The sequence below is a fragment of the Microcaecilia unicolor genome, chromosome 5 (assembly GCF_901765095.1).
Source record: "Microcaecilia unicolor chromosome 5, aMicUni1.1, whole genome shotgun sequence".
Classification (NCBI taxonomy): Eukaryota; Metazoa; Chordata; class Amphibia; order Gymnophiona; family Siphonopidae; genus Microcaecilia; species Microcaecilia unicolor.
This window is the reverse complement of record NC_044035.1, coordinates 315,437,659-315,509,747: the sequence shown is the minus strand read 5'-3', so window position 1 is coordinate 315,509,747 and position 72,089 is coordinate 315,437,659. Positions and strand designations below refer to the sequence as shown.

At 44.2% G+C, this 72,089-nt stretch overlaps 1 protein-coding gene across 2 annotated transcripts; it reads left to right on the top strand.

Annotated features, from left to right (window-relative positions):
- Window positions 1–22,645: 22,645 nt before the first annotated feature.
- On the top strand, window positions 22,646–56,473 carry C5H19orf12 (chromosome 5 C19orf12 homolog). 2 transcript variants are annotated; one of them, XM_030204394.1, is made up of 3 exons: window positions 22,646–22,894; window positions 43,434–43,603; window positions 54,156–56,473. In XM_030204394.1, the coding sequence occupies exons 2-3, from the start codon at window positions 43,444–43,446 to the stop codon at window positions 54,419–54,421; spliced, it is 426 nt and encodes a 141-aa protein (XP_030060254.1). In that variant the 5' UTR covers window positions 22,646–22,894; window positions 43,434–43,443; the 3' UTR covers window positions 54,422–56,473. The 2 variants fall into 2 exon arrangements, with proteins under 2 accessions (XP_030060254.1, XP_030060255.1); XM_030204395.1 differs by having other exon boundaries at window positions 22,646–22,944.
- Window positions 56,474–72,089: the final 15,616 nt, after the last annotated feature.

Sequence of the window (72,089 nt, the reverse complement as noted above, 5' to 3'; positions counted from 1 at the left end):
AAATACGGGAGCTTGGATCCAGAATTGAGGAGGTGGAGACTAGACTGGATGCCCAGTCATAGTCGATCGAAGCCCTGGACCAACGAACCACTGCAACTGAATTGGCACACCACCAGGTCTTAGACAAGCTGGAGGACTTGGAGAACCGGAGCCGCAGGTGCAATTTGCGTTTCAGAGGGCTACCGGAATCCCCTGCCTACCTGGACTGCGAATCCACGGTTCAAAAATTGGGTGAGCGAGCTCTGGCGATGGGCGGGCACAGTGATGGAACCAGCTTCAATCCAACTAGAACGAGCCCACCGAGCACTCGGTCCCCACGGGCTAACCTTCCAAAGGACATAATAGTCTGCTTTAGAGACTACAAGCTGAAGAGCAAATGGCGAAAGCGGCACGGCAGACTCCAAACTTTACCTGGGACACATCGCAGTAGAAATATATCAAGATCTTGCGCCCACTACTCTAAAACGCAGAGCAGATCTTAGAACGGTCACTAGACGCCTTCAGGAACTTGGAATCCGATACAATGGAGGCACCCCTTCGCCCTAGTATTCTATAAGGAGGGAAAGATGCAGCAAATAGATCACTCTCAGAGGCGAAGGAGATCCTGCCATAAGAAGATACGGTCGAGTCATCTAACCTTAGGAGCAGCAGCAAAGCAAGGCTCAGCGCGGATGATACCACCAAATGGCAACGAGTGGGAAGGGCCAGAAACGTCTGAATCGGCAACAGTCGCAACCAAAGTCTCCTGAAAGAAGCCAGACTAGGACGGAAGGATATCCCATCTGTCTACGCCTTACATAGAGCTGGATTGCCCTGGCAGAGACTTCAGGTTGAAGATTACCAGGGTGCTTGTCGCACTGTTGAGACGCACAGGTACAGCTCTGGATGACTATGGGTGTGTTGGTTGGGAGTGATACCTCAATGTGCTGGCACTATGTTTATCCTGTTCGGCTGTTACAAAGTTAAACTGTTTAATAAGGATGTTATGTGACTTAAAACTGTATGGGGCTTTGACGTTTATATATTATATGAGTGCTAGCGGGGTTGACATGACATACACTTAGCTCACACTCCTTCCCTATATGCCCTTGATGTTCACAGGGCAGCGACAGGGGGAGAAGGGTGGGAAGGCCTACTTCAGAGAAATAAGGGACAGCCCAACAGGGATGGCAGAAATGAGGAGACAGCTAAAATTCCAGAAAGCTATGGAAAGATATACTAAGATGAAATATGTCTGAACTAATTATTGCTGCTCAATGCGAAGATGGCTGAATATCCCAAGGAAGCGACAACTCCTGTTTAGAGAAATGCTTCTCCTTCGGGCGGATGTGTCCTGGTGCAGGAAAACCCATCTATTGCCCAAATCTGAACACCTATGTCGCCATAAAAAGTTTCCAACTATATACCTTTGCGTCTAATGGGGATAATACGAAGAGTAAGGGAGTGCTCATAGCATTCGAGGGAGATAAACCATGGAATATTCAAAGGTGGGTCAGGGACAAACGAGGAAGATACCCTCCTAGTGATTTTCTCACTGATGGGACAGGTCTACACTATAGTGAATGTTTACGGCCCAATATGCAGCAGGAGGGATTTTTTTCTGAACTAGACCAGGTAATTCAACAACATATAGAGGGCTCTCTAATAGTCGGGGGAGATTTTAACCTTACTTTACAGCCCACACCTCGACAACTCTTTGGGTAACACACGATATGGCCAAGAGATAGAATACGACTGCAAGAATTTATTGCCCATTAGCATTTAATAGACTTATGGCGCCAGTTATATCCACAAGAGCGAACTTATACATACTATCCACAGTCCATCAGTCTTTCTCCCGGATAGATTTTTGGCTAGGGGAGATATCAGTAGCAGGAATGATGGGGACCCACCAGATACTGCCCAGAACCTGGTCAGACCATTCCCCCAGTACTGATGCAATTGGTGCTACCCAAAGCCCGAGGGGGGAGGAGGGAGTGGCGCTTAGATGATGCTCTCTTACAAGATCCGCTTAATGTTGCGAGCATAGAAAAAAATATTACTGGGAATACATCCAGTTCAATGATAATGGGGAGGTCTCATCCATCAAAGTTTGGGAGGGATTTAAAGCAACTATGAGAGGCCACTTGATATCGCTTAAGGCACATGGTTAGGAAGCAGCGAATGTCCAAGGAGGCTACACTCCAGAGCAATTAGAGCAGGAGAATCCAGACTTTATCGGGGCAGTTCGGGTGATTCGCAGACAATCATAGACGAGATCCGCCGGCTCCAGAATCAAATTTGCGATCTAGAGCTGGCGGAATCTAGCTGAGGACCTAACAGAGAGCCCAGCAGTCCCATTATGAATTTGGTAATAAGGCCAGCCGCCTGCTAGCTTATAAACTTAAACAGCAGGCAACTCGCAATACGAGGAGGGGGAGATCCACACAGACCCTGATTACATAGAAGAGGCATTTACAGACTATTATGGCACATTGTATGCCAGAGGGGAAGAAATAGCGGATATAGATATGGAAAACTTATTTAGAGGATGAGGAGCTCCCTAAATTGGCAAGTAATGACGTCCAGAGGTTGTCACACCTATTGAGTTGGAAGAAATTACCTGCACTATAAAAGGGCTACCAACAGGAAAAGCTCCAGGCCCTGACGAATTTACCAATAAGAGTTCACTTTAGAAACATCTAATCCAACCACAAATAACGGCTGGAAGGACATCACCTTCAAATATAAGAACATTGTAAAAACTGACCTAAACAGTGGCTTATAATTGAATATTGTAAAAAAGAAAGAATCCCACGTGGTTTACGCATGAATAAAGCCCCTCAATGTTTCATTGAGGATAAGGATTTTGTAGACAAATGGAATAAGATACTTAACAAATGTTCACTCGATTTAATGTTATTAATCATTGAGAAAAGTCAAGTTAGTTTAAACAACCTTAAAGCAGAATTAGATAGTGAACTAATTAAAATTAAAAACAACAGTTCATTAGCTGACTTTGAAAAACAACACCTTGAGCTCAAGGAAAACATAGAAAAATTTCGAGAAGACATTAAAAAATCCAAACTAAAGAAATTGACAAGAGATGAAAGTGATTATTTAACAAACAATGTATACGCTTGGATGAGTAATAAAGAAACTGACGTATCCACTGAGAAAAAACGAACCTCTTATTATGATTCCTCATCATCCATCAGCACTAGTGGAGATTCTGATGAACTTAACAAACAAAGTTTTTTAGGGAACAGATTCCAACGCAGAGGAAGAGGGAACAAAGAGGGCAAACAGGCCAACGGAACAGACCGTGGACCAGGTCTCAGAGATAGAATCAGTAGTCATTAATTTATCCAATAAAGAATTAACATCTATAGAGAAACAAGTTCTTACAAGAGGTTTCTCTTTCGTTCCATCAACTCATTTCAACGATTTTCAATTCCATATAGATTTGGAAAGATTTATCAGGAAATTAGAACTCAAATCATTTTTTTACAATCGAGAAGACATTCCAGACAAAACAATTATTAGACCTAAATCCATTTGGAAACCACCAGTTCCTCCGATACCAGCCATACAAACTTTTAAAACAATGATCCTCAAAGACTTGGACAAATTAAAAAAGAAAAGCGGTCCATTACATTATAAGAATTATAACATCAGCATAGAAGAAAAAAATGCATTAAAAGAACTAAAAAACAACAAAGAGATCATTATTAAAAGAGCTGATAAAGGTGGTGCGATTGTTCTACAGAATCGACAAGACTATATTAACGAAGGATTAAGACAACTAAACGATGTACGGTATTATAAAAGAATACCTTTAAATCCAACTAAAAGATTACAGTCTGTCATTAACAGAATAACTAACAAAGCATTGAATGAGGGCTACATCACCCTCAGGGACAAAAAATTTCTCTGTACAAAACACCCTATTACCCCAGTACTGTACTTTCTACCGAAAGTACACAAACAATTAACCAATCCACCAGGCAGACCAATTCTGTCTGGTAGAAATTCAGTCCTTGAACCCCTATCTACCTTCGTAGACGCTTTCCTTAAAGAAGAGGTATCAAAATATCCAACTTACATCAAAGATACCACACATTTTTTATGTAAACTTCAAAATATAAACCTCGAACAATATAACAATGTCTTGATGGTCACCCTAGACGTATCTTCACTATACACGTCTATACCCCAAGATGAGGCTTTAAATACAATACAATCAGTTCTCGATATGAGACCTAGACCACACACAATACCAACAGAATTTTTGTTAACACTAGCAAGGATAGCCATGAAGGAGAATCACTTCATGTTTCTTGATAAAATTTATCTTCAAACAAGTGGCGTGGCGATGGGAGCAACGTTTGCCCCATCCATAGCCAATTTATACATGTCGGATTTTGAAATCTCTTGGGTTACTAAATCTCCCTTTCAAGAAGTAATTTTACACTGGTGGAGATTCATCGACGACATCTTTATGCTCTGGGGGGGTACAGTGTCCAGTCTTCAACAATTCATGATATGGCTAAATAGCTGTAATCACAATATCCAATTTACAGAACAGCATTCATCTGAATCAATACATTTTCTTGATGTTGAGGTCAATATTGTCTCCAAAAGATTTATCACAAAAGTATATAAGAAAACCACTGACAGAAACACGTTTCTGCACAACTCTAGCTGCCATCCCAGGCATCTTAAAGACAGCCTTCCATTCTCCCAAATGCTGAGATTGAGACGGATCTGTACAGATACTTCTACGTTTAAACTTCAAGCAAAACAACTAATGAAAGATCTATCAATGAGAGGCTACACTAAGACTGTTCTGAATAAAGCATATCGAAGAGCAAAATTCAATAATAGAAGTCTACTTATGTCCAGCAAACCAACATACCAAACAGAAGAAAATATGTTCACAATGGTCATGCAACACAATGAACACAGCCCTCTCCTTTCAAATTTGATAAAAAACAGATGGGACATAATAAGATCTACCAATGCATTTGAGAATGTCAATTTGCGCATTGCATATGCTAGGACAAGCAACATTAAAGAAATCATTAGTCCCGCTGACATAAGACCCTTTACCACAAGCATCAAGAAAACACAAGGGCATTATAGATGTGGACACTGTCAAATATGCACTATAACCAAACAGACAAAAGAAGTCATCAATCCTAAAACAAACAAAATCCATAAACTAGTGCACTTCACAAATTGTTCATCCAACCATGTGGTATACATCTTGAGTTGTCCTTGTAAAAAACTCTACATAGGCATGACTACAAGACCATTGCGGGTTAGAATTTCAGAACACAGATCCAACATCCGCAGATGCGCTGTCAAAGAACCAATTGTGGAACATTGTATTTCACACCAACATAAATTTGAAGAATTACAATGCTTCGCAATAGATCATGTTGAAGCACATTACAGAGGAGGGGACCGTAAACTTGCTTTGTTAAGAAGAGAAACTAGATGGATATTTGAATTTGATACTCTGGAGCCAAATGGACTTAACAGCTCCATTGATTGGTACAATTTCTATTGACGTTGTACTGCAGTCCAAACATATCATAATTCACTGATAGGTTAGAATCTTTCTGACGTCATCACGCAACATACGTATCAGTATTTCAGACAATTGGAAGCATAGGAACGCCGAGGCGCCATTTTTTTGAAATATTGCCAGCTTCCACTAAAGTATGACAGACCTCGAGCTATAACTTAATGTGCTTAAGCTTTATTTCTTTTCATGACAACAATGCCTTTTCTATTTTGATTCCAGTTTAACGAAAGCACTCCGTTCCCGATGAAGCCTAGCTTTGGGCGAAACGGGTTCCCGTCGAACAAATACTGAGATTGGAGAGTGCTCAGCTATATAAAGCTAAGTACAATGAATATGCATTGAAATAGATATCGTTGAAATAGATATTGTTTGATTGTCAAAGAATAAGAAAAAAGAAGAAAGATAAGAAAAGAGAAAAAGAATACATAGCCTTATCACAAGCTATCAAATTGTTAATGCAAAAATGAAGTTTTTTGCCCAGTGATAGAATCGTGGCGTGAGTTATTATAGCAATATAACCACGCACTAAACCTGAGATATATTATCCATGGTTTCTGAGGGCTTTTTCTTCATTTTTGCAAAAGCACAAAATTTTGAGATTGGAGCCTTATTTTTGTATTAGGTTACTTATTTGCTCTTTAATCACTGCTCTTTGTTCTGTGATTTTGTACTAGCTCGGGGCTCCCGCCAACGTGGAATCTGGCCAACATAACGGTTATTCATAAACCCGGGAAAGACCCCCAGCTTTGCGGATCATACAGGCCCATCTCTCTCTTGGGGATAGACTATAAAATCTTTACAAAACTTTTAGCAACACGGGTACAGAAATGCTTACCTTCTCTCATTCACGAGGACCAGGCGGGATTTGTGCATGGGAGACAGACGTTTGACAACATTCGACGAGCCCTACACATGATTTACCACGCACAGGACACACGGTCCCCTCTATGCATCCTGTCACTTGACGCTGAAAAGGCGTTTGACAGAGTGAGTTGGGCCTTTCTATTTGGAGTGTTAGTTAAAATGGGATTCTCGGGGCGATTCATCAACTGGCTCCACCTAATCTATAAGACTCCCACAGCCTCAATACGATTAAATGGCAGGCTTACAGAACCCTTCCTCCTTTATAGAGGGACAAGACAAGGGTGTGCGTTGTCTCCCTTGCTTTTTGCCATCGTAATGGAGCCACTTGTGATACGACTTCGAGCACATCCTGACATTAGAGGCCCACGGTTGGGAGGCCTAGAAACACGAACTCTCCTCTTTGCTGACGACATTCTGTTAATGCTGAGAGATCCTGAGACTTCCTTCCCACGAGTGCTAGAAATACTATATGCTTATGGGAGAGTCTCGGGTTTCAAAATTAATTTAGACAAATCTGAGGCATTAGATATAAATATTTCTACCGAACAAAAAGCCCGACTGCAACAAGTTGCCCCATTTCGATGGGCACCGCGCTATATCCGTTATCTCGGGGTAAATATGCCGAGAAACATTGATGAGCTCTTTCGGGTTAACTTCCCTGAGACGCTACGAAAACTCTTCCAAGACCTACAAAGGTGGGATGGCCTGCAACTGTCGTGGGTTGGGAGAATCAGTGCAGTCAAAATGGTGATACTCCCTAGGGTACTCTAGCTCTTTATGGCACTACCAATTTCAATCCCTGATAGTTTCCTACGAAACCTCCAGCGAAAGGTATTCTCCTTCATCTGGAAAAAAAGACCCCCGCGTGTTAGAAGGGAAGTTATGTACCAACCTAAAGAGCGAGGGGGGATGGGGGTCCCGTCTTTTGCCCTATATTTCCAAGCAGCACATCTGAGGGCCATAGCCACATGGTTCACGGACGTGGGGAATATTGGGACGCAGATAGAACAGGGCTGGATGGGACCCTTTCCGCTTAGGGCCATTCCCTGGCTGGCTAAACAGGAGTTAGAGGAATTAATAAAACGATGCCCACCATTGATACAGTGGCCCTCGCTTACTTGGAGTAAGGTCCGGGAGCGCTTTTTCCCTGGGCGCAGATACTTCCGCCACATGTATCTTAGATTTGCTCCTCATTTTGGGCCAGGCGGGGGGGACACAGCCTATTGCATTTGGGAGAACATGGGATTATGTACATTAGGCCAAATGTGGGAGGAAGGTGGGACGCTATCTTTTGAAGAGCTTCGTAGGGAGCATGGGCTGTCCCCCCTGCAGGCTTTCCAGTACTACCAAGTGCGAGACTTTCTAACCCGGCGGGCAAAAGGAGAACTTAGCCTAGCAGAAACAAAGGTAGAAAATTGATTAATGAAGGGGGGAGGCAGGGGTAGCATATCACGACTTTATGCAGTGTTACTTCTATACACCAACCCAATAGAACATTATCTAAATAAATGGGGTGATGCCCTAGGGGTAGCATATGTTTCCCCAATGGAAATTAGCAATTAGATCTTTGCTCAAAGTTTCAGTCTCTAGCGCTATGGTCGAAAATGGCCATAAAATATTATACAGTTGGTATTATACTCCACATCGTATTGTAAAAATGTTTCGCACTGGCTCAGCTAAATGCTGGCGACAGTGCGACACTACAGATGATATGACTCACATCTGGTGGACCTGTAGACATGCCCAGGCTTACTGGGGAGAGATACTGAAATTCCTACATGAGGTCACTGGGGTGAGCTACCCAATGAAAATGGACCACTGTTTGCTGCATTTCAAACCTAAAGGAGTCCAAAATTCAATACATCAATTTGCTGGCCAGGTGTTTGTGGCCAGCAAGCTGGTCCTGGCAGCAGCTTGGAAGCAGCCCGTGCTACCTGGTCTTTCGAGAGTCCTGCAGAAACTGGACTACATTGGCCTGATGGCTAAACTCACTGCGCTGCGTACCGGTCGATTGATGCAGCACCAAAAAATCTGGAAATCTTATGAACAATGGCAGTCCTCACAGCGCATCCCTGGACAGTAGCGGAGAAAATGCAATGCTGAGATAGAATTACGAGAACACTGAAGTAGGAAGGGAGGGACGGGGGGGAGGGAGAGGGGGAGGTTAAAAGAACACGTTCAGATGTGACGGGAGGGAAACAGTCATGGAAATTTTTGGCTAGTGATTTGGTTGCATTAGAAGTGTTTTCTTTACTGCCCTGTTTGTACATGAAAATAATAAAATAAATGGTTAAAAAAAAAAACACATCTTAATGGTAGTCCACATTTATTTAGACATTTCTACCCTGCATTTTCCCAAGAAAGCTAAGGTTCAATGCAGCCTATAAAACAAATTAAGAAGAAGCATTACAAGACAATTAGGGCACTGTTTACTAAGCTGCACTATAGGCACACTAACGTTTTTAGCGTGTTAAATAGCGCACGCTAACACTGGAGACACCCATAGGAATACATGAACATCTCTAGCACTAGCGCATGCTAATTTTTAGCATGCACTAAAAACGCTAGAGCGCCTTAGTAAACAGGGTCCTTAATATTAATACAAGAATACAACTATTTAAAAAATTATTTTAATATTAGCTGAACACAGATCTAAAGAAGTGAGCTTTAAGTAAACTTCTAAATCACATATAATCAGCTGAGTGTCTGATATACTTGGGTAACGAGTTCCAGAGTTTGGTACTTTGGTAAGAAAAATTAGCATTAAACACTGATTTCTTCCCTTAATATCTATAAATAATGCATTTAGCTGGCAGTGGTGTCTGTCTGTCAGCAGATGGCAGGGTGTGCATGAGGCAGTGATCTTTACATGGCATAGATCAGCTGGAGTCCAGAGCAGCAGCAGCAATCAGCGGGGCATCAGCATCCATCCGCATCCCTACCAAAGTGCTCCATTTACATGAGCTGCCAGGATTGGGGTTTGGCTTGGGGAATGTGCGTGGATTCCATCTAGTTTAATAGAATTTGACATAAAGGACTAAGGAGCCCTTTTACTAAGGCACACCGAAAAATGGCCTGCGTGTACGCTCCCGATCACCCCCCGGTAAGCGCCACATGGTAGAAAATTTCTACAGTGTGTTTTGGATGCATGTCAAAAATGGAATTACCACCCGGGGCACGTGGTAGCTGGGTGGTAGTTTCAGTCGGAAGCGCGTAGCCACCTACATACCTTAGTAAAAGGGCCCCCTAATTCTGTATATGGTGCCGATAAAAATTAGTGCTAAGCAATATTCTATAAATAGCTCTCAGAGTTGGGTGTCATTTATAGAATAGAGCTTGGTGCCGAGATCCGTGTCCAGTTTTGGGTGTGAGGATTTAAACCAAATGAAACCTTGTGTAAATTCCCATGCCAAAATTCGATGCAGACCTCCCTTATTCTGTAACACTGCGGGCAATTCTAGGAATGCCCCTGATCCCCCTCCCATCGCTGCACCTCTTTTTCTGATCCATTACTCATGGATCCCTGTGCCTGAAGTTCTGTATGTAAATTTAAATGACTTGCAATTATTTTTATTTATTTATTTTTGTTACATTTGTACCCCGCGCTTTCCCACTCATGGCAGGCTCAATGCGGCTTACATGGGGCAATGGAGGGTTAAGTGACTTGCCCTGAGTCACAAGGAGCTGCCTGTGCCTGAAGTGGGAATTGAACTCAGTTCCTCAGGACCGAAGTCCACCACCCTAACCACTAGGCCACTCCTCCACAGCGCTCAATTATTGGTACTAATTGGCTCTTTTGGCTTGTCAATTGTGCATACATCTGCAATTTTGAGACCATATATAGAACTAGGGTAAAAGTGTACAATCTGCTTATTTATTTATTTTAAGCAAATCAAAGCTGAGAGAGAGAGAGAGCCAAGACCTCGAAAGAAAATTTGAAGAAGATTCCAGTCTGCTCTGCTCCTAGCCTCCCCTGAAAGAGACTACCAGAAGACTGCTGTGCTCGCTTCATCTGGTAAGGCTGGTGAAGCAAGAGCACCAAATCCAGAGAAAAAGGCTCCCCCATGATGGAAGCCCCCGATTGGCTTCCATCCAACCCCGGTACTGACAAAGGACCGGCAGCTGATGGCTCCTGCACAGCCCCTGAAATTTGCCATGGTACTGGAGCCGCTGGGGAGGGAGATAAAATGGTTGCAGCACAGTTCAGCAGGGAGCGCGCCCATGCTTCCTCAGCGTGGGAGACCTGAGCACCAACCATTGAGACTGTGGCCTCCTGCATGGTTGAGTCCGAGCACCCCCCCCCCCCCCGTGCACATCCCCAACACTGCCCGCCACTTCCCTTAAGCAAGAGCAACACTTTACCACCTTGGCAGTCATTCCCCAGGACCCCGAAAGTTCTCTGCCCCATGTGCAAAGAGAGAGGAAAAGAAAGAAAATGTCAGCACTCACCACTCCGCATTTCTGTCCGTGTACTGACCAAACACCCAGAGAAGCTGCCACAGCTCTGTAGAAAGAAAGGGAAAACCCTTAAACCTGCGAGGGAGGTTTTTTTTTTTTTTAAAGAAACCATTTTTTCCTGTTCTCACTGTCAAAGTTCCCTGTAGATAGAAGGCTTAGGCAGGCTGAGAGGACCCGGTATACTCCTAAAGCGAGCACCAAACAGCCACTACAGCCCCACTGAACTAGTTTACCTAGAACAGGAGCCCCCTAAAGCAGATGAATCAAGGAGCTAGTGGAGTCCATCTATCCCCCTGCTGGATATACAGATATACTGATTCTCTGAGGAGCTATCTATGCTATATCACTGGGTGAAAGTCAGTGATCTCTATCTCCACCTGCTGGTGGTACACGGACACAACCCACAAGTCTCTGGATTCATCTGCTGCGTGATGGTAAGGAAAGTTTAACTTTTGAGTCCTCTGGTGCAGGGAGGATCTGATGACATAATGCACAACCAGTGCAACACAGTAAGAAAGTTAAGCATGGTAGGGGCACCAAAATACTTTTATCCTTCCCTTGTTCCTCATGTCAGAGATGCTGGGTATGGCACCACCACCACCAGCTTGACTTCAAGAGATCTTGTTAAACTTGCCCAGGGAGCCGTTCAGCAACCAGGCTCTCAGTGCTGTTACGGTGCAGTGTCATGGCTGAGGCAGTAGCAGCTGTGCATACCCTGTTCTGGCAGCTCTCCTGCTTGCAGCTCATGAATGCTGTCTATAAATTTTTAGATGTAAAGTTCTACTTCAGGTATGCTGCACTATTTCCCATCCCCCTATCTTTCTTTAACTATCAACCACATGAAGGAATTTCAGGAATTTCTGGCTGGTCACAAACTCTGATGGTGCCTCATGTTGCTAGGGCAACTCAGCTACTTGGTATAACTTGTTACAAATGTAATTTACTGAGAAGCGGTAAGGCAAGGACACCAATTGCAAGCCTCCATCACATATGAAAGACATAATTACAAGTCTCCAGAACATACGTTGCAACTATGATTGGTCCAGGGTAGAGGAGAGGTGGATGCTCACCACAGCCTATAAAACCACGCTGCAAACAAAGAAACTCTAAAAAAAAAAACTAGGCATGCTTGGAAAGAGAGTTTCAGATCCGTCCAATGGCCTATTTTTTCACAAAGGGGATGTTCTCCCCCCCTTCGTAGAAGCTAAATCTCTATATCTAAGAATCTTTCATTCATTAATTCTTTCTTTCTTTCTCTTCTTGCTCTCTGTTCTGTGACCTTTGTATGAGGAATAAACCTTCCTTCCTCCTTTTTCTTTTCTTTATATAATTAGTCTGATTACTTATAATTACCAGCAGTGGCATAGCCAGACAGCCAATTTTGGGTGGGCACAAAATTTTCTCTCCCCCCTCTCCCCCAGCACTTCCCAATTCAAAATATAAATACTTTAGCAGATGAGGATCCCCAATCTTTGTCCGCTGAAGGCCTCCAGTAAAGATGGCCAGAATTCCACCAAGCCCAGTAGGCAGCAGCAATTCCTCGAGCCACTGATGCCAGCACCTCATACATGCTTAGTTGTCAGTGGCTCCAGGATGCTGTCCCCATCTGCCAAGCTCAGTAGAAGAAGGCATCTCTGGCCAGCTTCAGAAGAGACCCCAGCTAGTAGGGCTTGGGAATCCTCACTAGCTACAGCAAGGGTTAGGGCTGCCGTTAGCCATGCTGGTGACCAGGGCAGAAAATAAAGCCCCTCCCCCAATTCCCTCTCCTCATCTGCCCTTAAAGTCACACTGACAGACCCTCACAAATTACAGAACAAGGATCACAAATTAGAAATAAAGATATATAGACAAAATTGAACTGGGAACCTCAGCATATACTGCAACACTGGAGAAAAACCACCCAAAACAAAACAAAAGCGCATTTCCTTTTCTACTTAAAACAATAAAAAGAAATCCGCTATGCACATTTCCCAAAGTTAACATATTCCATTTAAAACATTCAAAGTAAAATGATTTTCCTACCTTTATTGTCTGGACATTTTATTTTTCCATCATGTTGGTTCCAATTTCTTTCCTGCTTTCCTGTCTGTCTTCTGCTAATTCTTCAAGCGGCTGTCCATTTGTCTTTTTTCTCCTGTCATTTCATTTCCTCACTACACCTACCTCTGAAATATTGATCCTTCCATTTTAGCTCTTTCCTTCCTTTTTTTTCTTTTCTGCCTCTGTACACTCAAATTTCATCCTCTTTTTAAATCTTTTCCTTCTTTTTACTTTTCAGATATCACATTTCCATTTCTTTTCACCCACTAGCTCTCCCATTCCCCATCTTTCTCCTTCTCAGCCTTCCATTCCCTTCCATCTTCGATCTACGCGCCATTACCATATTTCTACCCCCTGTGATCACTATTCTCTCATTTTTTCCTTGCCATCTCCACTCCCTGGGCCTCTTCCCCCATGCTTTCCCCCATTCCCAGTGTCTCCCTCCCTCCCTCCATCCTTCCAGCCCAGCATCTGTTCCCTCTTTCTACCCTCCTCACCCTCGTAGCCTGATATTTGCCTATCCCTTTTACCTCCCACCACCAGCATCTTCCTGTCCCATCTCTTTCCCCTCCCCCATTTTCCAGCATTTTCCCCCTTTCTCTACCCTACCATCCATTGTCTATCTTCTCTCCCTGGATCCATCTTCCCTCTTTCTCCCCTCCCCCGCTTGTGCATCTCTCCTTTCCTCTCCTCGTCGCCACCTTCATGTCCAACTTTTCTCCCTCTCCCTGCCTTGAGCCCCTGGTTTGACATCTCTCTCTACCCCCCCCCCCCCAACCACCATCTCTCCATCCTTCCTTTCCCTCACCTCAATGCCATGTTCAACATTTTCCCTCTCATCTCTCCCTCCCTTACACTTCCATGTCCAACACGGTTTTTTCTCTCATGCCCTTTCCCTCTCTCTCCCCATCCCACCCATATCCAACAATTCTCCCTCTCTTTCCCCTTGCAGCATCTCTCCGTCCGTCCCTCCCCCACCTAGCTTTACCCTGTTTCACTCCCTCATCCCAACAGTGGTCCTGTCTCTCCCCGACGACCCCCCCACCACACACACACCCCAACCAACCAACCGCCAGAATGCTGGTTTTGTTTCCCTCCCTTTCCCCAGCCACCACTCACTGACATGCTGACTGCAGCCTTTCTTTCCTTTGGTCTTGCTGTCGGCTTTCTCCACCCCGGAGGTCTGGGAGGGTCTGGGCATCGGATCGGTGTCGGACCTTGTCTCCTCTTTCGGTCTCGTCGGTCTCGACTGGGGCTGACCTGGGCGTCGCGTGGCTGCGGGGCCTGCAGCATCTGACTCCTGTGCTTGCTTCCTTTTTCGCGCCGCTGGCCTGGGCAACAGAGAGGCGAGAGGCGGGCGGTGCAAGGTGTGAGGCGCGAGGTACGGAGCGGCGGGAGCAGCGAGATGAACGGGAGGCTGTGCGCCGCGGCACTGCGCAGCCACATGGCAGCTATTCTTCCTTCCTCCACTCCGCTGCATGGCAGAGTTGTTAGTTCTTCTGCTGCTTATCTCAGCGAATCCGCGCGCTGCCAGGGCTGTCTGCTGCTGCGACTGCTTTCTCTGCGCTGGCCCGAAAAGGCGGGGCCAGCGCAGAGGAAGCAGTCACAGCAGCAGACAGGCCTGGCAGCGCGCGGATCCGCTGCAGATAAGCAGCAGACCTAACAACTCTGCCAGAAGATGACAACCGGTGCAGCTTTGTTGTGGGCTGTGGCGCTGCCCGAAGGGGAGGAAGGGCCCAAGGGAAAGAAGGCTTGCAGCGTGCACTGTTGCTGGGTGGGCCTGAGCCCAAAGTGGGTGGGCGCAGGCCCACCCGTGGCTACACCCCCGATTACCAGAGGTACTGATGTTAGATTTTGTAAGTTTGGTACAACTGATATCTGATGCTGTGCTGGTGGGTGTACATAAGTAATGCCACACTGGGAAAAGACCAAAGGTCCATCGAGCCCAGCATCCTGTCCCCGACAGCGGCCAATCCAGGTCAAGGGCACCTGGCAAGCTACCCAAACGTACAGACATTTTATACAAGTCATTCCCGAAATTGTGGATTTTTCCCAAGTCCATTTAGTAGCGGTCTATGGAGTTATCCTTTAGGAAACCGTCCAACCCCTTTTTAAACTCTGCCAAGCTAACCGCCTTCACTACGTTCTCCGGCAACGAATTCCAGAATTTAATTATGCGTTGGGTGAAGAAAAAGTTTCTCCTATTTGTTTTAAATTTACTACACTGTAGTTTAGTAAATTTAAAACAAATAGGAAAAAACTTTTCTTCACCCAACGCATAATTAAACTCTGGAATAAACTAATAAAAAGACTTTTAATTCTCTCTAATTCCTATTGAATTTTTAGACTGTAATATTTTGTAACATGTTTAGAGAATAGCAAACCAAATGCACAGCCTAATACAATGCAGACCGCCCCCCCCCCCCCCCCCCCCCCCGAGACACCTGCTGCTCACTCTACCTCTCCATTGCAACGATAGCAGGGTGTGGACATAAAATTCTAAGCAGTTTTTATCAGTTCTGGGCCACAGGGCCTCTCACCCCAGCCCTTTTAAAATCAGCCCAAGATGCTTACCAGCAGAAAACACAAGGGAAAGGGAAATGGGACTTGATATACCACCTTTCTGAGGTTCTTGCAACTACATTCAAAGCGGTTTACATATATTCAGGTACTTATTTTGTACCAGGGGCAATGGAGGATTAAGTGACTTACCCAGAGTCACAGGAGCTGCAGTTGGAATCAAACTCAAGGGCTTCTTATCCTATTTCCCTCCCATCCTTAAAAACAGAATGTATATGTGATAATTATTTTAGCTGCCAAAGCAAGTGTATTTGAATACGCCAGTCAGGGCTAGGCCTATCACTGATGCTCATCACAGAGGGCACTGATTTATAGGCTTCAGGAGTGGAGGTGGTGGGGGGGGGGGGGGGTACTAGAAATCCTAATGCCCACCGACATACATCATACAAAGAATGAATTGATCCCAGTGGCTCCTGCCAACCATACAAATTCAAGGCATTATGAACTAACCTAGACTCCAATAACTGAAATGAAGGCATGGGATTTGGAGAAAGGCAGCACAGTGAGGCAGGGGTGAAGAAGTGAATTCTTAGACCAGTCACCTGAATTAATATACCTAATGATCAAAAAATACAGCAAAATTGTATATTGGTACTTTGCTGTGAGTAGGCCAATAGATCAGTGGTTTGAACTTAGGGTCCCACAGTGAACCAATATGCATATTTTTGTAGGTTTTATATTCTGTAGGTTTTACATTCTGTAAAGTGAAAAGGCAATGTATGTATCTGCTAAATATAGTATATCAAACCCTTTAATGTCAAACATCTATGCCTAGAATTTGAACCTGATGTGCCTTCTTTGAAGCTTCGTTTGTAGTTAAGATCAGCTAGAGTGATAAGAATAGCCATACTGAGTCAGACCAATGGTCAGTCTAGCCCAGTATCCTCCTTCCAGCAGTGGAAAATCCAGGTCACAAGTACCTGGCAAAAATCCAATTAGTAGTTCCATTACTATGCTACCAATCCCCGGGCAAGCAGTGGCTTCCCCCATGTCCATCTCAATAACAGACTATGGACTTTTCCTCCAGGATCTTGTCCAAACCTTTTTTTGAAGCCAGATACGCTAACCGCCGTTACCACATCCTCCGGCAATGAGTTCCAGAGCTTAACTATTCTATGAGTGAAAAAATATTTCCTATTTGTTTTAAAAGTATTTCCATGCAAGTTCATTGAGTGTCCCCTGGTCTTTGTACTTTTTGAATGATTTCACCGCCACCTGCTCCACACCATTCAGGATTTTGCAGACCTCAATCATGTCACTCCTCAGCCATCTCTTTTCTAAGCTGAATAAATGTGCACTTGCATTTAGTCCTGTCTAACCCTTCCTTTCCCTTTGTTATGCTATTAAACAGTAAATTTCCAACTGGAAGTGTAATAAAAACAATATGAGAACTATAGATTGTGTCATCACCTAACTTATTGACTTTTAACAACATAATATGAAAATTAGCTACAGAAGGTAATGAATGGTCACTGGAAGGAATAACGGTGATTCAATAAGATAATGAGGCACAAGTGACCACAAGACATGAATAAGTTGATGTTGACTATTGAATGGCTAGTTCCAGAATGTATAAAGAACAACTTGAAAGACCAGAAGCAATTCAGTTCGGTCTATAGCTATCCTATAATAAACTGGGGTTTGCCTCTGATGGGAGTTGTGTGAATTTGTGTCCAAGAACTCCAAGGGATTTGAAGTTCAAGGAAACAACCTTTAATTAAAGGTACAGACAATGTAATCTGTTACAGACAATTCTTAACATATATTCATAGAGAAATAGTCTGCCTCCATGCAAATAGGGGCAGATCACTCCCCGCCTGGTATCGTTAGATACCACTATTTAATTCCTCAAAATATAAACCATTATAAGTATTCAAAGTCCATTAATAATGTTGGATCTTGAAGGTTGACAACTCCTTGCTTGTCTTGAGTTCTCTGTTGTTCAGGTGACTTCTCTCTTTTCAATTTGAACCTGTTGGTATGAGATAGTATACCTACCCTAATCAAGAGACATTTGCTCATGCGCTCCATCGTCACTCACTGATCGACCCCTGATGAAGGCTTTCTAAAGCCGGAACACGGACCATGTAGGGTCCAAATAAAGTTTTGATTTGGGAGCATCTTACCCTGGTGTTTGGACTGATCTCTTGAAGTTGGTTTCTTTTCCACTTTTTTCTGTGTTGTTGTATTTTTTGTGGAAATTGTGAACCCCTTTTGTTTTTTTGCGGTTGTTGGACTTTGGTTCTCTCTTGCAGTCTCATAGGAGCTGAAACAAGAGACAGGCAACACAACAGACAATGCTTTAACATATGTTCATAAAATAAACAGCCTGCCTCTATGCAAATGGGGCAGAACAACTCTTCAAAAATTGGATACCCTATCCTCAACTGTCTGCCTTCCTTTTGCTCAGTGGTTCTCAAACCTGGTTCTTGAGGTACCCAGTCAGTCAGGTTTTCAGGATACCCACAATGAATATTCATGAGATAGATTTGCATGCAGTGGAGGTAGTGCATGCAAATCTCTCTCATGATTACTCATTGTGGGTAGCCTGAAAACTAGACTGGCTGGGGTGCCTCCAGGACCAGGTTTGGGAACCACTGCCTTTGCTTGTTCTGCTATCGCTGCAGAGTTAGGAATGGCTATCTTTAGATTACTAGCCTTGCTGGAAATTACTACTGACAAAAGCAAACCTTGCTATAACAAATTTACAATCTCTGGTTACTTAGATTAGTGACTTTGCCCTTGATTATTTACTTGCAGCTGAAGGGGGAGTGTGTGCTTTAGCTGGGGACCAATGTTGTACCTTTAATGACCATACTTCCCAAATAGTCCTAGATAGTGTCCGCTATATGCGAAATATAGGAGCTGCTGATTACAAAGGTGGGGGGAGGGCTTCAGTGTGGCTGGCTAACCTTGTTTTACTAACTGCAGGTGCTGTATTGATTTATTTTTGCTGCTGTTTCCAATGTGCAGGTAATATAATTCATTGCTGTGCTAAATGATATTCTAGTTCAGTTCAGTATACCTAAATGTTTTGCAGCTTCCAACTCCTTCCCTGCTTTATGCAGCTCTGACTTCCAGAAATGACGCTAATATCTCCCCTTTGTATTGTGACTGGCGGCGCCTGTCACATATCCAGTCTCAAACTGCTTGACCAATGCTGTGCAAGCTTAGGATCAGAAATTAGCCTGCAAGGCTTATAACACCCCCCCCCCCCCCAAGTTTTTTTCTCTTCTCCCTTGCTTCTCTCCTTCCTTTCTTATGCATCTTTTCTTTTTTGGGTGGCCATGCTTCTCCCTAGTTTGCGAGTATGGCTAACAGGGAGGAATCTAATATAATAAAACGCACCGTGAACGTTCTGAAGTCACTCAAACACTCCCTGAAGGGTTCGTGGATTCATGGTGTGAAGCCAGCCAGCCGTCTCTGCCTCGCCCTCGCGTCAAACGTCATGACGTCGAGGGTGGAAAAAAAAACAAACAAACGGATTTACCTCCGTGGTGGCGGTTCCGGCAGCGCAGCGTCAGGGAAGGAGGTGGCGCTCCCGATGTCTCTAGCCTTCCCTTCGCTGTATTCCGCCTTCTTCTGACGTCAAGGATGACGTCAGAAGAAGGCGGAACACAACGAAGGGAAGGCTAGACGTCGGGAGCGCCGCCTCCTTCCCTGACGCTGTGCTGCCGGAACCGCCACGGAGGTAAATTTAAAAAGAAAAAAAAAAGAAAAGGGATGTTGGGGGGAGAGAAGAGGGTGGGCAGTAAAGTTGAACAATGGGAGCGGGAGAGCAGGGGAGAAACGACAGCATGGATGTGAAGGGGGGGGGCATGGATGCGAAGGGGGGGGAGAAGAGGGCGGGCCAGGCTGGGACATGGGAGAGAGAGGAGCATGGATGCGAGGGGGGGCATGGAAGGGAGAGAGGGGAATTGCTGGAAAAGGATAAATGGAGGGGGCAGGGGACAGAGGAGCATGGATGGATATGGATTGCAGGGCAGGGCTCAGGGAGAGAGGGGAATTGCTGGAAAGGGATGAATGGAGGGGGCAGGGGACAGAGGAGCATGGATGGGCATGGATTGGGAGGGCAGGGCTCAGGGAGAGAGGGGAATTGCTGGATAGTGATGAATGGAGGGGACAGATGGGCATGGAAGGATATGGATTGCAGGCCAGGGCTCAGGGAGAGAGGGGAATTGCTGGATAGGGATGAATGGAGGGGGCAGGTGACAGAGGAGCATGGATGGGCATGGATTGGGAGGGCAGGGCTCAGGGAGAGAGGGGAATTGCTGGATAGGGATGAATGGAGGGGACAGATGGGCATGGATGGATATGGATTGCAGGGCAGGGCTCAGGGAGAGAGGGGAATTGCTGGATAGGGATGAATGGAGGGGGCAGGTGACAGAGGAGCATGGATGGGCATGGATTGGGAGGGCAGGGCTCAGGGAGAGAAGGGAATTGCTGGAAAAGGATGAATGGAGGGGGCAGGGGACAGATGGGCATGGATTGGGAGGGCAGGGCTCACACTCTCTCTCTCATATACAATGTCTTTCTGACTCTCACTCTCACACACTCTGTCTCACACTGTATCACATTCACTCTCTATGTGCCACACAGTCACTCACACACTCGCTTGGTCTCATACACTCACTCTCACAGAGAATCTGTGTCTCACACACACTCTCTCTCTCGCACACACACCCACACTCTCTCTCACACTTGGGCTCATTTTCAAAGCACTTAGCCTCCCAAAGTTCCATAGAAACCTATGAAACTTAGCCTTCCAAAGTGCTTTGAAAATATGCCTCACTGTGTCTCACATACACACTTGCACACACTCTCATTCTCACACACACACTCTCTCACAAACACACTCACACCCAGACTCACTCTCTCTCTCTCACACACACTCACACTTTCACTCTGTCTCTCACACAGTCACTCTCACATACACTCTCCAATACATACACACTCCGAGGAAAACCTTGCTAGCGCCCGTTTCATTTGTGTCAGAAATGGGCCTTTTTTTACTAGTGAGGAAATAAAATTGTATATTGGTAACTAAGTAAGTCAATAGAACAGTGGTTTGAACTTAGGACCCCACAGTGAACCAATATGAACATTTTAGCACGTTTCATATTCTGTGGGGTTTCCCCTTAGTAAATGTGAAAAGGGAAACTATGTATCTGCTAAATATTGTATGTTAAATCCTTATATCTTGAACTTGATGTGCCTTCTTTGAAGCTTTGTTTGTAGTTAAGATCAGCTAGAGCGATAAATGTGCACCTTTGGAAGGTTTGGATCTTTTTCTACATGATATTGACTCTGACCCAATATATCATGGTGTTTGGAAGACATAATTTTTCCTCTGTTTTTTTTTTAATTTTTGGCTGCATAGGTTTCTTCTCCATTAGGGAGTTGTTTTCCTTGCAGTTGGGTATGGAGGAATTTTGGAACCAGTGATAAAAGCCGCTGGAGTTGGGGTTGACCATCAATGTAGGCACCCCGGTCTGTTGAGGTTTCATTTTGTTAAAAATTATTTAGATCTTCCATATATCTTGAGTTAAACAAAAACATAAATTTGCTCAAAAATTGATTCTAAGTAGTATACTATGCCATACTTTGTATTATTTATTTTTACTGTCAATTGCTCATGTTTGATCTATTCTTACTGTACACCGCCTTGAGTGAATTCCTTCAAAATGGCAGTAAACACTAATAACTAAATAATACATAAATAATAGTAAATTAGCCATAGAAGGTAATGAGTGATTCCATAAAATATTAATCTATTCTAATTCAGCACTCAGAAACCGCTAATTCCTCTACGGGTCCAAAGCAGTGTACAAATATACGTAACAGTACATTCAAATGCAAATTAAAAATAATCCTTCTATATACAATTTAAAAAAATAGGAAAAAAAACAAGTAACAAGCCATTAAAATAGTCTTTCTATAAAACAGACAAAAGGAAAAAAAACGAGCTACGAGTATCTAAATATCTTAACTCATTTTAGAAATCAAATCAAATAGATGTTAACTGTTTCCGAAAAGAATCGTACTGAGTTGAGATATCTTAAATTTGTTGGCTTCAGTGGGGCCAGACTTTTAACAGCCTGGTCGGAATATAATTGTTACTGATTTTTCACCTTGAATAGATGGATACAAGAGGTAGTTGTTAGATGTCAGCTTAGAAGTACAGTTACTGTTAAGTAGATTATAAAGAAGACTGGAGCTTTAGTTATACAAAGATTTATAGACAAGGCAAGCATTTTATATTAAGGCACAAGTGACCACATGATGTAAATAAGTTGATGCTAATCAATGAATGAGTGGTTTCAAAAATGTATAAAATAGCTTGCAAGACCAGAAGCATGTCATTTCAGGCTACGGCACGCTTTGTGAACACGGCTCAGTTCGTTTGTAGCGACATCCCATAATAAACTGAGATCGTTTGCCTCTAATGGAATTTGTGTCCAGGAATTCCCGCATTTTCACACTACTACCTTTTTAAAAAGAAGAGGAAAGGAAAAAGGTTATTTTAGCTATTGCTCTGACCAAACATACAAGGCTTCAGAAGTGTGTTAACAGAACTCCGCGATACCCACAAAGCAGCAGACACCGACCGGTGCCTACGGGAATAAAACTCAGTGCCAGGGGCAGTCATCATCAGGCACCCAGAATCTGCGCTACAGAACTGCTTTGGACCTCAAAAATAGTGGCTTATGTGATAAATAAATTAATACATAGATGGCGAGACTAGCAAGAACAGAATGGAAAAACCATCACTAACCTGCGTGGTTCCCATCCCTTCCAGAATACTGCTCTCCCCATCCATCACTAAAGATTTTCACCCTTTGCCTTCACATACTAGGGCATCAGAGGAGCACCTTGGCAGCCTGCGGTGGTGCACACAATCTCCACAGTTCAGCCACAACCCATAGTTTAGAGAACGCTACTCCCAACTTTCGCTTAAATCCATCCATCTTCAATCCCTTTGGTGCCACTGCCCACACTGCCCCCCCCCCTACCCCTACCCCTACCCCCACCCCCGTCAAGAACAGAACATGCGCATTAGCAGTGACTGAATTACCGGAAGTTGCAATCGGTTTACACGCGGCGGCGTCCCGTGGTGGGGCTGCGCATGCGCAGAAGAGAATCATGCTTGTCTTTCTTCACCGTCTTCTGGCGGTTGTTGAGGGAATACAGTGTTTGCATAGAGGACTGTGTCGTTCAGAGGAGAAGTGCTGACCGGCTAGCACCGCTTTATCTCCGTATTAGTTTGATAAGCGCAGCAGCAGCTATCCACTTATCACTTATTCGGTGAACACAGCAGAGGTAGGACAGTTTAGCGGGGTCAGGGTCTGGCTGGTCCCACCACCCCTCTCCGACTCCTGGGTAAGTTGCAGCTTTATTGTTCCCCCGAATCGCATCTGGATCTTGTCAAGGTGAATTGCTTCCTTCTGTTTATTTGTGTTCCAGGTAGTTATTTATAGATTTTGCTCACACCGTTACAGTAGTAGCTCAAGGTGAGTTACATTCAGGTGCACTGGATATTTCTCTGTCCCAGGAGGGCTCACAATCTAATTTTGTACCTGAGACAATGGAGGGTTAAGTGACGATTGATTGATAGTAAATAGCACAGCTTGTTCTGTTGATCCTGATGATATATTTTTTTAGTGGTTTAACTCAGCAGGTCTGTGGTTCTTTTAAGGGTTATGGGTCTTTCTGCGTATCAGTAAAGAGAGAGCAGCTTCCCTGGGTTTAAGGGAAATGGGACTTGATATACTGCTTTTCTGAGGTTTTTGCAACTACATTCAAAGCGGTTTACATATATTCAGGTACTTATTTTGTACCGGGGCAATGGAGGGTTAAATGACTTACCCATGAGATTGTTTGCAATACTTGGAAACTGTAGGTTACGTGTTTAATTGTAAGGGTTTTGCTGAACAGTGGTATATCAAATCAAGTAAAATAAATTGCAAATCACAGCTCAGTAAAGAAATGGGGGTGGTTTCAAAGAACAAACAGCCTTAGTAAAGTTAGGCAGTAACAGTAAAAGTGTAGTTACACCAGTGCTAAGGCTAGTAATGGGTGAGCAATCCTGTGTGTGTGTTTAAAGTCCTTTTGTGTTGGTTCCAGAGTGTAACTTTCTAACAGACAGATGATCAAAACCCTGTGCTGTTCCAAACAGCGCTCTAAAAATAGCACTGGAACAGCATGGGGCATTATTAGACCTATGATCAGAGATAATTGCATGCAGATTTAAGCACACAGTTATCTCTGATCATGGGGTAGAAGTGTGGGAGAGTTGTGCCTGAGCATGCGCTCAGCAGAATCCTCCCGCACTCGTTTGACAGGTCTGGGCTGTCAAAAGGCCAAACCTGTCAAACACAGGGGCTGGAGGTCCATGGGACCACCAGGTCCCAACTACCCCTGCCCTGAGCAGCGGGGGCTGGAGGTCCGGCGGATGATCCCACCCCCCCCCCCCAGGTTCAGGGAGGGCTGGAGATCCGGTGGGTCTCTAGCTCCCCCCAACTCCCCCAGCAAAGGGTCCCTGGTGGCCTAGGGGGTGACCGCTGGACCTCCATTCCCCCCCCCCCCCAACGATCCCCCCCAGGTTCAGGGAGGGCTGGAGATCCAGTGGGTCTCCAGCCCCCCCTAGTCCCCCAGCAAGGGGTCCCTGGTGGTCCAGTCCCCCCTACCTTGTGCATTGGAGGAGGGAGGATAGCTTGTGACCAGCCTTGCCCAGTGTATCCTGGGATTCGCTGGGCAGGGCTATACACCATATAAGGGAGTGTATAGCCCCATCCAGCGCATCCCAGAATACACTGGGCAGGGCTGGGCGCCGTCATTTTGCGGCGTGGCAGTAAGAGGATGGAGGCAGGCTACCCTCCCTCCTCCAACATACAAGGTAGGGGGGGTAGGGGAAACTGGACCACCGGGGGGGGGGGGGGGGGGGATCGCCTTTTTTTTTGGGGGGGGGGGGTGTTGGTCACCCACTAGGCCACCAGGGACCTTTTGCTGGGGGAGTTAGGGGGGGCTGGAGACCCACCAGATCTCTAGCCCTCCCTGAACCTGGGGGGGGGGAGCGGAGGTCCACCGGACCTCCTGCCCCCTGTCGCTGGCAGGTATGCTGTTGGGGGGAATGGGGGCCTGCCAGCATGATGATAGATAAGGGCCAAATGGCCCATCCAGTCTGCCCATCCTCAGTAACCACTAACTCTGCCTTTTCCTAAGGGATGCCACGTGCCTGTTCCATGCTTTCTTAAATTCTGACACAGTGCATGTCTCAACGACCTTCACCTGGAGGCCATCCCACACATTCACCACTCTTTCAGTGAAAGAGAATTTTTGTGGATTTCTCCTGAGCCTATTTCCTCTTAACTTCATCATGTGGCCCCTTATTCCAGAGTTTTCCTTCATTTGAAAAAGGCTCACCTCCTGTACATTAATGCCACTGAGTTATTTAAATGTCTCTATCATATCCCCTCTCTTCCACTGTATACATGTTGAGGTTGGAATAAGGGGCCACAGGTGGGCAGGAGCAACTGGGGATCACTCCTGCCCTGACTACACCCCTAGACCACCAGGGATTTGTTTTATGACTGAGACCGCTTACCAATTTTGTAGCCGCCTTCTGGACTGACTCCATGCTGTTTATATCTTTCTGTAGGTGCAGTCTCCAGAAATGCAGTACTCTAAATGGGGCCATACAAGGGCACTATCACCTCCCTTTTTTTTTTCTGTTGGTCATTCCTCTCCTTATGCACACCGGCATCTGTCTGGCTTTAACCGTTGTTTTTTCATTAAAACACTGCATCTTCATCATACCCAACAGTCTGTAAATTCTTTAGTCACCCAAATAGTATGCAAGCCGGAATATATAATATATAATTAAATAATGAAATACCATATTTTACCTCCAAGCAAAATAGCTTTCACACACAAGGACTTCAGCTAATGAAAACAAACTAAAAGCCACAGTGCTTTTACAGAGGTTAACTTTGCGCCACGTTGGAGTGACAGCTGATGCCATATCTCCACAGAGAGGCTAATTCCTAAATCCCAAATTTACAGACTTACAATCCTGCAGAACTTTTGTATCAAAAGCATTTATTTGGAGCACTCTGTTTACCATATAAACTACAACGCAAGATCCACAGAAGCTCAGCTGAGATTGGGTGGCAGCACTGGTGGTGGGAGGTGGGGCTAGTGCTGGGCAGACTTCTACGGTCTGTGCCTTGAAAATGGCAGATTCAAATCAAGGTCAGGTATACACGTAAAGTAGCACATATGAGTTTATCTTGTTGGGCAGACTGAATGGACCGTACAGGTCTTTCTCTGTCGTCATCTACTATGATACTATGCGTTACTTGCAATTGCATTACACAGAAAAAAGAATGCAAAGCGTACCTCTCCCCCCCACCCGACTACCTTACAATTCCTGGTGAAATAGTGGTACATTCAGTGCAGGAGTGATCTCCAGTTGTTCTTGCCCATGTCCGCTCTACTGTCAAGATTGCCACCAGAGGTCATGGCAGCCATTTTGAGAGCAGAGCCAGCATGTTCAGAAGGGGTGTAGCCAAACACCCAATTTTCGGTGGGTCTGAGTGGGTGGGCACAAGAACCCCACCCCTGCCTGACATCTCCCTTCTCCTGCAAGTGTGCTGGGGTCTCTCAAATCCACACCCAGCCCTTTCGTAACTTTTAAATCTTTCAGTTCTTGCAGCGAGCGGTAACTCGTACTCACTGCTTCCCTCTGCCTATGCAGAAACAGAAAGTTGTGTCAAAGGAAAGGCTCAGGGCAGCAGCGAGTATGAGTTGCTGGTCACTGCCAGCCAAGAACTGAAAGATTTAAAAGGTATGGAGGAGTTGGGGGTGGAGTTGAGAGATCCCGGAATGCCGTCGGAGTTGGGGAAGGGAGGGAAAGATTCTGAGATTCTTCCATGTCAGAGATACACCACTGCTGAGTGGGCCTGTGCCCGCCGAGGCCCACCTGTGGCTATGCCACAGATGGGCAGGAGCAACTGGGGATCACTCCTGCCCTGACTACACCCCTAGACCACCAGGGATTGTAAGATTAGGCCTGAAGGGGGGCACCTACTAGTAGGCAGGGGGAGAGGCAACTACTGCTTGGAGGGGAGGAAAGGCGACAAACAGGATACAGCACAAATTTTTGGCTTGCAGTGAAAACACATGGTAAGTTTTGGCTGAAACCGAAACAATGACCAGAGCCTTTTAGCCAAAACCGAAACTGAGCAGAGAGAGGATTTGGGGCTGGTTTTCAGCATTGTAACCGAAACTGAAATTTGCTCGGCCTCTGGGGACAACATTAGGTGAGGGGTGAAGAAGCGAAGGGGGTCTCGGCCATTGGCTTATGTTTTTGGACTGGTTCCTAGATACAGTGAAAATTTTGTCAAGGCCTGGATTAACACAATAAATGATGGAAGATATAGACCTTTATGGTCCATCTAGTCTGCCCAGCAAGGCGGCCAGAGCCAGACCTGCTGCTCTGTGCAAGTTATATTCATTCATGCTTAAAACACTGGTTGGCAATTTGCCGTAATGTCAGCCATCTATAGGCAATTAAATATGATGCAATCTTGGGACAATATATGTTATAGATATTTTTAGCAATACTTTTTAACTATTCCAACCTTAAGATATCTTCTCCCCCTTGAGATGCACAGCACTCACTTGTAACATATAATGATAAAGTGATATACAGTATGCAGACTTAATTTTCATCTGTGGGACACATACTGTATTTATTTTATTTATTAGGATTTATTTACCACCTTTTTGAAGGAATTCACTCAAGGCAGTGTACAGCAAGAACAACTCAAACATAATCTATAGACAATTACAGCAATAAAAATATTCAAACAATAATACAAAGTGTGGCATAGCATGCTACATTACAATGTCAATACAATACACAATAAAACATTTTAATAGGCATATAATATAAGCAAAGATGGAACGTATAGATAAGATAGAGTAACAGGAGTAAGAAAATAAGGGACTAATTTAAAGAAAGTTGCACATGAGGTCAGAAAGGTGCTTGAACATTATCTTAGCTAGGGTAGAAGTGGATAAACATATCCTGCTATAGTATGTGCAGCTAGTGTCATTCCTTGTGTGTGACTAGCAAGTTAGTTATTTCTTCAATTAAAGGCCTGGTTGAAGAGCCAAGCTTTCACGTGCTTCCTGAAGTAGAGATAGTCTTGTGTTAAGCGGAGCCTTTCAGGGAGTGCATTCCAGAGTGTGGGGGCTACTCAGGAGAAGGCTCGCTTGCTGGTATCACATCGTGATAGTCCTTGAGAGGACCTTAGTTGTCCTGGGAGGTGTGTAGAGGATCATCCTATTCTTCAGGTACTCGGGGCCATTTCTTTTAAGGGCCTTGAAGATTTGTATTTATTTATTTATTTGCTGCATTTGTATCCCACATTTTCCCACCTATTTGCAGGCTCAATGTGGCTTACATTTTGTTGCAATAGCAATCACATTAACGGAATAAGAAGTTACAAAGTATATTGCAAGTAAGGTGCATAAGAAAATCAGGTAAAAACTAGAAGTTGATAAATAGATAATTCATAACATAAATGAGAGTAGGACAAGGTATAATGATCAATAATGAGAATGCGATTAAAGTAATCAAATTGGGAGAGTACAATAAAGATAGTTCTGGTGTAGTCTAGGAGCTAATTCGTTATGGAGGATCCTTTTTATAAGTCTCTTTAAACAAGTTTGTCTTCAGTAGTTTCTGGAAGGTTGTCAAATCGTGTGTTGTTTTTATGGTAGTTGGTAGTTCATTCCATAGTTGCATGCAGATATAAGAAGCTAGATGCATGTATAGATTTGTATTTAAGTCCTCTGCAGTTGGGATAATGCAAGTTTAAGAAGGTACGTGATGAACTTTTGTTATTTCTTGCTGGTAGGTCTATTAAGACAGACACGTAAGATGGGGCCTCTCCATAAATGATTTTATGAACCAAGGTGCAAATTTTGAATGCAATTCGATCTTTTAATGGGAGCCAGTGTAATTTTTCTCTAAGGGGTTTGGCGCTTTCATATTTCGCTTTACCAAACATAAGTCTGGCTACGGTGTTTTGGGCAGTCTGGAGTTTCTTAGTGGTTTGTGCTTTGCATCCTGCATAGATGGAATTACAATAGTCCAAATGGCTCAATACCAATGATTGCACCAGTTTGCGGAATGTCTCCCTTGGGAAGAAAGGTTTCACTCTTCTAAGTTTCCATATTGCATGGAACATCTTTTTTATGACATTTTTCACGTGGCTATCTAGGGTAAGATTTCGGTCAGTTGTAACACCCAGGAGTTTCAAGGTGTCCGTAACAGGCAGAATATGATTTGGTATATTTATATTGGTGTAATTGGTTTTATTGTACTGTGATGATAAGATAAGACATTGCGTCTTTTCTGCGTTGAGTTTTAGCTGGAATGCATCTGCCCATGAGTTCATTATTTGGAAGCTCAGATTGATTTTATCTGCAATTTCTGATGTCATTTTTAAACGAAATATATATCGTTACATCATTTATTTATTTTTATTTATTAAATAAATAAATAAATAAATAAAATAAGTCATTTTTACATCATCAGCATAACATATGGGTTCAGGCCATGGTTGGAAAGTGATCTGGCCAGTGGTAACATCATTAGTTAAAAAGAATCGGTGAAAGCGGTGATCCCTGAGGTACACCACATTCTGGTTTCCATGGTGATGAAATGATCGATTCAGATATCACCCGGTATGTTCTTACCATTAGGAAATTATGAAACCAATTTAGTACATTTCCTCGAATTCCAAAATATTGTAGAATGTTTAATAGAATACCATGGTTAACTATGTCGAACACGCTAGACATATCGAATTGTAAGAGAAGAACATTGTTACCAGTTGCAATAATTTGTTTGAACTTGATCAGAAGTGTTATAAGGACTGTTTCAGTACTATAATTAGCGCGGAATCCAGATTGAGATGCATGTAACACTGAGAAATTATTTACGTAGTCGGTAAGTTGTTTGGTTACCAGTGAAGTTTTTGTAAAAATGGCATGATGTGGTTACGTCGCTTGCAACCTTCTATGAGTCTTGCTGCAGCATTCTGAATCAACTGGATCTGGTGCAGGCCTTTTGTAGTCAGACCATTGTAGAGTGCATTACAGTAATCCAGTCTTGATGTTATCATGGTGTGCACAACTGGGATGAGAGTTACCTTCTTGATGTAAGGAAGAGGGGTAGCATAGCTGTCACAGGTAGTAGAAGCAGCTTTTGAAGGTTGCTTGGATTTGGGGAGTCAGAGTAAGTGTTGAATCTAACTGTATTCCAAGTATCCTGACTTGTGATTTGAGGGGGAGTTCATACTTCACAAAAGAGATTTTGATGTCAGGCGTGTATCCATTTGTGTTAGGGACCAAGAGAAACTCGGTTTTACTTGGGTTCAGGCAGAGTTTGTTGTGTTTAGCCCATTCTTGAATTGATGTTATACACATTAGCAGGAAAACTGCTGGTTTATTTATTTGGATTTAGCTCATACCTTTTAAATTTTTTTTAGTAGTAGCTCAAAGTGAGTTATATTCAGGTACACACTATGGAAATTCCTAGCTGGAAGCACAAGAGGGAATCCAAAATACACTCAAACAAGAGGGAATTCCTAGCTACCAGGCTGTCTGAAAAAGAGTAAAACTGAAGGCCTGCAATGAGCAAGGTATAATAACCTGAGACAAAAAGCAGAAAGGCCTAGGGGATGGGGACAGTGAATAAATTCTGAAGGACTGACCAAATCAGCTGTCACGTCAGTTGTCCTGTTCTAGGCAGTAGTGGGATGTGAATGTGTGGTTTGATAACCACAGTGCAGAACTAGAAATCTCCTCCGTAGAAGTCTGTTTGGCATTGGCCTTCCCAAATACTGTAGTTGCCAAATCTACATCTGTCTGGTTTTTTTGCCATTTGCAGGACTCGGATCGTAGAAGACCGTCCGTCATTTGATCTTTAGTATTTTGCTCCATAGTATTTTTATCCAGTCATTAGATAGACTTATTTTCCTCTGACTTTCCAAGTTAGGAGAGAGCAAGAATGCAGAGGTTTATAAAGAAGTTTGTAGTTATGCATACACCTCTTTCTGCTAGCATGGTGCACACCTCTGTATAAAAGTCACAGTATAAATAGGAATGAAATAAGCACGTTTTTGAGAACTTATATAGATAGCCCTGTTATAAAATTAGCCACAAAGTGCACTTTATATATGCACCTCTTTCAAATATTTCAATAGATGCTTTTGTCACATATATTCATTACCTGAGGGCTAGGTTGACAACCATTGGTGTAAAAGTAGGTGCTAGGTTGCTGTGTGCCTTCTTTTCATGCATGTATACCCCACACAGTTTTATAAATAAAACGTACTTTACAGGTGCGAAATGCTTTGTAAAATTCCCTCGGGGCCTTGTACTAAGCCGCGTTAAAGCTCTTAATGCACAGTGTACCATACAATAACTGCTAGCGCACAACTATGTTAAGAGGCTTTGAGGTATTTTTGTAGTTACCGTGTGGTACACTGCGCATTAAGGGCTAGATTCTATGGCGCTGAAAAAAGCACTATTCTATAAGCTGCGCTTAAAGTTAGTTACAGTTTATCGAATAGCGCTTGCACCTGGGAATCGCACCTAAGTTTAAGCACGGCCATTTGCACCAACTGGGGCGTATCCCCGTTATTCTATAATAATGTGCGTTAATTTTAGGAATGCCCCGTTACACCCATGACCCTTCCATTTCTGTGCTCCCTTTTTCAGATCAGGCGTAAATTTTAGGCATTTTAATGCCAAATCTAATTAGTGCCAATAATTGCTTGTTTAGCCAATTGTTGCTAATTAACTTATTATTCAATTAAATTGTACACACAGTTTTTGGCTACTTTTGTAGAATTAGGTGCTAAGTGCCTTTTGTGTTAGGGTGTGTGTCATGGGCAGAGAACGGGCATGGAAGGCATTTTGGAGTTAGCACAGGACCACTTACTGCTTCCTAAACAGGAGGTGCTAAGTGCTTCCACGCTAACTCCAAATGCAGTAACTGCAAATGCAGGGAACACCCCCAATATTTGCCACGTAAATTTGCAGCTACTGCATGGAAACTGTCTGCATTAAGGCATGGTAACTGCAGATTTTACCACAGTTTAGTAAAAGGGCCCCTTTATGTCCTCAGTTTCTTGCGGTATCCATTTATTAGGCTGCATTAAAATAGATTTATTTTGCTGGTTCATTTGGTTAAAAAAATTGAAGTCTGAGTTCAGTATGATATTGGTCTAGTATGGTGAATCAATCACTCATAGATATTGTACATGTGGCAATTCTTATCAGTCTGACTCAGAAATCTTAAATTAGAGTCTGATAAGCCTATTTAGTTAATCAGGGTAGTGCAAGAACAACAGTTTAGATAGTGATGCCCTTTGTACTTCTGACTGGACTTGAAATGTAAGCTAAACTGCAATAGCTCATAACTCTGGGAATGTACAAAAATAGCTATAGCAGACCTTGGCAAATTTTTGTTTAGGTGCCAGCTGAAAAACATAGGGAAGAGGCCTCAGATTCAGGCTTTTAACCCTCTCCCTACCCTCATGGTTGTTTCTGCTGTGGTTGGGGGAGAGGGGGAAGGGATCTCTCTCTTCTGAGATCTGCTATAGCTCCTTTAGGACCTGATTTGCTGATAAGGCTGTTTGCTTAGTAAAACGCACTCCTGCATGCCATTGGTAAAAATACACAGCCAGCGGCACCCTCCTCCCCCCCTCCCCCGTCACCCAGTCTTGCTCTCTTTCTCTCTTTTTTTTTTTTTTTTTTTTTTTTTATTCCCCAGCACCCTCTCATTCACTCTTGGTCTCTCCCCACCTTGTCATCACATCTTTTCTCTTTTAGCCCATTCCTCTCTACCAGTCTCTAGCTAATCCCACTATCTTCCTCCTCTCTTCAATAGACCACCACTTCAGCCCCTACTCTCCTACCTCAAATAGCCTATGCCTTCCAACAAGACAGTTGCCCTGCCCCCCCCCCCCCCCCACAGTGTTTGCCCCAACAAGCTGGCTAGCCCACCCACCTACCTGACCCCTATCCCCACTCCAGCCTCTATCCCTGTAAGACAGTCAACCTCCTGCCCCATCTCTACTGAAAGCCAGACAGCCCCTTGCAGCCTGTACCCCAGTGAGCAAGTCAACTCACCTGGTCCCCTTAAGCTAGTAAGCCTCCCTCCATCCCTCAACCAGTCATCAAAACTACTCACCCTGCTGTCTGTAGCACCTGAAGCAGGAGCTTTTTTTTCTTCCTGCACTGTGTGGATCCTTGGGAGTCTTAGTCACGTTCTGCACTGTGTGTTTGCATGGGTATCAGATTTTCAAGTCTCATGAGACGAGCATGAGAGTTCCTCTATGGTGGGGCTCAGACTCGCCCAAAGTCACGTAGTGCAGGGGAAAGAAGTTCATGCTTTATTTGCTTAACATAAGAGTAGCTATACTGGGTCAGACCAATGATCCATCTAGCCCAGTATCCTGATTTCCAAACAGTGGCCAAGCCAAAACCCAATTAGCATCAACATTCCATGCTACCAATCCTGGGGCAAGCAGTTGCTTCCCCATTTCGGTCTCAATAGCAGACTATGGACTTTACCTCCAGGAGTTTGTCCAAACCTTTTTAAACTATTCATTGAGTGAAAAAATATTTCCTCCTATTTGTTTTAAAAGTATTTCCATGTAATTTCTCAAGTGTCCCCTAGTCTTTGTACTTTTGGAACGAGTAAAATATTGATTTACTTCTACTTGTAAAACATCACTCAGGATTTTGTAGACCTCAACCATATCTCCATCTCATCCATCTCTTTTCCAAGCAACAGAGGCTGTGGCATGATGCAAAAGGACCATAGAGTCCCTAGTTGCCTTGGTGAGCTGGTGCTGGAATTTGTTGAGACCTGACCTATACCACTAAATGTATGGCACAAGCACTTGTTTACCTTGCTCTGTGAAACAAAGTGACTTCAAACTAGCTTAGCTAGTCACCCAGGAGTGGGGCTCGTGAGCTGATGCCTGATTTTGTGGATCATGGAGTTCATGCATCCACTGGTGCCGGGGGGGGGGGGGGGGCCCATCTGCAAACGTGATAGAGGTATTGTATGGTACATCTGATGGTACTAACATTTACGACAGAGAGAACTGCTTATGCAATAAACTCAATTGATATTCAGGTTTTGGCTTTGCAGTCTCTTTCTGTTCACTCAGGGTTACTGATTTAAAGACAGTCTGAAGTATGTTTAAGGGAGATAAATCTGTAATATTGTCAACTTGTGGGAACATTTTATTTCCATATGTAAGATGGCTTTTATAAAATGATTCCAGGGTTATTTGCGTAAAAGTGCAATGTGTACTTTTATGGGATGTGCATTTGTGTGAGCTCTAGGTACAGTTTGGTTGTGGGGGGGGGGGGGGGGGGTAGATTCTTGATTTGCATGCAAACTTTATAAAATACATGTGTACTTTATAAGCTGACATTTTACATCTACTCTCGAGTTGGCATAAATGATCCACGGCGTCATTCTAGGCACACTTTACCCCTAGTCTTTTATAAAGACACATAAGTGCCTGTATCTTTAAAAGAGAGGATAAAAATGGGCACTCACTCGCCAAACCTAAGCAACCTCTTTTGTCATTTGGAGGGTAATTGCATCATTTGACAACCTTTACAGAATTGTGATACTTTGCTATCCTGAACTGAGCTGAAATTGGTGAAGCTTTTGTAAACTTGAGCCAGTCTTCGAACTGCACAATCTTTCGCACAGATTCCACTCTGATGAGGGATCGCATGTATTGTACAGCTACGTTATGGGGCTATCAATTCTCCCTCAGCAGCAAGATGCAGTTCTGTTCAGACACAAGCTACACTTCAAGCATTGACCCCAAACCTACAGTAATGCCTCAAGTGCTACATTGTCATTTCTGGCCTCTTCCCTAGTACTAAGAAATGCAAACAGAATTTCTGGCTTGTTGTAACACACACGTCATCAGTGTCTGCTATTTACTGAATACGTTTCCAGTCTTTGGACTTGATTCAGCTTAGATTTATTACTATTGTGTATGAGGAAGGTCTGTGGAAAATGGAGCCTTTATATCTAGTCTGTAAGGTCAGCTGGGCACTACTGGCAAAATAAACTCAACCAAAAACAGCTGCTTTTGTTTAGAACAGATGTGGAAAACCCTTTTACATAGGGACACATTAGTAGAGCACCTGTATGGAGCCAAGGTCTCCTCTGCACTTCGGATGAGTAGCCAATTTTTGTGTGTGTGTAACACTGGAAAGTCTGAATAAGAACAGGGTCATTTGTTTACTCTTTCCAAAAATACTAGGACTAGGGGGCATGCAATGAAGCTACAAAGCAGTAAATTTAAAATGAATCGGAGAAAATATTTCTTCACTCAACGTGTAATTAAACTCTGGAATTTGTTGCCAGAGAATGTGGTAAAAGCGGTAGCTTAGTGGGGTTTTAAAAAAGGTTTAGATGGCTTTCTAAAGGAAACGTCCATAGATCATTTTTAAAATGACTTGGGGAAAATCAATTGCTTATTTCTGAGATAAGCAGCATAAAATGTATTGAACTTTTTGGGGATCTTGCTAGGTATTTGTGACTTGGATTGGCCACTGTTGGAAACAGGATGCTGGGTTTGATGAACCTTTGGTCTGTCCCAGTGTGGCAATACTTACGTACTTATGGTCTGGGATGATCTTACATGATATTAAGCTGGCTAAATGAGAGGTGATGCTTGGGTGCAGGAAAAGAAGATGAGGTGTTTTGGTTCTGAAAGTGGCGCCTTTATAAGGATATAAACAAGACTGAGTCAGTTCAGAGACCAGTTAATAATGGTCAACAGTCTTTATCATATAAGCATATGGGAGCAAACGTAAAGATCTAAAATGTGACCCAAGACTCTCTCCCTTGCAACTGCACTGTAACATCTACTTTTACAGATTATCAATACTGATAGGTTTTTGATACCTATTAAACATAAGACCTTGTTTACTAATGCATGTTTACAAGTTTATTGCATAGTTTGTAAATAGGCCCCATTGAGGATAGCGAGGCTTGCATTATTTGGTGTGCATTAAATTATATTCCTTGTCATCTATACCAGTCCAGACTAATGGGTTGTGTCCATCTACCAGCGGAAGGAGACAGAGACAATAGTTCCAAGTAAACCGCCCCTTAAGGGTATCGTGCAGCCTGGAATGTTCAGTATTTTCTCTGTCTCCTAGCGGATGGTGGACGGATCGTGCAGCTGCTCTGGATTGCTGGCTGGTAGCTCCTGTCCCAGATTCTTCTGGTGACAGTGGAGCCAGGGGTGTGCTGGTAGCTGTGTTGGGGCTAGTTTTAGATGATACTCAGTGGTCCTGAGTTCCTCATCTACCAACTAGGGTGATATCCAGTGACCCTGGTTCCCTCCCCTGGCTGTCTTTCTAGCAGGGTGATGGTTGATTGTGGCATGGAGTAACTTGTCTCCCCTGTGGGGTTCTTCTCTTCTGTGGTGGTAGGTATATCTGAATTTCTGCCTCTAAGGCAAGCCTTTATTCCTGTCACTAGTGAAGAAGGTTGTTTAAAAAAAAAAAAAAAAAAAAAGAAGAGGAAAATACTTTGTTTTTACTTCTTTCTCTTGCCTGTTACCTGATTTATTTTCCCGCCTTTGGCAATGTATTCTATGGGGCTGCTTGCGAAGTTTCTTTGAATTTCGCTGGCCGGCGTCTGATTCTGATCTTGTACCCTTCTGAGCTGGTACCAGTTGCTTTGATTTTTTTTTGTGGGGCATGGCTCATGTCTGGATCACGAAAATCAGTTGTTTTTCTCCTCTTCACGGTCCTAGACAGCGGCCCCACTGCTGGAACTTGTACCTTTGCGGTTCAGAGGTCTTAGTCTGCCATTTCCAAAGTGGGGTAAGTCTCTCGCTGGCTCTGTTTGTCTGCAGGCTCGGTCTTTTTAGTCCGGCGCTATTTTTTTCATTCCTGTCAGCCTTATGGGGCTGTTGGTCAGTTCTTTTTCAGACTGTCCAGTCTCTGCTGTTTCTGGCATCTTGCTTGAGACGCCCCTGCTATTTGATTCTTGTTTTGGCAGCAGTTTTTTCCTCCCTCCCTTAGGGAGGTTCTGGTTCTCTCGTCCCCGTGGATCCCTCCTGTCTGCTCTGGTTTGTCTGCAGGGTACTTTCCTTCTGGTGGGGGTCCGAGTTGCCCTTGGTGTGCAACTGCTAGCTCAGTTCCCTCTTCTGAGTACCCTTGGGAGCGCCATTCTTGCCAGTCTTTTGCTTGGACTCAGTTCAGAGTCTCTTTACGGGAATGTGCCTTTTTAGGACTAGTTTGCCACAGCTCTTCCTTGCTTTCAGGCAGGAGTTTTAACCTGGCAAAGGCGGATTTTGCCTTTTCTAGTTTCAGGTGCCTCTCTCCTGGCACGTTTGGCACTCCTTCTTCTTTTTTCTGTAAGGGGTGCAGTTCTTTCCTGCTGAGCAGATCTGTTGCTGTGCATCTGGATTATCGCCTCTTAGCTCTGCGCTTTTCTCTACTTTTCTGTAGGGAAGTGGCTGTGTTCTAGGTCTTGAGTTTGACTCTCCCATAGCTGGTTTTTCCTCAGTTTGGTGTTAGTGGCCAGCTTCCTCTTTGTTCCTGGCCTGGCGAGAGTTGTTTCTTCCTCATTGCCTTACGGCTGCATTTTGCTGCCTATGGTCTGAGGATTCCAGCTCCGTGATGCTTACCTCCCTCTTGGCGGGAGTACTTTCTCTACGTTGACTGCTGCTCCGTATCGGTTGCCTAGGAAGGGCGGTCATTGTGGCTCAGAGACCGCTTGAGGGCTGAGAGTATCTCTTGGGGCACAGGGCTTTCTCTTCTTGTAGTTTTAGTCCCTCTGGGCCAGGGGAGTACAGCGCCAGGTCTGCATTTCCACAAGTTGTGCTCCTTTCCTGTTGGCCTCCTGGCAGCACCTTCTCTGGCTGTTCTCTGAAACTCCATATATGCATTTTGCTTGTTGACATTGTGGCTCACTTTGGATACAGAAAGTGAAAGTGCCTTGGTGCTTTGTAGCTTTTACTACATGAGACGTGGGGTAAGGAATAATATATTGTAGAGGAATATATTCGAGTTATTCCCCAAGTTTTCCACGTCATCACTGTGACCCCTGACGCAGGTGCTAGTCACCGAAACACGGCCCGTGTCGGGTCTTTTTGTCAAGGCTCATTCATTAAAGAACTGTGTTCCATTTTTAAAGGCCTGTGGTGCTGTTTTTTTTTGTTTGGATACAAATGTAACAAATAATTTAAACAAAAAAGCATAACTCCTTGTCGGCGTGTGGAGCGCTGCTCCTTGTTTGCAAGTGGAAAGCTGCTCCTTGTCTGCATTTTATACACAGTTGCATTGCTACCACAGCTTCAGTTCTGCAGGTACCTCTAACATCCAGCTCTTTCAGTGGGGCACTGCTCATCCTGTGTCTGTTACTCTCAGCTTCTTCTCTGCTTGTTCAGTGCATTTCTATCTTTGCCAGAGGTGTGCAACTCTTTCTCTGCCTGTGGTGCGTGGCTCAGTTTGTGTGCTTTGAGTGAAATAAAACATGGAAAAGAAAATAAGATGATACCTTTTTTATTGGACATAACTCAATACATTTCTTGATTAGCTTTCGAAGGTTGCCCTTCTTCCTCAGATGTGCTTTGAGTGCAAATCCATTTGTTCTCGTTGAACATGGATCCTACTCTGCCTGATGAGCGCAGCTTCTTTTCTGTCCCTTGAGCACAGTTCAGTCTCTGACTGTGGAGCATATTTTCACCTTTGCCTGTTGGGCACTATTTCACCTTGTCGGTCAACCCCAGCTTTTTTCTGTTGGTTGGATACAGTAACTTCTCAGCAGCTGTGGCATACCGCAGTTTTGTCTGCTAGACAAGGCTGTCTTGTCTCCTGTTAGCTACCATTCCTGTGGCACCTTTTCTTTCCGTAGCCTCTTGGTGGCTGGTGAGAAGCTTCTCCATTGCTGGAGTTTGAATTAGTCTCTGCTCCTTTTGTGGCTACTTGGCATCTTGGGGGTCTTTTCTCCACAGTGTGGCTCTCGACTCTTTCTTTTTGTCTCCTTTTGTTCTCTTGGCTCTGTTCTTTCATCCCTAAGTCCAGAGCGAACTGGTTGAGGAGTACTCTTTCTATGGTTGTACCCTGGTATGCTGCTGCCCTTTTCTTCATGGTTCTCCTGGAGAGACTAGCGCTCCAGTTAGTTGGTACTCTGGAGTCTCTTCTTGTTCTGTGGAGTTTGATTCTCTCACTAGGTGCGGGTCTGGGTGGTTCCTGGGCCTTGCTTCCTTTCTTCTATGAAGTGTGGCCCACTGTTCAGGGTTGCGTACGCCTAGTACTTGTTAGGGTCGCTTCATCTGACCATCTTGGACTCGAGGCAGACCGGCAGGTTTGGGAGTTAGTCTTTTTCCTGCCAGGGTTCAGAGAAGTGGATCCTGGTCTAGGAGAGATAGTTCTTCTCCTTGTTGCTCGGATTCGATTGTTGCCTTCCTTCCAAGGGGGGTCCTTTGGCATGAGTATCTTGTTCTGCTTCTTTTACTGCTCTCGGGACAGGGGTACTTAATTTTTCTTTTGCTCAGGACGTTTGTTTTACGTCCTACGGCTTCAGTTCCTTTTCTAGTAACTCTGTTCCATTTTGGTAGCCTGGTGGTTCGGATATTCGAATCCTTTTCTGCTGATCAGTTTTTTTGCTGTGTGTATAGCTTTGTTGATTTTTCAACCTTCTGCATTCTTCTTTTCTCCCCCTCTCCCCCCCCCCCCCCTTTGGGAAACTGCTTTGCTACATCGCATTAGTCTGGACTGGTCTGGTATAGATGACAAGGAAGGAAAAATTATGTTCTTACCTGATGATTTTCTTTCCTTTAATCATACCAGACCAGTCCAGATGGCCTTCCTGGCTAAAGTCTGTCAGTGTTGCTTCCTTTAGATATCCCTGGCTGTTCCACGATGCTTCAATATGCTGTCCTACAGCACTGCCTACTTCATCTTCTCTATTCAATCTCCTGCCACTTGTTGTGCCAGCTCTGTATGACTCCTGTTACTTGGCATCACAAAGTTCTTTCCCCAGATTCAGGGGTAGATCTCTATGTGCTTGAGCAAGCTCAGTATGAACCATTCCCTCCCGCTTACTTTACTGTGAGGGGAGGTTGCAGTTGCCTTTGGCCAAGCAGGAACTTTGAGGTTCTGCATATTGGCTCCAAGAGGTTGCCTGTTTGCTTTAACTGCGTTTTCTTCTAGACTTCAGAGCACCATTGCTTGGCTATTCGAAATACTGAACATTCCAGGCTGCATGATACCTTTAAGGTGCGGTTTACAAAGTAACATAGTAGATGACGGCAGAGAAAGACCTGCACGTTCCATCCAGTCTGCCCAACAAGATAAACTCATATGTGCTACTTTTTGTGTATACCTGACTTTGATTTGTATCTGCCATTTTTAGGACACAGACCGTAGAAGTTTGCCCAGCACTAGCCCCGCTTCCCACCACCGGCTCTGCCACCCAATCTCCTCTAAGCTTGTGAGGATCCCATGCATTTTTGAATTCCGTTACCATTTTCATCTCTACCATCTCCCGCGGGACGGCATTCCAAGTATCCACCACTCTCTCCGTGAAAAAATACTTGCTGACATTTTTCTTGAGTCTGTCCCCCTTCAATCTCATTTCATGTCCTCTAGTTCTACCGCCTTCCCATCTACGGAAGGCGGTAGAACTAGAGGACATGAAATGAGATTGAACTATTTTCTCTGTCTCCTTCCGCTGGTAGATGGACACAACCCATTAATCTGGACTGGTCTGGTATGATTAAAGGAAAGAAAATTATCAGGTAAGAACATAATTTTTCCTTACTACATGTCTGTCAGTTAAAGAGGCCTTTAATTCATAGTGCTGAAAATGCAGCACTCCCACCCCACCTCACCTCAAACTGTCAGGTAATATATCTTATAATGATTTTAGACCTGCAAAACTTGACCAGTTCAGTTTTCTGTTTTTTTTCCTCAGTTATGGGTATTTTACATTTTATCCAGAATGCTCTTTGAGATAGAATTCAATCAAAATACCTTGAGACCCTGGAGTTGTCGTAGCAGCACATTGCCAGATTCTCAGGGCTCCATGCGGGGTTGACATGGTGAAGATTGGGGAGGAAGGGTTCTGTAATGTTGAACTGTGGGTAGGGTGTATGAAGAAAATGAAACATAGCTTTCATGAAGGTCAAAAATAATGACATAATTAGATTGAATGTTATAGGCTGGACAAAAGATCATCTTAACTGGTTGAAAAACAGGCATTATTTCCTCTAGAAATGCATTGTTCCACCAATCTCATTGTTCTGAATGCTCGAATCAGCCATCATTACTTTTCATAAAAGGTTTTGTCAAAATGCCTAAACTTTAAATTTAGCTTTTATCTTGGCACCTTCTGTACATATGATGTAACAGTATTTTCTGTACTGTTGCATTCTTTTGCCTTTCTCTTTTATTTGTTGCTGATCTCTCATTAAGGGGGTGAGGGTAGCCTTGGACATACTGCACAAAAGAAATTTATAAGGTACCTGTTTTAACTGGGGCAAAGAAGGACACGGCAGGTCGGCCATCGACAGAATAAAGAGTCTGTTGGACAGAGGGAAACTGAGATCAGGGCCTAAATTGAAGCAAATTACAAAAAGAGAGATGTCAGCTTCCCTTCAAATAGTTAAAGGGAAACTCTTTCCTCCCCAGGAGTGAAAGGTTAAAAATTCTATATGGAATAACACTCTGACAGTTAGGAATCCACCTGGTTGATGGGTCCCTTCCTATAGCCTTGAGTATGAGTGGATGGAGTGGGGGAGGGTGATGAGCTCTGTGAGTGACAAAGTGTGGGTATGCTTTGTATCTATGGGGAGTGGACGGTAGAACTATGTGTGGTCTCTTCCCTCTTTTTCACTCCCTTACACTTAATCTACCCCTGCCCCATGTTTTCCCCCCTTTCATTCATTCCCTCTCCTCCTCATGTGCTATTCTTCCCCAACAAATATTGGTACAATTATTTTCTCGATACACCGGTTCTTCTGTTGTGGGACTCTTTCCAGTTCTTCACATACACTCCTTTGGCCTTGAGCCTCTTTTTCCACGTTGTGGTATGCTGGTTATACAAGCCTAGCCGGAGCAGAAGTTGCTACCATACATAGCTAGTGGCTGGGCAGGTCACAGAGGATACAGCACCAAGCTTTGTTGTGCCCCAGCCATTGACTAAGTCAGCCTCTCCTTCCATTTACAAGGAGTCCAGCGAGTAAGACCCAAGACACTGGCTTGCTGCCAAACCTTAGTTCCCTCAAAATTTGTGGAGGTGACTCCTTGTCCTGTGAATAACAGGGAGGGCCATCTGCCATTATATCACATTGCTAGGGTGCCATTCAGGAGCAACAGCTCCAGAGTGTTCCATATAAAATGTACTATAGCCACATTGCGGAGGATCTGCTACATGCACAATATGTCCATAATCTTCACTAGACAGTAGAGGCCGACCAAATTAGGTTCAGTTTCGGTTATGGTGCCAGAGAGGTGTGGTAGCCGTGTTAGTCCACTCTTAAAGGTTATCAATAGAAATCAAACAAAATAAAACATGGAAAAGAAAATGCGATGATACCTTTTTTATTGGACATAACTTAATACATTTCTTGATTAGCTTTCGAAGGTTGCCCTTCTTCGTGCCAAAATCGGCTCAGAGTCTGTTTTCTGCCCAATTTTGGCCAAAAGATTATTTTAAATTTTGACTGTTGTTGGTTTTGGCTGAAAATGACCATGTGTTTTGTGCTTTGTCCAGTTTGTCTTCCAGGCCGCCCTGACCTAGCTGACAATCCCCAGTGGTCTAGGGATGTTGTTGGGGCAGGATTGATCCACATTTACTCCTGCCCATTCCAGCTGTGTCCTCAAAATGACTGCCATTACTGGGGCATCGTAAGGTAGTCGTGGGGGGGAGGGGGGGGAGAGAGGGGGTTACTCTTTATTTTGGGCTGTGATTGCAAGTAATGCAGTTATGATCTTGCATAATAGCTTATATGGTAAATAGAGTGCTCCAAATACAGTAAATATCTTTGATACAAAATTTTACCAGGAATTTAGGTCTGTAAATTTGGGATGATTCTCTCCTTAGGAATTAACTTCTTTGTGGAGTTATGACATCAGTTGTCACTCCGAGTGTGACACAGTCAGCCACTGTAAAAACACCATGGCTCTTAGTTTTAGTTTTCATTAGCTGCAGTCCATGTAGAGGGTCATAGATTTGATATACGGCCTTTCTGTGGTACAACTAAAGTGGTTTACATTTAAGATTATTTTGCTTGGAGGTAAAAATCAATCTTTCATTATTTAAATTATTGTTTTCTGGCTTTGATACTGTGGGTTTAGCAGATGGATTCAGACTGCAGGCTCTCATAATCCCTAACGAACCTCCCTGGTTTATATTCATACAACCAAATTCGTGTTTTCAGTTGGGTTTTGGCTGAAACCAGGTGATGAGTTTTGGCCAAAACTGAATTAAAGCAGTTTTGATTTACTTCTACTGGACAGTGCCTTTACCCTTTTATGAATATATGAATGTTTAAAAGCTGTGTAACCTTCAGTTCAGGCAGGGTATTCATTACCAGAAAAAGTCTCTACCCATTTCTATCACTGCTTAACATTAAATTTAGCTTAGACTTTTTGAAATATTTTATGTTTTTAATGATACTGTAACTGATACAATCTTGTTATATCTTTGTTGTTATTGTTTCAACTTTCAGATATTTGGAGAATTAGATCTATAGTCAACTTGTTGGCCTGGGGAAGCCTTTTTTATATCCAAACTATTATACTCAATCTCTAACTTGTATTTTTAAAGGAACACCAAGATGCCTGTGCGAATAAATGATGTCATGGCACTATTGTGTCATATTTCCGATCAGCAGAAGATGAAAGTGGCAATCAAGCATTCAGGCAAAGGAGCTCTTATTGCTGGAGCTTCTGCATTTCTGGGAGGTCTGATGGGTGGACCTCCAGGGATAGCAATTGGTAAGTGCATTCCTATTTAGGAACATTTTTATTCATAGTGTGAAACAATTCTTGAACTTCCTTTGCCATGTCATATGTGTATCAAAACCTTGAAATCCTATGTGGTTATGGGAATCTAGGGCTACTCTTCATTTAAATTTATTGCTCTGTGTGCTTAAATATAAAAACTTGAGCTGTTCACTTCTATTTTACACACACTTGCTTCCAGCATAAAATTGAGAAAAATTCTTTTACCTTGAAGGGTGAGAAAGCATTAAAAAAAATGTTATATACTTTTGTAAGGATGAGAGATCATACAGAAGAAAACATTTTTCCTTCACTTTCTTGTCGTGCAGAAAAACTGCTTGAATACTCTTTATGGCGTAGACTCAAGAAAGTGTCAACATTCAGGTGCTGAGATGATGGGTGCTAAGTGTGAATTCTATAGTGGAAATGCTGTTATAGAATACTAGTGTAAATCTACAGCTTCACATCTAATTTTAGGCGCAAACACTTGTTCCATGTCAAAGGCTGGTATAAGTGCTCGCATCTAACTCTTAGTATTCTATAAACTGTGCACTTAATGTCTAGGCACACCATGACCTGCCCATGCCCCTTCCACATCCACACCCCTCTAGAAGTTCAGCACAATAGAATTTGTCCGGTCAACTTCTAGAATAGTGACTAAGGGCAATTGGGTGCACAACTGCTAATTGGTGCCAATTAATGTCAATTAACAGTAAGCCAATATAAGTATTGCCATACTGGGACAGACCAAAGGTCCATCAAGCCCAGCATCCTGTTTCCAACAGTGGCCAATCCAGGTCACAAATTCCTGGCAAGATCCCCAAAAAAGTACAAAACATTTTATGCTGCTTATCCCAGAAATAGTGGATTTTCCCCAAGTCCAATTTAATAATAGTCTATGGACTTTTCCTTTAGGAAGCCGTCCAAACCTTTTTTAAACTCTGCTAAGTTAACTGCCTTTACCACATTTTCTGGCAGCCAATTCCAGAGTTGAATTACATGTTGAGTGAAGAAATATTTTCTCCGATTCGTTTTAAATTTACTACTTTGTAGCTTCATCACATGCCCCCTAGTCCTAGTATTTTTGGAAAGCATAAACAAATGCTTCACGTCTACCCGTTCCATTCCACTCATTATTTTATAGACCTATCATATCTCCCCTCAGCCGTCTTTTCTCCAAGCTGAAGAGCCCCAGTTGCTTTAGCCTTTCCTCATAGGGAAGTCGTCCCGTCCCATAGTAGTCGTCCCATAGTTTTCGTTGCCCTTCTCTGCACCTTTTCTAATTCCATTTTATCTTTTTTGAGATGCGGCGACCAGAATTGAACACAATATTTGAGGTGCAGTTGCACCATGGAGGAATACAAAGGCATTATAACGTCCTCATTTTTGTTTTCCATTCCTTTCCTAATAATACCTTAAGTAGAGGAGTGTGGTAGCCGTGTTAGTCCACTCTTAAGGTTATCAATAGAAATCAAACAAAATAAAACATGGAAAAGAAAATAAGATGATACCTTTTTTATTGGACATAACTTAATACATTTCTTGATTAGCTTTCGAAGGTTGCCCTTCTTCCTCAGATCGGAAATAAGCAAATGTGCTAGCTGACAGTGTATATAAGTGAAAACATTCAAGCGTTACTATGACAGTCTGACAGGGTGGGAGGAGGGGGGTGGGTAGGAAGTATGCATGGGGACATCAAAGCATATCATTGATATTCTAACAGGGTGGGTGTGGATAGGTGAGGGGAGGGTGATCAACAGAGACATACAGCTTTATGGTTTATAATGGGATAGGAACCCCAGATCCTTGTTAAGTCCTTTCTGTTGGGTGTTAAAATATTCAATCATTCTGACTTCAAAGGTCTTACGTTCTTGTATGGTTCTAAAGTTACCTTTGAGGATTCTTACTGTGAAATCACTGGTACAGTGTCCTGGTCCTGTAAAATGTTGACCAACAGGCGTGGGAACCCTGCTGGCACCAGTATTGTTCATATGATGTCTATGTAAATTGAATCTTGTCTTAAGCATCTGGCCTGTTTCTCCAATATAGCATCCTTCGTTACATTTTTTACACTGAATGATATATACCACATTGGAAGATGAGCAAGTGAAAGATCCCTTTATGTTGAATATCTTTCCTTTGTGGATGACTTTGGGGTCCTGTGAAATATTTTGGCATAGTTTGCAACTGGATAAATTACAGGGAAGTGTGCCCTTCTGTTCCTTTTCAGTCTGTGAAGGAAGTTTACTTCTGATTAGCTTGTGTTTTAAATTGGGTGGCTGTCGGAAGGCCAGTACTGGTGGGGATGGGAATATCTCTTTCAGTAATTCATCCTCCTGGAGTATAGGTTGTAGATCTCTTATGATTTTCCTCAGTTTTTCCACCTCTGGATTGTATGTCACTACAAGCGGGATTCTGTCTGTGGATTTTTTCTTTTTGTACTGTAGCAGATTCTCCCTGGGTGTTTTGAGGGAGGAGGCAATATTCTTGGAGATTATTTTGGGGTTGTAGCCCTTCTGTTTGAAGGATTCAGTCAGGGTTTTAAGGTGTCTGTCTCTGTCCCCTGGGTCAGAGCAGATACGGTGGTATCTTGTGGCTTATGTCCAATAAAAAAGGTATCATCTTATTTTCTTTTCCATGTTTTATTTTGTTTGATTTCTATTGATAACCTAATAATACCTAAAATTCTGTTTGCTTTCTTAGCCACCGCACACTGAGCTGAAGGTTTCAACGTATCATCAATGACGACACCTAGATCTCTTTCTCGGTCGGTGACTCCTAATGTGGAACCTTGCATGATGTAGCTATAATTCGAGTTCCTCTTTCCCACATGCATCACTTTGCACTTGCTCACATTAAACGTCATCTGCCATTTAGACGCCCAATCTCGTAAGGTCCTCTTGTAATTTTTCACAATCCTCTCGCGATTTAACGACTTTGAATAACTTTGTGTCGTCAGCAAATTTAATTACCTCACTAGTTACCCCCATCTCTAGGTCATTTATAAATATGTTAAAAAGCAGCGGACCCAGCACAGACCCCTGGGGAACCCCACTGACTATCCTTCTCCATTGAGAACACTGACCAATAATTGGCTGTTAACCCCAATTAATAGCCAATTCCATATCATCATGCTGATCAATCCATAGACTGGTGGGTTGTGTCCATCTACCAGCAGGTGGAGATAGAGAGCAATCCTTTTGCCTCCCTATATGTGGTCATGTGCTGCCAGAAACTCCTCAGTATGTTCTCTATCTCAGCAGGTGGTGGTCACACACAGCAGCAGCTCTGGCTAGGTCTCCAAGCCTAATTTTTAGGTTTTGTTGAGTACCTGGGGTTGAGGGCTCTTCTTGAGCAAGTGCAAACCTGGTGGCGCCAGGTCCCTCCTTTTCTTCCCCCTCCCGCTGGCACCGTTTAAAAAAAAAAAAATTGTGGACGTCCTTAAGGGCGTTTATTTAAACGTTTATTGCAGCTACTCACTGGGACACCAGTTCGTTACAGCTCGGAGCGAGAAGCAGGTAATTTTTACCTTTTTATAGCGGGCAGGGGGTTCCCCGATCGATCTCCACGTGGCCTATGGCGTCGGAGGGCGAGGGCACGAAGAATTGCTCCCCGGACCGCATGTGCGCTTCTAGCGGGGATGCGGGGGTCTTAAAGTCTGATTCGCCCTTGTTGGGTGTCAGTTTGGAGGCCGGTCAGTGTCCCGGTTCTTCCTCCGGTGTGGCGGTTTTTCCCGCCATAAACGCCCATCCCCCGCTGCTCGCCTCCGCCATCTTGGCCGGCCACTCTGCTCGGACGGCTTCTTCTTGGGCCGCCCTTGAGCTGGGAGACGTTAATGCCATAGCCGCCCTTGATTTGGGCGACGGCAAAAAAGCGGCTAAAGTTAAGCGCCGTTCTTCCCGCGTGGCTCCTTCGCGGAGTGTCGCGCCGGACGCCATCTTGGATGCGCAGCATGTTTCTCCCCTGCTCTTGCGAGCGCCGGTTGAGGGTGCGTCTAGGGCTGTGGCCCAGGCTGCTGAAGTGCACAGTCTGGAGGGTTTCTCCCCCGAGTTTATTTTGCTGCTGCATCAGGCCTTCCTTATGCAAAACGCTGCCCCTGCTCCCTTGGCTGATAAAGGGGTTGAGGCCCTCGGAAGTAAACGCCCTCGGGTGGATTCCCAGGCCTTAGAGGACTCTGTCTCCTCTGATGTAGATGAGGGCAGCGTATCTGAGTTCTCCCAACGGTCCTTTGGGGATTCCTTGGAGGAGACGGATTCCCGCTCGGATGGAGCGGATGACACCTCTGCAGCGCGGATCTTTCGCTCAGAGGATTTGCCCAACCTGTTAGTGCAGGCCATGAGCATTTTGAAGATTTCCTCTCCAGAGGACGTCTCTCCCTCAGCCCCTGTTGGCTCCGCCATTATGCTGGGGACGAAGCGCCCGCCTAGAACCTTCCACGTGCATGATGCCATGCGCACCTTAATTTCGGCTCAATGGGATGTCCCGGAAGCGAGCCTCAAAGTGGCTAGGGCTATGTCCCACCTCTATCCTTTGCCTAAAAGTGAACGTGAGGCCTTTCTTTGGCCTACCGTGGATTCTTTAATCACTGCGGTGACTAAGAAAACGGCGTTGCCAGTGGAAGGTGGCATGGCCCTAAAGGACGCCCAAGACAGAAGATTGGAGGCGGCCTTAAGGTTGTCCTTCGAGGCGGCTGCCTTAAGTTTGCAGGCCTCAGTTTGCGGCTCCTATGTGGCCAGGGCGTGCCTGACGATTGTGCAGCGGGCTTCCCCCTCGGATCCTTCCTTGAGGGCTGATTGGCCGGCCCTGGAATCGGGCTTGGCTTATTTGGCAGACTTACTGTATGATGTCTTGAGAGCCTCAGCTAAAGGTATGGCTCAGACAGTCTCTGCGCGGCGGTGGCTTTGGCTGAAGCATTGGTCTGCTGACCACGCCTCTAAGTCCCGCCTGGCTAAGTTGCCTTTTAAAGGCAAGCTGCTCTTTGGGGTCGAGCTGGACAAAATTGTGACCGATCTCGGCACGTCTAAGGGCAAGAGGTTACCAGAGGTCAGGGCTCGGGCCAGTGCTCGCCCCGGTAACTCCAGAGGATGGTTTCAGGAAGCCCGTCGGTACCGCCCGGGCAAGTCGGGCTCCTCTGCCCCCTCTTCCTTCAAGAGGAACTTCTCCCCCAAGCAGCATTCCTTTCGCAGAGACCGCCGTCCCGGAGGTGCGCCCTCCGGTCCTCCCCCAGGGTCTCGTACCCAATGACGGGGTCCTGGTCCATGGCCCATTGCAGATTGGAGGACGCCTGTCCTCGTTTCTGGGCGAGTGGACCAGGGTAACTTCAGACGCTTGGGTGCTGGAAGTCATCAGAGATGGCTACAAGCTAGAGTTCTGCCGACCCTTAAGAGACGGGTTTGTACTCTCTCCCTGCAAGTCTCCGGTCAACGCTGTGGCAGTGCAGCAGACCTTGGACAATCTGATCCGCCTGGGTGCGGTCGTTCCTCTGCCAGAAAATCAGCTTGGCAAGGGACGTTACTCCATTTACTTTGTGGTACCAAAGAAAAGGAGGTTCTGTAAGGCCTATCCTCGACCTCAAAGGGGTCAATCGGGCCTTGAAAGTTTGGCACTTTCGCATGGAGATTCTCTGCTCTGTTATAGCGGCAGTGAAGGCAGGGGAGTTCCTGGCATCCTTGGACATCAAGGAAGCGTACTTGCATATTCCCATCTGGCCTCCTTATCAACGCTTTCTGCGTTTTGCAGTCCTGGGCCGACACTTCCAGTTCGGGTTGGCTCCTGCTCCGCGGACCTTCTCCAAAGTAATGGTGGTCATCGTGGCCTTCCTGCGAAAGGAAGGAGTACAAGTCCATCCTTATCTGGACGACTGGTTGATCCGAGCCCCCTCTTATGCAGAGTGCGGCAAAGCTGTGGACCAGGTGGTTGCTCTTTTGAGCTCCCTGGGGTGGATCATCAACTGGGAGAAAAGCCAGCTGCGCCCGACTCAGTCCCTGGAGTATCTGGGAGTTCGATTTGACACCCAAGTGGGCAGAGTGTTCCTGCCGGACAATCGGATTGTCAAACTTCAGGCTCAGGTGGACCAGTTCCTAGTAGCCTCTCTGCTTCGGGCTTGGGACTATGTTCAGCTGTTGGGCTCTATGACGGCCACGATGGAAGTAGTGCCCTGGGCCAGGGCTCATATGAGACCACTACAACACTCTCTGCTGCAGCGCTGGACTCCGGTGTCGGAGGATTATGCTGTGCGCCTTCCCTTTGACCCAGCAGTGCGCAAGACGCTGAGCTGGTGGCTGAAGACAGACAAGTTGTCTGCAGGGATGCCTCTTGTGACCCCGGAGTGGATTGTTGTCACGACGGACGCCTCTTTGACGGGCTGGGGAGCCCACTGTTTGGGAAGGACAGCGCAGGGGCTCTGGTCTCCTGCAGAGGCAAAGTGGTCTATCAACCTCATGGAACTCAGAGCCATTCGGTTGGCGCTATTGCAGTTCCTCCCGATACTGGTGTTGAAGCCAGTACGGGTCCTGTCGGACAATGCCACGGCTGTGGCCTATGTCAACCGCCAGGGAGGTACCAAAAGCGCCCCTCTAGCCAAGGAGGCCATGAATCTATGCCAGTGGGCGGAAGCGAGCCTGGAGCAGCTGTCAGCGGCCCACATTGCCGGAGTCATGAATGTCAAGGCGGACTTTCTCAGTCGCCATACCTTGGATCCCGGAGAGTGGCAGTTATCGACTCAGGCGTTCTTGGACATCACGAAGCGCTGGGGCCAGCCGAGCCTAGATCAGATGGCGTCATCGGCCAATTGCCAAGTGCCGCGCTTTTTCAGCAGAGGACGGGACCCTCGATCCCTGGGAGTAGATGCTCTTCTCCAACAGTGGCCGACACAGGAGCTTCTCTATGTGTTCCCGCCCTGGCCCATGTTGGGCAGGGTGCTAGACCGGGTGGCAAAGCATCCGGGCCGGATAATCCTGGTGGGTCCGGACTGGCCCAGACGCCCCTGGTATGCGGACTTGATCAGGCTCTCAGTGGACGACCCTCTGCGATTGCCAGTGGAGCAGGGCCTGTTGCATCAGGGTCCCATGGTGATGGAGGATCCCTCCCCCTTTGGTCTTACGGCCTGGCTATTGAGCGGCAGCGTCTGAGGAAGAAGGGCTTCTCAGACAAGGTCATCGCCACTATGCTGAGAGCGAGGAAGCGCTCTACTTCTACTGCTTACGCCAGGGTTTGGCGTACCTTTGCAGCGTGGTGTGAAGCAGGCTCACTTTCTCCCTTCACTGCTCCAATTTCTTCAGTGTTGGCGTTCCTGCAAGAAGGTCTGGAGAAAGGCCTGTCGCTCAGTTCCCTTAAAGTCCAGGTAGCGGCTCTGGCTTGCTTCAGGGGCCGCCTAAAGGGTGCTTCCCTGGCTTCGCAGCCAGATGTGGTGCGTTTTCTCAAGGGAGTTAATCACCTGCGCCCTCCTCTGCACTCAGTGGTGCCTGCGTGGAATCTCAACCTGGTGCTAAGAGCCTTGCAGAAGCCGCCTTTTGAACCCTTGTCGAGGGCATCTCTAAAAGACCTGACGTTGAAAGCAGTCTTTTTGGTGGCTATCACTTCAGTCAGAAGAGTTTCCGAGCTCCAGGCACTCTCATGTCGAGAGCCTTTTCTGCAGTTCACTGAGGCAGGAGTGACTATTCGCACAGTGCCTTCCTTCCTGCCCAAGATTGTTTCTCGCTTCCATGTGAATCAGCAGCTCTGTCTCCCTTCCTTTTGTAGGGAGGACTACCCAGAGGAATACTCTGCTCTCAAATATCTGGATGTGAGACGAGTCATCATCAGATACTTGGAAGTGACCAATGATTTCCGGAAGTCGGATCATCTGTTTGTCCTGTTTGCAGGTCCTCGTAAGGGTCTGCAGGCTGCTAAGCCTACAGTGGCAAGATGGGTCAAGGAAGCCATTGCAGCGGCTTATGTGGCCGCGGGGAAGGTGCCGCCTATCCAGCTGAAGGCTCACTCCACTAGAGCTCAGGCGGCCTCGATGGCAGAGGCCGGGTCCGTCTCCTTGGAAGAGATTTGCAAGGCGGCAACTTGGGCATCGGCCCATACCTTCTCCAGGCATTACCGCTTGACTGTGGCTGCTCGGGCGGAAGCCCGGTTTGGAGCTTCAGTGTTGCGGTCAGGGATTTCAATGTCCCGCCCTGGGTGAGTACTGCTTCGGTACATCCCACCAGTCTATGGATTGATCAGCATGATGATATGGAAGGTAAAATTATGTAACATACCTGATAATTTTCTTTCCATTAATCATAGCTGATCAATCCATAGCCCCTCCCAGATATCTGTACTGTTTATATTCTGGTTGCATTTCAGGTTCAAGTTTAGTCTTCAGTTCCTGTTCAGGAGGACTTCGTGTTCAAGTTTTTTCAATTGGATTCTTCAAGAGTTGAGACGAGTTTGTGTTACAGTGAGCTGCTGCATTCCTCTCCCCTCCGTTTTACGGGGCTGGATTGAGACAAAAATTCTGCCGGCGCTCCCTCCCGCTTCGGCGGTGTTAGGGTCAGTCAGCTCCTCCCACGGTTGCGGTTGCAGGATAAGCCAGATCCCCCCGCATCGGCGGGGTGGAGTCCCTCCCCCGCTCCGCGGGGATGAGCTGGACGGTTCCCCTCCCCCACTTGTGTGGGGATGAGCTGGGTTAATTCCCCTCACCCCGTTTCGGCGGTGGTGAGCTGGGCAGAGTGTCCCTTTGTGGGTGTAATTCTCTAAGTGCTGACTCCTGCGGATGGAGCTTGGATATCGACATACTGAGGAGTTTCCGGCAGCACATGACCACATATAGGGAGGCAAAAGGATTGCTCTCTATCTCCACCTGCTGGTAGATGGACACAACCCACCAGTCTATGGATTGATCAGCTATGATTAATGGAAAGAAAATTATCAGGTATGATACATAATTTTACCTTATTAAATTAAGTGACCTTCTATAAATGCATGCAGAAATTTGGTCATACAAATTCATAGAATTAGGGGGTATACCTGTCAAGTTTGAAAACCTTTTGTTATGTTTTACCCAGTTGCAACTGGCACCTATTGCCACCTTATAGAAGGTAGCCCCATTTCTCTACATCCATTAGTTTCCATTTTATATGGGATTTTCTTCTATTGAAGCCTCCCAACAAGTCTTCTAGTATCTTTGGACCTTAGTCTAGTACTGCCGCAACTGATGAAAGCTCCCTTTAAACCACTCGACTCCTGCAAGCTGGGGTACCTCTTCTGGGAGGTTTTATTTGTAATGGTGGTCACATAGTCGGTGAGCTCTGATGGATATGAAGGATGGTGTTTGAGTGGCTAGGGGGTTGGGTGGAGGATTTGTTATGTAGCCATTGTCTGGGACTGGGAGGAGAAACATTTGTGTTTTGGAGACCATTAGTGTAAATGAAATGTGTGCCTTGAACAGTGTGGGGACTGTTTTAGAATTGATCAGCATTATTTTACACACTTTGATTTTTATCTACATAAAATTAGCACATTTTATTTTAAATAATGGCACTAGACATTAGCAAACGTGGTATTTGTGTAAATGCCTTACCCAGGGCATTTTCCATTACTCTGCACAAATTTGAGAGATCTTTTGAAATGGTAAAAGCTGCAGCTTTGCCAAATTAAAAATATGAGACTTCATTTAAATGTGTTTACCTGCAGAGACTCTTACTTTGGATGGGAGTCTCCTATGCAAGAGCAGCAATCTTCCACCCTTTACTGTGTTCTGCAGCTGCCGACTCTCTGGCTGGCACAATGAGCAGGTTCAAAGCACAAAACTGAGAATTTCCTGCAGATGATCTTGTGATGCACAAGCTCAGTAGCATGAAGTGCAAAAGTTTGAACCTGCTTGCTCCTGCCTGCTTCCCAAGCAGAAACAGTAGCAAGCCTAACTGCTACTACTACTGCTTATCATTCCTTTAGCTTTGTTAGGCATAATGGCAATGCTGTGCACAAACACATAAGAGACTTGCCCTCCTTGACAGAGCTTAGAATGTATTCAAACAGGACAAATAAGATTAAAGAGTGTTTAATTTCTTATGGATATTAAACAGGCAAATAAGGAGTTAAGAGTTAAAAGCAGCCTCAAATGATGGGCTTTAGCCTGGATTTAAATAGGGCAGAGACAGAGCATGATGAACCAACTCAGGAAGGCATACTACACAGCCTAAATGAAAGAAGTGTGGGGCGGAGGCATAAAAGGAAAATTTCCCGTTTTTGGAAATTGCTGCACCCTGGCAGCTCTGCCTGTGCTGTGATCGGAAAACATGGCACACAGGGTCTGTGGTGGCCATTTTTACAGTAACCACAAATCAGGTGTCCTGTCCCTTGAGATGGGGGAAAAGGGTTTTGCTGGAGAAGAGAGTCAGCTTGAATTGGGATATCCCCATCCTGGGCGGAGAAACCATTTGGCACAGGGTAAAACATTTTTTTTCCACAGTTTGTTGTTTGAGCACTATTTAATGTACAGGTATTTGTTAGGCTTCTGAACTAATGATATATGTCTTTTTTTTTTCTCCCCCCCCTCCCCCCCCCCCCCCACCAGGGGGTGCAGTCGGTGGACTGTTTGGTGCTTGGATGACCAGTGGACAGTTCAAACCATTGCCTCAGATTATCATGGAGATGCCTGTGGTTCAACAGCAGAAGCTCTGTGATGATGTTTATTCCATTATTAGGAGCATAGACTGGGCGGATGCCACCCAGTTGATTCTGCTTGTAACAGGAAATGCTGCTCTTCAGCAGAAGGTGGCTGCAGCACTAATAAACTACGTTTCTCAGGAGCTCAAAGCAGAGATCCAGTATGGAGATTAGATCTGGCCTTAGAACAGAACAGAAGGGAAGAATTCATCTGCTTCCATCTGTGGTAAACTTATATAGCAATTCGGAATGTAACTGGTACAGTTTTAAAGGAACACGGTCACCCTGACTTCATGACTTCCAAAATGGTTCATTTTGCTTTTTATATATCTTTTTTTTTTTTTTTTATGAGTTTTTGTTGTATTCTTCAGGGACAGCTGTTTTTGTTTTTGTTTTTTTGCACTGCTTTTCCCCAGAGTTAAGGTGAGCACTTTTGCTGTATGCTGGAATGAAGCCTACAGTGTGTGGGGATGGGGTGTTGATTGATTGTGTCTCTGTAAAGTTCAGATCATGCACATTGCTCTATGTATGGTAGGGCATATGGATTATCCAGATTATAATGAATGTACTGTTTTTTGTTTTAATGAACTGTGATAATCATGTCTGTAAAGTATAACTAATATTCAAGAATATGGATGTGGAAACTTGTATTTTGTTTTGTTATGGGGAAAATGGCTACCATAATCGCAGAACTGTCAAAATGTGGCTTACTGAGCATGTATTTTCTATTATTTGCTTTTTGGCACATGCTGTTTCTTGTTTAACCTGATGGACACCACTTAACAAAAGCAGGAAACGTCTGTACATAAATAGTCCATTGAGGTTGTGGAGTTCTTGCCTCTCCTGTTCATTCCCTAAATCTGTTTCCAGTTCCAAAATGACTTGGTAAAGGATGAAGTCTCAAAGCAGTTTTCTTGAATTTTGAATTAATATAAACTATTAAATAGCATAGGGATGACTAAAACATTTACAGTTAGAGCACTGTTTATCTGGAATAGTTGGGCCTGAGGCACTACAACATAATGGGCAGTTCCTGTTATTTGTGAAAAAGAAACGGAAAAACAGTGATTGTACACAGTACGACTGTTCTGTTGAGCACCAGACAAACATGAGGTCAGCATGCATTCTACCCAATTTTGCAGTGGCAGTGTTAATCAGCGTAGGAGAAACATTAGCATCAGGGGATATGAGCTTTCCTTTTTATATAACCTTTTCCTGTTGCTTGAACATTTGCTTAATTTCCTGCTGTCTTTTACAGTGTCTGGTGCAGAAGTCTTACTAGTGAGCCCATAGTGGATATAGCCTTATCCAGTGTCATCTGCAAATCTCATTGGGCTTTCATCCTTGATCTCTTTTTGTCTGTTTTGTGGCTTAAAGCAATGAGTTTCAGAACTGGTGAGATTGTGATAAGTTGAAGCGTGATGTTAAGAACTGGATTAACTGTGAATCATTGTTAAGGACTGGAACAGTGTTCCTTAATACTGGGCATATCACATTAGTTCCCCAAGGCAGGCACAGCCACTGGGTTATAATATATGTGGAGTGGCAAATCCCAGATAATAAAAGCCTTACCAGAGTAATATAATAAAGGCCTGAGACCATGATAAAAGGTGCTCTGCTGTATATGTTGTAGCACATCAGCAATTTAAAACACTTGAATAGCATTAATATGATTTTTGGAAAGCTTTAGTAGATAATATATTTTTAAAGGTTCTAATTTGTCTAGTAACTTACTGTATAGATATGTTTACAGATACTGTATTGTTAATTCTGGAAGTCTATATAAACCAGAAGTGCATTTTTTGCACTAACACACTGTTGTGTGTGAAGAGCTGCTGTGGCACCAAGTCCATTATTTAAGAATAAATGCTGAAATCAAAAATCTTACAATGACTATTACAAATAGAATGATTTCTTTTTAATTAACAATGTTTATATTAGTGGAAAGTAAATATATATTTATACATTTTACAGAATACCAACACGATTACATCTTATAAGTAAATGGACATGATGCCCATGGAGTAGGCAGAAGCAGTGCAGGCCTGGTTTTCACCATTGCTACTTTGGCTTCAGAGAAGCAGTTTGCGATGCCACCAGCAGTTAGTCAGCCTACGTTGGGCAGCATGAGAATGCCGGCCTTCTTTGGTGTTTGCACCTCAGAGCCGCTGGCCTTAACGGGGCCGGCCTCTCTCTGTGTTGCTGCTGCTTTTGTTTCCTCCCTTAGCTCCAGGTACTTCACAGGATCCTGCTGCTCCCTTTTCTTTGGCGTTAGGCTTGATGCAGTAACAAAACAATCTCCTGAAATGGTCCCACTTTCAGGCACAGCCAGTTGGTTCTTCTCTGGTTCAGGAGGATTTTCCTGCTAAGAGGAGAACGTTGTAGCCCTACTCAGACTGGGAAGCTGTCTCCTTGCTTTTTGAGTCCCCTTTCGTCCTTTCCCAGTCTCTGCTGTCTTCTCTGGGCACTCTGTGGGGAGGGATCCCCTGGAGGAGGGTGAACTTTCCAGTGTAGAGGATGATTTATTTATTTATTTATTTGTTACATTTGTACCCCACATTTTCCCAACTAATTTCAGGCTCAATGTGGCTTACATAGTGCCGTGAGGCGATAGCCACCTACGGTGAAGAAACAAATATAGAGTGAAGTTATTTACAATGAAATAACTTCGGTTTCCCATCTGTTCTGTAAGAAGAAGCTGTTAGTACTGATTTTGAAGTCCTTCAATATTTAAATATCTCTTCTCCTGCACCTCAAACCTCCATTGAAGCCACTGCAGAATCGGTACGAAGAAGCCTCCCAGGAACTTCCATATTTATGAGGCCATGCAGGAACTCATCGCAGCTCAGTGGAACACTTCTTACTCTTTCCAGGCTTTATTATTTAACCGGCTAAAACGGGTCAGTGCTGAATTAGAGGGGAGAATGCTAGTCATGGCAGTGAAATTTACTACAGTCCTGGACTTTGATTTGGACAGATCAGTTGGTACTTGGGGGGGGGGGGGGGGGGGGAGGGGCATATCTCTCTGAAAGGGGTTAAGTACTAAGGTCATCAGTTAGATCTGGTCACTTCCTGGAGAGGTTTGCACCCCATAGAGAGAGATTACACCCACATGTCTAACGTGCATGCCATGATGTCTCAAACTGACTATTGTCATGAGGTCCTGTCGTAGTAGAAACCATAGGGGTAGAAAAGAACTCCTGGCTTCAAGAAGTAAGCAGAAAAGTCCATAGTGTAGGGTGATTCCCCCTATCTGGGATCTTTATTTTTTGTTCCCAGTTAGCTTGGAGTGAATGTGAGACCAAGTTCAGTTCACCACAATTTGGGAAATACTAAACTTTGTGTGCTATATGTCCATTTATAGAAATATCCAGGTCTCGGTTCCCTTTTCTTTGTACGGGACCCAAAAAGAGGATACAACCAAGTGCCTTGGAAGGTTTATACAAATGAGCCTGTCAGTAGCAGTTTCCTCCACTGTCTTTGAGATGAAGATCCCTTTTAAAGAATTTAATGTCTCTTCCTTTTCCTAGACTACTACTACTATTTAGCATTTCTATAGCGCTACAAGGCATACGCAGCGCTGCACAAACATAGAAAACAGTTTCTCAGAAAAAAGTCTGTAGCTCAATCTTTAAACAAGAAGGAAAGTTCCCAAAATGTACTGCTTCACAAACAATCTCAATCCCTGAAAGTCCTTGTTCAAACAAAACTACTCAGTATCAAAAATGTTCATTCCCAGTTTTCTGTTTGGCCTCTCTTACAAGCCTAGGACTCAAACAGCTATCAGATCCCTCGTATAATTGCTCATAATAGAGAAGGCTTGACCTCTATTATGCCCTCCTCCATCTGCTAGCAGCAAAAATGAAACAAACAAACAACTTTCAAAGCAGACAGCTTGGTTAACTTCCAAATTTAATTTATCCATGGGCAGTATAGCGACCCACCTGCTGGATACAGATCACAAGCCTTTTAGGGTCAGTTTCCAATCTCCATTTCTTCATAATCCTCAGGAGTTATAGTTGCGGGGCTCTCTAACTCCATGGGTTCCCTTCTTGCTTTCCCAGAAGTATAAGTGACTTCAACATCCATGTGTTGGGGGAAAATACTCCACCTCTTCCTCCTCCTAGTCCCAGATTCTAGGAGCTCTAAAGCTCTCCCCCCCCCCCCCCCTGTCAGAAGGGCAGGATCAATGCCTCCTGTCTCTTGGCCTGCCTTCTCAAAATGGTGGGCCCTAGCCCCTTCCCAGTGCATTCTGGGATGCGTTGGGAAGGGCTAAGCACCATATGAGGAAAAAAAAACCTCCTTATACGGTGCTTAGTCCCCTCCCAGTGCTGCTGCTGGGCACTCATTTTGACAAAGGTGGGCCCAGAGCAGGAGGGAGGAGGTGCTCCTGCCTCCAACTCTAGAGGTATGTGGACGGGAGGAGAGGGAGTTGCTAGACCAGCATGGAGGTTTTGGTAGTGAGGGGGGGGGGGGGGGCTCCCCTGGAGCAGCAGCTTGTACAGGAGCCAACAGGAGGAAAAATTATAGTCCTTAGTGGAGCGCATGATCTGGTGCAGGAGGTAGTGGTGTTGGAGCTACTTGATAACAGTGATTATAATATGATCAGATTTGATATTGGCTCTGGAGTAAGTGCACACAGGATATCCAATACATTATCATTTAACTTTCAAAAAATAGACTATGAAAAATGAGAAGAACGGTGCGGAAAAAAATTTAGAGGAGCAGCTGCGAAGATCAAAAATTTACATCAGGAGTGGATGCTGTTCAAAAATACCATCCTGGAAGCCCAGGCTAGTAATATTCCATGTATTAAAAAAGGAGGAAGGAAGGCCAAATGAGGGCCATCATGGTTAAAAAGTGAGGTGAAGGAAGCTATAAGAGCTAAAAGAAAATCCTTCAGAAAATGAAAGAAGGATCCAACTAAAAATAATAAGATTGCACTGGAGGCAGATTTTGTGTTCCATAAGGCTACTACAAATAGTTCAATGCTTTAATGCCATCAGCATCCCTGTTCTGGGACCTAGAGTAATGATCTTCAATATTTTTTTAAACGGGGGTCACTTTGACACCCCCCTCCCAAAAAAAACCCAAAACAAAAACAAACCCTCTCACCGCAAAACAAAATCTCAGTGTGAGAGTCGAACTTGACATTGGACAAACGACAAGCCAATGGGTGCGGGGGGGAGGGGGGCTAACAAGAGCTTCCTCCATGGTTTCCCCTTCTGTTGATATAGCAGACTGGCTACTTATGCACATTTAGAATGACTTGTATAACTAAAATAGCGCGGAGGAGTAGTCTAGTGGTTAGTTCAGTGGACTTTGATCCTGGGGAACTGAGTTCAATTCCCACTGCAGCTCCTTGTGACTCTGGGCAAGTCACTTAACCCTCCATTGCCCTTGGTACAAAATAAGTACCTGAATATATGTAAACCGCTTTGAATGTAGTTGAAAAAAACTCAGAAAGGTAGTATATCAAGTCCCGTTTCCCCCCTTTCCCTTTACTCCTCCATACTTTTTCCTTAAGCCCATATCCAGCTCCTCTACCCTACACACAGTTTTCCAGTGGAGCCCTAACCAGTCTCAATTCCACTCTCCCGCAAGTCAGCCTTCGCCATCCTGTTTCTACCCTCAACCCATACAAGTTGGCCCTTGCTCCAATTTTTAATCATCCTTATATTTTCTGCAAACACATTTTGATCTCTGCAATGGCTATTCTATTTTTTTCCAGTACCATATAACTCTTCAGTGAGTCTGAACTGCATGGTGCCCTGATTCTTTTACTGATCTTTCAGTCTCATGAGAAAAGTATGGAAGTTTGGGAAAGTACACAGCTCAAACTTACAGAGATCAACATAGTACAGGTAGAAGATAAAAACAACTTATGTATGTAGTGCCCACAACACATCTTGGGACAAGTTGGGGGCAGAGTGTGTATGGGGGAAGAATTGGTGGACCATTTGTAGTATAAATAGGGGTTGCCACTGGCTCCTGGGCCTTGAATGGAGGAGTGGCCTAGTGGTTAGGGTGGTGGACTTTGGTCCTGAGGAACTGAGTTCAATTCCCATTTCAGGCACAGGCAGCTCCTTGTGACTCTGGGCAAGTCACTTAACCCTCCATCGCCCCATGTAAGCCGCATTGAGCCTGCCATGAATGGGAAAGCGCAGGGTACAAATGTAACAAAAATAAAATAGATACTATTGGAGATTCTACATGGAATGTTGCTACTATTGGAGATTCTACATGGAATGTTGCTATTCCACTAGCAACACTCCATGTAGAAGCCTGCGCGGCCACATTGGTGATCTGCAAGGGCCGACTTCTACATGGAATGTTGCTAGTGGAATAGCAACATTCGATGTAGAATCTCAAATAGTAGCAACAGTGGAGGAGTGGCCTAGTGGTTAGGGTGGTGGACTTTGGTCCTGGGGAACTGAGTTCAATTCCCACTTCAGGCACAGGCAGCTCCTTGTGACTCTGGGCAAGTCACTTAACCCTCCATCGCCCCATGTAAGCCGCATTGAGCCTGCCATGAGTGGGAAAGTGCGGGGTACAAATGTAACAACAACAACAAAAATACCAGTAGAGAATGAGGTACAGACATCATCTATGAAGAATAGCTTGGTGCTAGCAGTTTGCAAAACCATTGCAGGGACTTCATATGCTGCTTCTGTGTCAGGATTGAGCTTGAGCTGCTTCTTCATCTAACAGAATCAAATTAGATTTTCAAAGGTAGATGGGATAGTTTAGATTTATTTTATGTTTGAAAATTTTTTTCTTTCTCGGGAGCATAAGCAAGCTCTGTAGAGAGTTATCCTTGTGGTTTGCTGTGAAATGCAATTAGTGATCAAAATATGCCACCTAGTGGGTAAAATATGAATTTTACTATTTCCTGACAATTTGAGATTTGAAAGAAGGTCCTATTTAACTGCTCTTCAGGAAGGCCTGTGAATAATCTATCCCCAAGAATATCTTGAATAGAGGCTGTGCAGCAGACCACGTAGCAGCGAGTTGGACTACAAAGAGCATAAAATGAAGAATTTGGGGCCAGGCTCAGAGCTGCGAAATTCATATTCAGCTTCAGTACATGTATGAACCTTATTACTTTTTTATGACAGCTTGGGTAACATTACTCCTGTAGAAAAAGGCAAGGAAGCTGCACTAAACATGTATGGACTGTAACACCAACACAAAGTATGGGTAAGAAGTTAAAAATGCCTGTCTACATTGTACACTCTATCCTACTGCATTTGCATATTCTCCAAATCACTTTTTGTCCTGGTTCCTTAGGATATAATGGAAAAATGGCCACTCTTAAGAGCAAGGAGTACAGGGCAAATAGTATCAGTGATGTAGAGCATCCTGTGCAGCAATGCTTGCAAACAAATACTTGCAAATCCCATGTGGAGTGAAGGAGCAGCTTAATGGCTAGCGCAGTGGGCTGAGATTCTGGGGAACAGGGTTCAGTTCTCACTGTGGCTTCTTATGACCATGAGCAAGTCACCTCCCCCACCACTGGCCCAGGTGCAAAACATAGACTGTGAGCTTGCTAGGGACAGAGAACGTACCTGTATGTAATATATAAACTGCTTTGATTGAACCACAGAAAGATGGAATATCAAGAATATAATAAACAAAAATCAACATCTCTATAGCTGTACATACCTTGCTGTTTCAATAAAACATTGCTTCACTTTGCCTCCGTTTACTTCTTCAGCACTAGAAATGTGGCCCTATCTGCTGCCATAAGCCATGGACTATTTTCCACAAAGAAACTCCTACAAAAGGGGACTGCAATGCACTGTGACTGGAAACTTTAAAAAAAAAAAAAAAAAGATATCTAGCAGTGTTTTATTAAAGTTCACAACTATTATGTCATAGTAACTGCTTACCTACCAGGTACCTCTTAGATGTTGTGGGACACTACACACGTTCTCTGCAATGCTGTAGCTATAGCAAGTCCTTCTCTGTTCTCAGCTTCCTCCTGTATAGATGTCTCTTTTGCTCCCAGAGGTGGTGAAGTATGATGATGAATAACTGGCATGCAACATTACTCACTCACTGCTGCAAAAGCAAGGATACCTCTGGTGCACTCTTTTGATTGAAACCACTTTGGTTAAAAAACAAAAATTACACAGTATACATAACCAAAAATCCAGATTAAAACAACACATCCATCAAACCCTACTACAATAAAAACCCTGCATGTAAAACCCAATTCCAAAAGAAGAAGATTATTCCACCAAATGGGACCCATATAACTTAAGCTACTATTTCTGTCTTAAGAAAGTTGGGCTGAGGCCCCAGCAATTATCCTAATTAGGAAGACCGCAACTACCTTGATTAGTAAGAATGTGCATTTGTGTGAAACAAAATGGGACATTTTAGCATAAAAACCCCTTCATACTTCCCTTCTCTCCTGTGGATGTAGTCCAATGTGTGGGCAAGGATGGCCTTTGGAAAAGAGCTGACACATTGGAGACAGGAATGATTCATGCCAATCATGTCCTCGGCAATCTTCTGGAAGGAGTCAGTAGTCTACTAATGTGAAATGGGCATCACTTTAACATCAGCAGACAAGCTGTGATGCTGTTCATGCCACTTCTCACAGAGCTGAGAGATGAGACTTCTAGCCAGCTAAAATCTACCCCAGCACTTCCACCATTGGCTCCTGAAAATATGCCCTGGAAATACTCTGGCTTGTTATGATTGAAGACCTATGGTGCCTCTGTATTGCTTCATTATAATGCCTCTGTATTGCTCCATGGTGCGACCTGATCTTGAGTATTGTGTTCAATTCTGGTCACCGTATCTTAAAAAAGATATAGCGGAATTAGAAGAGGCTGAAAGAAGAGCAATCAAAATGATAAAGAGGTGGAACTCTTCCCATTTGAGGAAAGGCTAAAGAGGTTAGGTCTCTTCAGCTTGGAAAAGAGATGGCTGAGGGGGGATATGATTGAGGTGTACAAAATCCTGCATAGTGAGGAACGGGTAAAAGTGAATCGATTTTTCACTCTTTCAGAAAGTACAAAGACCAGGGGACTCTCAATGAAATTACATGGAAATACTTCTAAAACAAACAGGAGAAAATATTTTTTTACTCAATAGTTAAACTCTAGAACTTGTTTTCAGAAGATGTGGTAACGGTGGTTACTTATCTGGTTTTAAAAAAAGTTTGGACAAGTTCCTGGAGGAAAGATCCATAGTCTGTGATTGAGATAGATATGGGGGAAGCCTACTTCGTTGCTACTGTTTGGTTTCTGCCAGGTACTTGTGACCTAGATCAGCCACTGTTGGAAGCAGGATACTGGGCTAGATGGACCATTGATCTGACCCAGTATGGCTATTCTTATGATAGATGAGGCAAAGAGATAATGGCCTCTTTGCTTCACATGTCACCATGCATGGGTACCCACCTCTTTCTCTCTCTTGCTGATAACCCCCACCCTACCTCCTTTTTATCAGTCTCTTTCTTGAAGCTTGCCTCTGGCTGACTGCAGCTGCAGAAGAAACATTTTTCCTTCTGCCATTTTGCGCTCTGAAAATTTGAAACACGTGGTGCAGGAAGTTCAGGCTGGTCTCGCAAGACTTGAAACCACAAGTCTTGAACATGGGTCAAACTTTCAGACAGCCAAATAGTGGAGAAGTAGGAAACATGTTGTATGCCGAAAAAAAGATACCTATTGGTAGCTCACAAGATGAGGGAAGAGTAAGCCTATCAAACTAATATAAAGCACTCACTAATTGGGTCCCTGTGAGTCTTAGAGATGATGTAACTCCACTTGTGGTATATAATGTATTCAATTAAACAAATGGAGAAAAAAGTCTTTAGTTAAAATGTTCATACCTATAAAAAATCAATTGGAGCTTGCTTCAGTGATTGGTCATAAAAACAATCTCCACTTCTATTCAAAATAAATATTGTTGACATCCAAAGGCTCAGTAGTAAACCCCAACACGCTGTCCAGGCCAGCCACTGATATTAAGTGGAACTTAACTGAGTAGTACTGCTGAATATCAGCTCTGACTGGCCATTTTCTAAGTAGGCCGGGGAGGGGTGTTCTTAAGGTAGAGTTAAGGAGGAGCTGGCTACTAAGCGGGTAGCTGCAATATTCAGTGCCAGTGCCCATGCCCACATAGCTAAATGACCAAATAAGTCCACATAAATAGCAGTCCTACTGAGTGCTGGTCCTGAATATTGGCTGGCACTTGCACCACTCTCCCTCCTTCCACACCCCCATAACATCCTGGATTCCCCTTTCCCTCCTCCCTCTCCCCCCCACCCCCGATGATTGCAGCAGGCCTATCTGCCCAGGCCCTAGTCTAGTGGGAAATAGGCAGGAGTGATGCCCACTCATTCCTGCCTGGCCTAGCTGCCTCCTCAAAATGACTGCCACAGCCTCTAGTGATAACCTCATAGTATTTTGGAAGTGGCTGTGTGGGTGAACACTGCATAATTAAGTTCATGTGGTAGAGACCGTAGATGAATCAAACTAGAGCGAAGTCAGACTTTTGACAATTAGCTTCCTCAGTGAAGAACATATGGTAAAAGATCAAAGCATAAGAAAAAAACAAGTCAGTGTAAAATATTTGCAGGTTAGAAAACATCTATAATTTACTGTAGGTTGAATAACATTCTAAACTCCTGTTCTATATTCAATGGTATGTCAAACCAGGGACATAGACAGCCCTTCAATTTTTTTTTTTTTTTGGGGGAAAGGCATACTGAGGGGGCAACATTCTCTCCCCCTTCCCCCCTGTTCATTAAAAATAATACCTTTGCTGGCAGGGATACCAACGCTAGCACTGTGAACACTGCAGTGGATAGTAATATAGTGCACCTACTGGAAAACTAAACAACCCTAATAACCATAGATAGATCCTACACAGACATTCAGTGCTAAAAGAATACTTGATCTCTTTCACACATGTAGAACCTCACCAAGTCTAAGTAACCACAAAAATTAAATTGAACTTCCAAGTAGCTAGATATTGCACACAATGCAACAACTAGATAGAGAAGCAGTGATGCATGTCCCCTCATACTGTGCAAAATATAAAAAGAGCAGGTATAAATTTAAAAAATCACATTTCAACTTAAGAAACAAAACGAAAATAAGGTACTACCTTTTTATTGGATTAACTGTATAGTATAGTATACCATCCTTTCTTGAGGAAGGAGGTTTTGGCCTCTGAAAGCTAGCCAAAAATGTTTTAAAGTTAGTCCAATTAAAAAGGTTTCACTATTTTCCATTTTTATTTTTTTATTTTTAATTTATGAACTTTTAGAGTAGATTAACACAGCTACGACACTACTTTATCCTAAATTTAAAATAAAATTTTTTCTACCTTTGTTGTGTGGCCATTTAATTTTTCTAATTGTGTTGGTCCCAGTCCTTGATTTCTGCTTTCCTGTATTTTCTTAACTCTCTTAACAGGAATTCCTAGCCTTTTGTCATTTTTCATTGCCCTCCAGTCTTCACCTTCACTACATCCATCTGCAACGTTGATCTTTTCTTTTCAGTTTTCTTCTATTTATTTTTCTGCCTTTCGGTATAGATTTAATTTATTCTTACTATCCAGTCTTCAATTTCCTTTTTTTAAAAAAAATATATTTATCTACAGCTTTCCATCTCTTTCCCTCACTCTGGCTCTCCCACTCTCCTTCCTCTTCCTCTTATTTCCCTGTCTTTCATTATCCTCTCCCTCTTTTGTTTAGCATCTCTCCTCTGTACCCCACTTCCATCCAGCGTCACTTCTCTCCCCTCCACATCCACCCTTCCATCTTGTCCTTTTCCATCCTGTATTTGCTCTCTCTATCCCCTTCCATCGAGAATTTCTCCTTTCTTTTTCCATCAAGCATCCCTCTCTCCCAGTTCAAATCGTCTCCCATTTAGCATCTCCTTTCTCTATCTTTGCCTCTTCTATCCAACATCTGCCTTCGCTTTTCCCCTTTCTATTCAGCATTTCTCCTCTTTTTCCAGCACCTGGCTTCTCCGCTCCCTTTCCATGCAGCATGTCCCCACCCTACTCTCCATTCTATCCAGTAGTTTCCTCCCCTCTCTCTCTTTTGCTCCACTCTTTCCAGCTAGTGTCTTTCCCCTCTCTCCCCCTTCAATCAGTGTCTCTCCTTTTCCAGCCACATGTATTTTTTCTTCCCTGTTATATCCAACATCTCCCTCACCCTATCCAGCCAGTGTTTCCCTCTGATTCTGCCTCCTTCCAGTCAGCATTTACATCCAGTATGTTCCCTCTTTCCACATTTTCCATACAGTGTTTCCTCCATCTTTCTTCCTTCTTTCCAACCATCTCAATCTCTCTCTCTCTCTCTCTCCTCCCTCCCCCCCCCCCCACCTCTCTGCCAACCTGCAGAAAGAAGAGTCAGCAAAAAAGTGGCAAAAAATTAAACTGTACAAACTTCAGTAGATATATATAGAATTAAAGTGGATTATTTAAAAAAAGTGTTTGTAGATGTTTACACCTCCATGGAGGCCTTTACACATTCCACTTGCCCTCAGCCATCAGATCCTGTATGATGTTATGACAAAGTAAAAGTTTTGGGGGTCTTTTACTAAGGCACGCTGGTGTTTTTAGCGTGCACTAAAAATAGGCGCACGCTAAACACTAAAGATGCCAACGTATTCCTATGTGCGTCTTCAGCATTTAGTGAACGCCTCTTTTTAACACATGCTAAAAGTGCCAGCACGCCTAAGTAAAAGACCCCCTTTGACATTACGATCCCTCCACTGCAATACGCTATACACAAAGTTGTGCAAAAACACACTCAATGTTACCATACCATAAAAGCACTAACTCCCAGGACTCAAGGCAGCACTGTAAATATTACACCGGGCCCTAAAACACCAATGCCTCACCTAGTGAGTAAACAGAACAAACAGGACTGCTACAAGGTCTCCACCCTAGCAGAATACTGCACATTGGCCACTGGTACAAAACAGAGACAGGCCCTCAACAAATATGAAACAAGGGATCACAGACCAGGAACGGGGACCCGAAGGCAAAACAGTGAACTGGAAACCTCATGAAGTCAGACTTTACATGTACAGCAATAGCAAAGAAATAGACACTAAATTGCAAGATATCGGAGATGTGCATTTCCAAAAGCTCTCAAAACTATTCAAGGAAAGATACTTAAACTCTACTGATAATAATCCAGTTAACCTAGCTATAGCTGGTTCACATATTTCTTGAAAAATAGTACTTGGTGCTGAAAGATGCCATTTATTCTTCACCTTGGAAGTCCTCCTGTGAGGTACCAGAGGGCTCTCCAATTTCCCCTCTCTCATATAAAACTTACACATGACCACACTTGGATGAATTTCTTGGAATCCAGGTGAGCTTATGTTTGTTATTCTATGCTGATGACATTTTTGTATTGATTCCTGTTAGTGCTGATAGAGTTTTTGTTCCTCCTGTTATTCAAGATTGTAACAGGAGGATCAGAGATTGGTCTACATTTGTACACCTTAGATTGAATACTGATAAGACCAGAATCTTATTGGTTTACTCTCAGTTTGTCAAATATTCCACAGTCTATTCAAATAGCGATGTGATTGAACAGGTGCGGACTGAGAATGGTCTGGGACCTGGGTACTGAGCATGGTCTGCTGTGCGACATACCCCCTACTGCCGCGCTGCTCCCCTACCACCACAGCTGATGTTCCTACTGCCCTGGTCCTACCTGAAGGGCCCTGGTGGTCTAGTAGTCACTGAGGGGGGGAGGGTGCATATTCTTTCCTGCCCACTGTGCTGCCGCTATTCCATCATCTGCTGGCGCCACCATGTTTTCAAAATGGTGGCCAAGACTTCCTGTGGAAGTCTCGCAGATCTCAACAGTCTCATGAGACTTCTGCAGGGAGTCTCGGCCGCCATTTTTAAAGTACGGTGGTGCCAGGCACAGGGAATAGCAGCAGCAGGTGGGACCAGGCTGCTGGCACTGGCATTTAAAAAGGATAAAGAGCAGCTTTTAAACCAGAGACTGGGGGAAGGCCGACAGTCGCTCAAAAGTGCATGTTTCGGAATAAGGTATCTTTTAAAGATATCACCAAAACAGGGAAGATAGGGTATCCTGATAGTGAGGTTGCAAAAGAGACCACAGTAGATCAGATGACCTTAAATAAAAATAAAAATCAGACAAAAGATTGCAATTTAATGCAGTCAAGTACTGAGCATGATGTAAATAGGAACAACAAACAGTTTGAAATGTCTATATGCGAATGCCAGAAGCCTAAGAAATAAGATGGGAGAGTTAGAATATACTAGTAAAAAAAGGCCCGTTTCTGACACAAATGAAACAGGCGCTAGCAAGGTTTTTCTTGGAGTGTGTATGTTTGAGAGAGTGTGTGTGAGAGTGACTGTGTGAGAGAGAGAGAGAGAGTGAATGTGCGTGTGTGTGTGTGTGTGTGACAGAGAGAGAGTGAGACTGGGTGTGAGTGTGTCTGTGAGAGAGAGTGTGTGTGTGTGTGAGCATGAGAGTGTGTACCAGGGCCCCCCTCCCTCCCAGTTCCAGGGTCCCCCCTCACTCCCGCCCTCTGAGTTCCAGGGTCGCCCCCCCTCACTCCCTCCAAGTTCCAGGGTGGTTGTCCCCTCCCTCTCTCTGAGTTCCAGGGTCATCCCCTCCCTCCCTCCCTGCCTCCGAGTTCCAGGGTTGTCCCCTCCCTCTGAATTCCAGGGTGTTCCCCTCCCTGCCTCCCTCTGAGTTTCAGGGTCCCCTCCATCCCCTGCATTATGCTCTCTCCCCTGCATTCATCCATATGCAGGCAACGTCCTCTGTGCCCTGCCCCCTCCATCCATCCATGTGCAGCATCTCTCCCCTGCCTCCTCCACCTCCCTCCGAGTTCCAGGCCACCATCCCTCCCTCCCATTTCCAGGGTCCCCCTCCCTCTGTCCCTCCCTCCCAGTTCCAGGGTCCCATGGAACTGGGAGGGAAGGGGGACGGAGAACGTTGGAGGAGTGACGTCAGCAGGTGGTTACAATCCCAGTGACACACATTGGAACGTTGGAGGAGAAGTTTGTAGGAGTGATGTCAGATGGTGGTTACGATCCCAGTGAGACACATTGGAATGTTGGGGGAGCAAATTATTATATTAGATTACACTAAATGAAAAAATTAGATATAATAGGAATCTCTAAGATCTGGTGGAAGGAGGGTAACCATTAGGACACTGTCATACTGGGGTACAAATTATATAGTAGTGACAGGGTGGATCGAATTGGTGGAGGGGTAGCACTGTTTGTTAAGGAGGGCCTTGAATCAAATAGACTGAAAATTCTACAGGAAACAAAGTACATCCTATCCTAAACTGGTTGAAGGATAGGAAACAGAGATTGGGGTTAAATGGGCAGTATTCACAATGGAGAAGGGTAGTTAGTGGGGTTCCTCAGGGGTCTGTGCTAGGACCGCTGCTTTTTAATATATTTTTAAATGATTTAGAGATGGGAGTAACTAGCGAGGTAATTAAATTTGCTGAGGACACAAAGTTATTCAAAGTTGTTAAATCGCGACAGGATTGTGAAAAATTACAAAAGGACCTTACGAGACTAGGAGACTGGGCGGCTAAATGGCAGATGACGTTTAATGTGAGAAAGTGCAAGGTGATGCATGTGGGAAAAAAGAACCCGAATTATAGCTACGTAATGGAAGGTTCCACGTTAGGAGTTACGGACCAAGAAAGGGATCTGGGTGTCGTCGTCGATAATACACTGAAACCTTCTGCTCAGTGTGCTGCTGTGGCTAGGAAAGCGAATAGAATGTTGGGTATTATTAGGAAAGGTATGGAAAACAGGTGTGAGGATGTTATAATGCTGTTGTATCGCTCCATGGTGCGACCGCACCTTGAGTATTGTGTTCAATTCTGGTCGCCGCATCTCAAGAAAGATATAGTAGAATTGGAAAAGGTGCAGCGAAGGGTGACTAAAATGATAGCGGGGATGGGACGACTTCCCTATGAAGAAAGATTAAGGAGGCTAGGGCTATTCAGCTTGGAGAAGAGACGGCTGAGGGGAGACATGATAGAGGTATATAAAATAATGAGTGGAGTGGAACAGGTGGATGTGAAGCGTCTGTTCACGCTTTCCAAAAATACTAGGACTAGGAGGCATGCGATGAAACTACAGTGTAGTAAATTTAAAACAAATCGGAGAAAATTTTTCTTCACCCAACGTATAATTAAACTCTGGAATGCGTTGCCGGAGAAAGTGGTGAAGGCGGTTAGCTTAGCAGAGTTTAAAAAGGGGTTGGACGGTTTCCTAAAGGACAAGTCCATAAACCACTACTAAATGGACTTGGGAAAAATCCACAATTCCAGGAATAACATGAATAGAATGTTTGTACGTTTGGGAAGCTTGCCAGGTGCCCTTGGCCTGGATTGGCCGCTGTCGTGGACAGGATGCTGGGCTCGATGGACCCTTGGTCTTTTCCCAGTATGGCATTACTTATGTACTTATCTTGGAATCCCTGTGGATTGAAATTCCATGTGTAAAGGAGAAAATGATAGTGATAGGAGTGTGCTACCGTCTGCCTGGCCAGGATGAACAGATGGATGTAGAAATGTTATTGGAAATTAGGGAGGCTAATAAACAGCAACACGATAATAATGGGTGTTTTCAATTACCCTGATATTGACTGGGTAAATGTAACATCAAGGCATGCTAGGGAGGTAAAATTCCTTGACGAAATCAAGGATTGCTTTATGGAGCAGCTAATACAGGAGCCGACAAGAGAAGGAAAAATTCTAGACCTAGTCCTTAGTGGATCTCATGATCTGGTGCGGGAGGTAATGGTGATGGGGCTTCTTGATAACAGTGATCGTAATATGATCAGATTTGATATTTGCTTTGGAGTAAATATACACAGGATATCCAATACGTTAGCATTTAACTTTCAAAAAGGAGACTATGATAAAATGAGAAGAACGGTGAAAAAAAAACTTAGAGGAGCAACTTTGAAGGTCAAACATTTACATCAGGTGTGGATGTTGTTCAAATCCTGGAAGCCCAGGCCAAATATATTCCGTGTATTAAAAAAGGAGGGAGGAAGACCAAACGACAGCCAGCATGGTTAAAAAGTGAGGTGAAGGATTCCTTAACAGCGCTCTTTTTTTCAAAGTCCCTCTTTGCCTTCCTTATCAGCGCTTTGCAATTGACTTGACATTCCTTATGCTGTTTCTTATTATTTTCAGTCAGTTCCTTCTTCCATTTTTTTGAAGGATTTTCTTTTAGCTCTAGTAATCTTTTTATTGATTTTTTTTTGTACAAGCCTGATGCTTGTAATCAGTTTTCTTTTATTGTATCTTGCTTTGAATCTCAAGTTGAGGGAGTTGGCAGGTGATACATTTGATATAAAATAACCTCAGTATTAAAAATGGAGGAAAAAAGACCTCAGATGCCAGAGGACACCATATGATTAAGTGTCACAAATTGGCTGTAGATATTTTTCACGGGTCAAAAACCTCTATTTAATATTTTTATGTTATTTTTTTTTAATTATTTTGCTTTTTCAGCTTTTTCTTCACTTACTTATACAAATATTTCCAAAAGCTGATATATTCTAATTAGTAAATTCAGAATCAAATTCTTTTTTCTACCTTTGTTGTCTGAGCATTTTATTTTTTCTAGTCACATTGGTCCAGTGTCTATTTTCTGCTTTTTTCTGTTTTTCCAAGATCCCTTGTCCATTTGACATTTCATCCGTCTCCATGTCCATGTCCAGAATCTCCATTCTGTGTCCCTTTCCTCTCTCCACATTCAGCATCTGCCCTCTGTGTCCCTATCCACCCTTTACATTCAGCATCTCCCTCTGTGTCTCACTGTCTTACCCTCT

Excerpts from the sequence above, each read along its gene's own strand:
- C5H19orf12 (XM_030204394.1), top strand. The coding sequence starts at position 43,444 with ATGCCTGTGCGAATAAATGATGTCATGGCACTATTGTGTCATATTTCC. Across the intron at positions 43,604-54,155 it reads ACCTCCAGGGATAGCAATTG|GGGGTGCAGTCGGTGGACTG; the intron begins GTAAGTGCATTC and ends CCCCCCCACCAG.